This window comes from Colius striatus, chromosome 9 (assembly GCF_028858725.1).
Source record: "Colius striatus isolate bColStr4 chromosome 9, bColStr4.1.hap1, whole genome shotgun sequence".
Classification (NCBI taxonomy): domain Eukaryota; kingdom Metazoa; phylum Chordata; class Aves; order Coliiformes; family Coliidae; genus Colius; species Colius striatus.
Window position 1 is genome coordinate 22,839,683 of NC_084767.1, and position 72,089 is coordinate 22,911,771.

The 72,089-nt window shown below is 40.8% G+C and overlaps 1 protein-coding gene across 2 annotated transcripts; it reads right to left on the reverse strand.

The window, feature by feature from the left end:
- Window positions 1-12,539: 12,539 nt before the first annotated feature.
- TRPM8 (transient receptor potential cation channel subfamily M member 8) lies at window positions 12,540-56,126 on the reverse strand. Of its 2 annotated transcripts, none has more exons than XM_062002365.1 (24): window positions 56,037-56,126; window positions 53,004-53,077; window positions 50,323-50,479; window positions 45,409-45,586; window positions 44,885-45,057; window positions 43,621-43,795; window positions 42,499-42,566; window positions 40,984-41,181; window positions 38,602-38,701; window positions 35,817-35,935; window positions 35,316-35,606; window positions 34,265-34,354; window positions 33,426-33,555; window positions 30,916-31,061; window positions 30,136-30,248; window positions 29,479-29,695; window positions 25,782-25,873; window positions 24,683-24,824; window positions 23,139-23,310; window positions 22,722-22,899; window positions 20,390-20,580; window positions 16,527-16,626; window positions 15,396-15,429; window positions 12,540-12,590 (listed from the first exon to the last, which is right to left on the reverse strand). In XM_062002365.1, the coding sequence occupies exons 1-24, from the start codon at window positions 56,124-56,126 to the stop codon at window positions 12,540-12,542; spliced, it is 3,279 nt and encodes a 1,092-aa protein (XP_061858349.1). The 2 variants fall into 2 exon arrangements, with proteins under 2 accessions (XP_061858349.1, XP_061858348.1); XM_062002364.1 differs by having other exon boundaries at window positions 34,265-34,360.
- Window positions 56,127-72,089: the final 15,963 nt, after the last annotated feature.

Here is a 72,089-nt window from a genome sequence, read left to right on the forward strand (position 1 = left end):
GTGGTGTGTTAACTTGGGCAGCCTACATTTTTATTAACACTGGTTTTAATATAGGGTTCTGCAGGAAGGACAAAAGATACTTTATTGTGAGGTTAGAGATCAAGACTGTATGGTAAGGATGGTGTCCAAGGTCACAGAGAGCTAACTATAGGAGATGAGCATGTTTCACAGTTTGTCTTGCTTGCACAGAGGCTGTGTTTGCATCTTTTCCACTATTGGGAAGGAAGATCTATCACTACAACTATGTGATAGTTTAATCCTGTTTCAATTCAATTCAATAATCCTGTTTCAATTAAATTAAAAAAGGAGGTAGGAGGCCTCTGTGGATGAGCAAGGATCTGCTGGGATAACTCAGGCAGAAAACAGCCATCTATGAGAGGTGGAAACAGGGGCTGGCTTCTTGGGAAGAGTACAGGAACATTGCCAGGGCATGCAGGAGTGCAACTAGGAAGGCTAGAGCCCTTCGAGAATGAAATTTAGCCAGGGATGTTAAGGACAGTAATAAGGCATTTTTCAAGTACATCAGCAGCAGAAGGATGGTGAGGGGTAATGTGGGTCCACTGTTAAATGCTGAGGGTGCCCTGGTGTCTGAGGATGCACAGAAGGCTGAAGTACTGAATGCCTTCTTTGCTTCAGTCTTTACAGTCAAGGCTGGCCCTCGGGAAGCCCAGTCTGGCAAGGATAACATGATGGCCAGGACAGCAGAAGACTTGCCCTGGGTGGAAGAGGAAGAGATTAAAGACTTGTTGAGCAAGCTTAATGCTCGTAAGTCAATGAGTCCTGATGGGATGCATCCTAGAGTGCTGAGGGATCTGGCTGATGTGATTGCTAAGCCTCTCTCTATCATTTTTGAACAATCATCTCTAAAGGTCCCTTCCAACCCCTACCATTCTATGATTCTATGATCCTCTAAAGGGATGCTCCTGGGACTGGTGATCCTGTTTTGAGATGACTTGGGTTGCTTCTGTGCAGTACAAGAGGACAAGAGAAGGCAGGAGCTGTACCAAACTGCCACCTTTCTAAGCCCTTTCAGTCAGTGTGCCATCCACTCTGAAAACCCCTGAAGATTTAACCATAGTGTCAACTCAGTGCAATCTGTGATGAAACCAGAGATTTCAGACTTCCTCTGTTTCTCTGAAAGGCAAAAGGTAACTACTTAGGACATTAAGCAGCTTACTACCAATATATGCTACATTTGTTAGACACAAACCAGGTGACTGAGAGCTGAATGATTGCCTTGATACTTGTCCTCCAGTTTAGATTTCTTGCTCTTTTGTCTATGGCAAACTGGAGCCCTCTTTTTTATGAATACTTGTCCATCATGAACAGCGAAACAATTATGCCAGGCATCCTTTGCTATCCAGCCATGGATGTAAAAGCAGATAAAAGACATGCTGCTTCTTTTCAGACACTGCCTTCCGCTCTGAAAATAAAAGCAAGGTTCGTGGACTATTTTAGCTTCTTTTTTTTTGATATATTTTCCATTGTTTGGTTTTGTCACCAAGGAGACCAAATTTCGTCTTTCACTCTTTTAGATATTCACCAGAACGTAAATCCACACTTCTGTGCCAATGGCCATCACAGGATGTATAATTATGGTGCGTGCTGTGCTTGTGAGCTATCCCTTCGTTCATTGTATGCGTGACCTGCTGGGTTATTATGTTTACCTGAATAGGAATATAATCTCCTTCAGGTCTGTGCTACACCCAAGTGTCATTTCTAGGAGTTGCCTTGAATCTGAAGTTTCTTGTTGCGTGTTTCTCTTATAAAACACAGCAGTGCATTACAGAAAGGAAAAACAAATTCAGGTGTTCTTCAGCAACAGTGGCTGAGCATAAATGTGGAAAAAACCCGTGCAACCAGCCCCCTCGGGTTCCTGTCCTCAATGAGCAGTAGCTGCTCCCTGGGTTTCTTCCCTCCTCCATCTCAAAACCACACCTAAGAATGAAATTGGTTTTCAAAGCACTAAACAGCAACACTGTTTGATGATGTTAATAGGAATTTTATGCCTGGAATGTCTTTCAGACCGTGCACTCAAGTTTATACTGAGTACTCCAGGACTGTCTTATGTTGTTTGTGTGATGCCCGTCACACTGGTCTCCATAGCAATGCACAGAAACAAATACCTGACTAGAAAATGTGAGGAAGAGCTTCTGCTCATCTCAGTGAGATAAGGATATGGACTGTGGGTAAGGCAATGTCCACTGCTGGCTGTTCAACTAGGCTGGACACAGTAGATAATTACGTCAAAGGCCTGGATCACAGATGCCATCAGAGCTTTCACAGCTGTGAAATCTCAACCAGGGCAAAACCATATCAAATTTCTTATATAAATGGTTACCTAACGATGTGTCTTATTCTAGCTGCATCACAAGGAACTGATAACCCGAAGAGTTGGTTCTTGTGGAAGTGGTGTCAGGAGAAATTTGCAATCCTAAATGCTGAAGGCTTCAGTAGCGAAGGCACTGCCTCTCTGAGCTGCCACAAACTGGCCCAGAGGAGCATCCATGAGAAAGTGAAGTGGTGAGCAGCAGATACTCTTCTATATACTTCCAAACATCTCTAGATTTGACCTGCTAACATTTAAAAAGATAATCTAAATGTGTCTGGTCCTCAGTTCTGATGTTTTTACATCATCCTCCATACCTTCCTTTTCTAGAATCAGCAACAAAACTGTTTTTCAAAGCAACAGCTGTTTGTTTCAAGATAGCTTCTTAATAGATACTCCTCCCCTTTCCTCCCATGCAATTTTATCTGTGTTACTGCTCCATGGGATTCACAGAATCACAGAATCTCTACCTGCTCTTGGAGGAATGCCAGTACCTTTTAGGAAAAGCATGACTCTTCAATTTGGGATTGTTGGCATAATGTGAGCAAGCAGCGGCAGCATCTGCATTATCTCCAGTTCTGATTCCAGACTGTCCCAAGAAGCTTTGAGCAGCTCTGAGGCTGAGCTTCTCCTGCTACCATGGGAAGGTGGTCTCCACAGCAGAGCAGCACACATGAAGACAACAGCATATTGTGTCTAAACGTCTCAGTTTTCCCCGTGGGCCAATCTGAGGTAAAAAGCTGTTGATATCTACCTCAGAAAGAGAAGCTAAATGGTGACTAGTGTATGGCCAAACTGTTCTGCCAGGGTTTAAATCTGTTTGCTGTTTTATTTAAAGCATTTCTTTACTTCTGTTTCTCTTCCAGATAAAAAGAAAAAATCCCAAACCAGAAACTTACTGATGACGATAGGGGGGAAGTCCCGTATATTCTACTGTAATGCATGTGGTGCTTCTGTTCCTAAGTCATGCTGTACAGTATGTCAAGAGAGATGTGCCTTCTAGCTTGACATCTGATCTTCACTCTGCACTCTGGATGTGACTGTTATGTACCTGTTGAGCAAAGGAGAAGCACTGCACAGCTCTGGTTTCCTGCTCTATTCTGGTCCTAAGCCCTCACAAAAGCAGCAGCACCTCTTTTCTTTTGAAGAGCAGGGGCAGGGAACACACAACTTTTTCCAGCTAAACATTTTCAGGTCATAGAATTATTGAAATATTTTGGTTGGAAAAAGCCTTTAAGACACTGAATTCAATGACTAAACTAACGCTGCCAAACATATCACTAGACCACATCCCCCAGCACCTCATCTACATATCTCCATGCACAGCATCCACAGCAATCACCTGTGGAAACGCAGCCCCAAAATTTTCACATCAGGCCTGTCAAGCAGCGACATCAATCAGGGCCACCCTTGCTGCTGCCTTTTGCTGCTACTTGTATGTCATGGTTTAGCAAGAAGCAGCTTTTGCTTGGTAACAGGGGGAGGGGGTTGCAGTGAAGATCAGGTAAAGAGTTCTTGGACTTTCCACTGGCTCTTGAGTTCAGACCCACCTCCAGCCTGGCTGGGCCAATCTGGTGTCTCTGCTGTCACTATTTAAAGATGGTAATTTGAAGTGCTGGCAGGAGGTGTAAGAGTGGTACAAGATGGAGATGGCCACATGAACCCCACAGTCAGAGAAGGAGAAAGGAAGGAGGAGCACCAGACCACAGACCCCTCTGCAACCCATGGTGAGAACACAGCTGTACCCCTGCAACCCATGGAGGGCATGGCCGCCATGGCGCAGGCCGTGCTGGAGCCTGCGGGCTGCAGAGCAGCCCCACACGAGAGGCAGAGAGGAGCTGCAGCCCTGAGGATGAACGCACGTTGGAGCAGCCTGTGCAGGGCTGCCATGTGTGTGTGAGGTACCCCATGGAGGAGAAGGGAGGACTGGTGCGGAGCCCACCTGCCCTGAGGAGAGACAAAGGGCAGAAACCATCAGGAATAGACTGACTGAAACCCCCACTCCCTGCCCCCCTGGATAGTTCAGTGGGGGAGGAGATAAAGACACTGGGATCGGCGTTCTGAGCTGGGGAAGAGGGGAGCGGTGGGGAGAAGGTGCTCTTAAAGGGCTGGTTGTGCCCTTCATCATTGTGCCACTCTGTGCTGTTTTGTGTTGGTTATGTTTTGGGGTTTATGGTTATGTTTTATTGGGTGTTGCATTAAATTATTTTCTGTTTTCTTCCCCAAGCCGAGTAGCCTGGGCTGTTTTGTCCTGGACCAGAAGCTGCAATTAAGCTCTCCCTGCCCTTTGACAATTCTCAGGTCTTTGGTACTTGAGGCTAATCGAGGTCTTTTGTTCCCTAATGGGTCTAAACCATGACACTGTACAAGGCTGAGGCTCCTTCCCTTTGAATCACCTCTGAACATTATTTCTGCTGAACACAAAGCATGACTCATTGATGGATTAGCCCAGATCTGTTACACAGCAAGGATAACAGAAAAAACAAAAGACCAATGCAGTTGTGTGGAAACAGACCCCAGCCCATAGCTGGAAGACATTGGTAATTGCATATGGATTTCATTGAGTTTTTGGCAGGCCATTCCCAAAAAGGCTGATAAAACAGAGCAAGCTCAAAGCTGACTAACAACGCACAGCCAGGGTCTGGAGGGATTGATTTATGTGGAGGGATTCACGCACTTCAATAAGTCTTGCTCAGACACGTTATTAAAGGAGATAAAAGTCTGAAAATATTTGCAAGATAAAAAGCTGATCCATCATTGTAGAGGTGTCCCAAGGTCCAGAGAGCCTGGAGATAACGAAGCCTGCCTTTTGTTCATATTTGCTTAGCATCACCCTTTCTCCAGTTGGCTAGACTCAGCTAGCTGCAGCTCAGAGGACAGTGATGGACAGTAGCAGGCACTGAGGGGTCAGTCAGCAGTACCCTATGAGTTGGGTGGTAATGAAGAACCCATTCCACCCCACCAAGTACAGGTAAAACATGTTTTCACCACAAAATCATTCTGGATACACAACACCATGAAGGTTGCATTTGCTCTCAGATTTCCAGGAAACAGTCAATCAGCACAGAAGAAACACTTTATTGAAAAAGTGAATGAGACTTTAAGAGGATGCCTTTAAAGTCAACCTACAGAGCATTTTTTGACATGCAGAAGCTACTGAATTTGCTTTAATGAATGAGGTGTTTTCTTTTTATCTTTTATAATAAATGCCATTCTTTAGTGACTATTTTTTAATGTAGCTCCCCCTTCTCTGCAGAACTGGAATATGAAGTTTCAAGTACTGCTAAAACACAAAATCTAAGGCAGGAAGAAAATACCCTTGCAGATTTGCAGAAGAAATGATTGTTGTCCCACGGATGAGTACTTGACCCAGTGTGCAATGAGCAATCCACACACTGAATTGAGTGGTTTGCTTTATTTCATAGCCAACACACTGTGTTGTGCACATCTCTTATACTGTAAAAAAGGCAGCAGGTTCAAAGAGAACATTCACTTGTAAAACATCTTGTTTTCATTTAACAAAACACTGGAACAGCACTGGCATAGGCTGCTCAGAGAGGTTGTGAAGTCTCCTTCTCTGGAGGTTTCCAAACCTGCCTGAACACGTTTCTGAGTGACCTGATCAAAGTGAACCTGCTTTAGCGGTGTGTTGGATCTCTAGAGGTCCCTTCCAATCCCTACAAGTCTGGGATTCTCTAATTCTGTGGAAAAATTCACCCTCTTTTTATTATGCATGCTCAGAAGGTAAGGTGCTTTTATGGGTATAAAGTGTTTTCTAGCCAGGAGGTGTGTTTTTTATATTATAATGAGCAGGTTCAACTTCAAAACACCAGTTTGTGGGTTTTTTTCTGACTCTTAAACTGCTAAGAAAACCCGTTATCTCTCAAGGAGGCATATCCATTGCTTCGGAAGCTTTTGACCTCTCATCCTTCCTAATCCTAACCATTTCAACACCTACTATCTTAAGGTAAACGTCAACATAGTCCTGACCAATCATAGGATCATAGAATGGTAGCAGGTAAAAGGATCTCTAGAGATCATCTAATCCAGTTCCCTGCTAAAGCAGGTTCACCTCAATCAGACCACACAGTAACGTGCCCAGGAGGGTTTTGGAAACCTCCAGACAAGGAGACTCCCGTAACTTCTCTGGGCAGCTTCCTCACCCTTACAATAAAGAAGATTTTCCTTGTGTTTTGGTGGATTTTTTTTTTTTGTGTTCCAGCTTATGTCCATTACTCCTAATCTTGATGCTGGACACTACAGAAAAAAGTGTTGCCCCATCTACCTTTTAGGTACTTTTAAGTTTTGATGAGACTCCCCTCAGTCTTCTCTTCTCCAGGCTGAACAGTCCCATGTCTTGCAGCCTTTCCTGGTAAGAGAGCTGTTCCAGCCTCTTGATTATCAGCAAAATTGCTGAGGGTACACTGTCCCATCCAAGTAGTTGATGAAGATGTTGAATAAGACTGGCCCCAGAACCAACTTCTGTGGAACTCCAGTGGCCACAGGTCTCCAACTTGACTCACCTTTGATCAATGGTCTCTGGGCTCTGTCAACCTAAATCCATACCATATCTAATGAAGTTGCTGTAAGTGGATGTTGAAAGTGAAGCAACAGAAACCACGCATTATAGCAAACAAAATTTCAATAACACATGGATGACTGTTCTGAAACATCACAGGCTGTAGCAGAATCTCAGAGCTCTCCCTTCATTTCTTTGAGCCTTTGAAAGTGTAAATATTTGTATTTCCCAAGCCAGGTTAAAAGTAATAGCTCTTAGGAGGTCATTAGCACAACTTTGTAGCTGATACAAGTTAAACATTAATTCCAGACCCAAAGAATGTTCCCTGAAAAGACAAAGACCTATGTCTCCTTTTAATTTTTCATTTATTTGAATTTTTGCAGACCATACTGACAATCTTCAAGTTTTCCTCTCTCTCTCTAAGACACATTCTCAGAGATCTCAGCTGTTACACTCTTTCACATTCTTAGCTACTTGCAACTACTGGTCAAATCAAGCCCTGGTGAAAATTTAAATCCTAGTTGAAATAAGGAAAAATATTCACCTCCCTCTTCTGAAGCCATCGACTGCCAAGTGCAGCCACCACTCTGTCCCCTGTGAGTCTCATGCTGCCACTTAACGAAAGCAGCTTGCACTGCTGAAGTAGGCTCAGCCTTTCTGGTGCTCAGTCATGTGACCAGCTCAGCATACAATTTAACACACAAAGGGTTGCTTCTGGCTGCAAGTCATGATGATAACTTCAGATGATCCTCTTCAGGAAAAATAGGACGGATCATATCAAACGCTGGAGACAACCTTTTCAGCTAATAACAGGAGCAACCTACCTGGATTCATTACTCCCGAGAGAAAAGGACCCCAGAAGGACAGTGGACTTCTGAATTTCAAGGATCTGGTCTTGGGCACACATGAAATATACAGGAAGAAAGGGTTTGAAATCCAGCACAATCTTAAATTTGTTAACAGTGGTTATGCATGGGCCAAAAATATATTTAGAGCACAAATGGAACTGAGAGAACACATACAAACTGCAGCGGCTGCTAAGGAAGGTGGGACAAGAGATAAAGGTGGGTTATTAATGGAACTACTCACCAGCAGGTAAATCAAATCTCTGAAACCGAAATAGAAAATGAGAAGAAACAAACAAAAAAAAATGGTATCAAAGAAGAAATGGACTGCTGGCACAATTTTATTTTGGTCAAACCGGTATATATAGCATGCTTCTGGGCCCAAGGGAGAATAGGGCTGTCATTTAAATTCAAAATTTACACCACATCCCACACCACGCTGCCTTCCACAACTACTGTTACAACTGCCCCTGGATCTACCTCACAAATGCCTTTAAGATCGACACCAAAAATTACTAAGATTGGGCCCTATGCAGTTAAGCTGACTGGACAACAGCCATATATTTACATATATTTCAGGATGTGACTTTAACTACACTATACCAAGGATTGTGTACGAAGCTATACATGGCAGTTACATGTTATATGATACTTTGTCACCAGCTCCAATTGGAATGAACATCACATTGGTCAGGAAGGTATTAGAACACCCTGACCTGCATAACTTTGTAGAAAAAGTAAAGGAAAATACTTGTAAGCTCTTAATTACAATTCACCATGACATCCAAGACATTGAGCATTAGAAAGAGTAAAAGAAGAAGGGGATTATCACTGGTGGGAAGCTCTACTTGGTCTCCAACCGCTAGTGGAATTTTTAATAAACTACTACATCCTTTAGTAGTGGTACTTATACTAAATATGTTATGCTTAGTCTTGATAGGCATTATATACATAAGACTATGGCACATGATTCCCAACTTAACACAATTTATAAGCTCTAACAAAATGCTCATGCAAAAGGGTATAGTTTGAATTATTATGCCTTGCAAATGAGTTTGCAAGGATCAAAGGAATGGGGGAACTGATTAATAGGTAGATAGATAAGTTTAGGTTACGGAAGCTTGCTTATTAAAGCTTACAATATTAGTCAGAGAATTGTACATATAGTTTAAAAAAAAATTGCTAGAGCCTTGTAAGCCCACAAACAGAGCTATCAGGGTGACACAGCTATTTCTTGTAACAGAACTATTCCTTAGTGCTGATAATTTCAAGGCTGGTGTCATCCTAAACAAAATTATTATCTAAAGATGGCAAAGCTATTAGGAAAGTTTTACAGTTGGATATTGTTTAATGCTGATAACTACAAAGACAGCTCAGCGCTAGGTTCTACAGTTGGACATTGTATAACACTGATAACTACAAGGCCTGCCTAGCCCTAAACGGAACTGTTGTTTGGGGATGACAGAGCTGTTACAAACCGTTAGGCCGGTTTTCATCATGTCCAAAGACGCATGGGTAAAACTACACCCCAAGGAAGGTTCGGCTCTTAATCCAACAGCGGCCCCCAGTGACCACCAAAGGAAGCGAGAAGACACCAGAGGAGGCGTGACGGAGGCGTAACTGGGGCGGATCAAGACGGCACTATGGGCGGGCTCTTTCGGAGAAGTAGGATGAATATTCATGTTTGTTGTAAATATAAGTTAAAAATTCAAAAGTTAAGGTGTACGCATTTGATGGAGCAATGCCCCGTGTTCTCCAGCGCTGCAATAAAGAATATCTGCCTAATAGTCACATTGAGTCCTGACTGGCTTCTTCATGGCGTCAGGAGGAGGGCGAGCGGTCAGGCCTGAGGGCTGAAGCTGTCCTGAATGCAGAGAGAGTCCAGGAGCCATCTGACCTTCCACAGCTGTGCTGAGGATGCAGACCTGAAGCAGCATAAAAATCTGTTGTATGGGAGAAGTCTTCTCCAAGTCTTCCAGAATTGTTCTCGGAGCACTGCTAGTCTGAATCTGGAAGATGACTTTCTCTGTGTAGCTCTTTGCAGGAATAGGTTTTGAGATGGAGAGGCTGATGTCATTTGTCATGCCTTGAAGGGCTGGAAAAGAGATTAGCAAAGTCAGAGTCTGGCTCTGCAGGGACCCCAGGAAACCCTCACCCACCTCTTCCCATGTCTGTGGGGAAGCAAGGCACAATGGGATCAGACAGGAGGTGCTGGACACAAATAGTCCATGTGCCACTGAAACCTCTTTACTCTGCCCATGCCACTGCTCATCTGTGAGGAGCAGAACTCGACCCATCTGGAGCAGAGACTGCAGCTCCCTGCCTAGGCTCTCTCCTCCTCCCAGCCAGCCCCCACTGACACAAGCATTGCCCTCAGTCACTCTCATAGATGACCTGAAACTTCTCTTATCTCATCTGCTGCCCAGTGAGCCCAGGCAGGTACGGCCCATCACCAATCCCACTGGCCCCAGTGGCACTCCTCTCCTTGGCATGTCTTAACCCATAGGGGTGGGAAAGAGTGGCAAGAAGCCTCATGGGCATTCTGGTCCTACATCAGCTGCGCAGCCACAGGGCCAGTTCCTGGGCAAAGAGACTGACACTCACAGCTCACACAGGCTGCTGTCAGCTCTGCAGGCATTACAGGGCCTGCTGCAGGAACTCCTGGCTCTACTGCTGCAGTGTCAGCTGGAGATAGCAAGTGGAGACAGAGGGAATGGCTAGTGCTGACTAATCCTTGTTCAGGCAGTTGCTATGCCCAGGACTGGACTTTCCTGCCAGGACACACAGGTGGCCCAGGCAGCAGCTCACAGTGCACAAGTTTGCTGCGAGTGGAAGTTTGGGTGCTCCCAGAGAGCTTGCGGTGGCATCACCCGCCAAAGTCGGCAAGGGTCTCCGCAACCCAGGGAGAGAGAAAAGCCTAGAGAAAAGCCCCCAGGGCTGCACCCAGAAGGAGTGAGTGTGTGTGGGCCACAGGCTGGTGATGATGGGTTGCATCAGCGGGCAGGGTCAGATGCCAGAGTTTTCAGAGTATGGTCCAAAGTTACATTCACCATTTTACAAGAGAACAGATCACCAGAACTACTGGCAAGTACACTGCAGGTTTTATATATGAAAGAAATGAAATAAAAGCACAATATTCACATTCAAGACATACAAATACAGAGAAAAAAAGTAATTTCTATAAAGAAAACTTGTCTCAATAATTTATGATGCAAGCTAACTACCACAAAAGTCAAAGAAAGCCTGGATCCTTAATAAGGTTTTCAACAGCAAAACATAGAAATCTTTCTACATGTAAACAAGTAATGCTGCTATTGCTAGTGTTATAACTCTGGAATTGTGTAATGCATGACATACAGTAAAGTTCAGTCATGAGAAGCAGGAAGAGTAGTACTCATTCTGATTTTGGGAAGTTGTTCCCAGGTGCCGGGGATGAAGATGTATGCAATGCTTTGCAAGGCAAATGCCATTTGCAGTCACTTCCTCTTCTTTGGTAGTGCATCTATTTATACCACACAAAATGCCACAAAATTCAGCTGCTATTTTAGACAGAAAACAGAAAGAGCAATCTCATCATAGCAAGCATCAAAATATTTCGAACTGACCATCAATCTCTTTTCTATTTCAGAACACAAATATCTACAAACAGATGTTTTAAAAAGTTGAATTACATGCTCCCAGTATACAAATTATCATGAAAAAAACCCCAAAAGTGCCACACAAGTCATTTGGAAACACTTTCTTGATGAAATAAGTCTTTCCTACACGGGATTGTAATAGCTTCTGCATTGCTGCACTGTTCCAGTTAGAGTAAGTCCACACTGTTTATGTAGCATCTGAGACATAGGTGCAGGATTGGACCAAAGGCTGTCTTTCTTCCGGGGAGGTTGGGAAGGGTGATGCTGAAATACACTGTGTTCTGGCAGGCCAGCATTACAGACCTCAGCAGGTCTGACAGACAGATCATGCAAGCAACAAGCTAGGTCCAGATACTACAGGAAGAAAAGAAAAGGGAAATTGATTCATTAATACGATCTATTACTAGCTAAAGGAAACATGCGAACATGGACTTTTGAGTAAAATTCAAAAGGAAAGTGATTTTGGCAGCAGAACTAGGAGCACTTTTTAACAGCAGCTGTCACGGACTAATTGCTGCTATTGAACATCAGGGGAGATGAGGAAACATAAGAGTGTAATAACACGGGAGACCTGCCAGGAGACAAACAGTTATCTTAATCATTTACCATCATCTTGCAATGAGCAGAAAGAATCATTTTATCAAAAAAAACCCCAAAACAACCCAAATCCAAAGAACCACAAACAAACACCACCAAAAATTTCTAGTAACTCCTGACGAGACATTGATGTTCTGGTGGATTGCGTACTGTTTGCTTGGTGGTTACTGCCAGTTCAGAGAAGTTATTGTTGATGAATCACTACCTCTGTGAGCAAAAGAAAAAAAATAGAGCTCCTAGCCAGTCTCATTATTTTGCATTCATCCGTGTGATATCAGTTCAGAAAAATATGTGTCTTGTGCAACAGGTGGGATGAATGAGCTCTTTGCGGCACCATCCAGAATGTTGTGTCTTATCATAGTAGCAGAGATACTAGTTGTCAGGGATAGGAAAATAGATAGCAGTGCCTTTACAAATAAAGAGGTAGCAGTGGGGCTTTAACAGGCCCCATCCCAGTTTTGCAAAACCATACAGTGTAGCAAATTGAAGTCCCAATCACCAACAAGGGCTAGCTGAAAAAGAAACAAGGTGTGTAAAGTTATTAAACTGATATACATTGGGTAGTGAGGGCTTACCCTGCTTAGGTAGCTGTTCTTGGATTTCAGTGGCATTCATTTGATTTTGCTGGAAATCTCTTTCAGAAGGCCTTTCAAATCAGAAAGCTTTAAATTTTATTTAAAAAGGGAAACAAACAAAAAAAACTGTTCAGGTAAAATCAATCTAACTCATTCCAAAGGATGATCACAGCTTGGAAAGGAAAAGAATAAAGCAAGAAACAAGTAGTAAGTAATACCTAGTAGTAAGTAAATACCTAGAATGTACATACATAACTTTGACAACACCATATAACAATATCAACAAGAACAGCCATTAAACCCCTTATCTGAGCTCCTTGCCTTCTTGGCTAACCTGTGGACACTAACCACCAAGCAAAGTATTTTTGTGTTCTGCTTTTTGCATTCATTAGTAAGCATATACTGTGGTGGGAAATGAAGCAATGTTAATATTGCTTTTCACTAGAAAGGAATGCTAATAATTAATATGAGTAATAAGTAAAGATCTCAAATATTATATCAAATGCAACAGTGATTGAAAATCACAATTACACTTTTTATCAAATTAATTAAATCAGTGAGCCCTAATGCATATGTGTATTTCACCTAGTTAACAAGCAGTAATCATGACAGTTATAAGCTCCCACCTCTACTATACTTCCTGATGCTCTTTCAAAGGAAGATTGCAGATCTATGGTGTTTTGGGGAACTGTCTTCTAATACTCGCTATGCCATCAGTGAAGTCTATTATTCCTCAGGACATCTGTATCAAGTTTAAAGAAATCTTTACCCTGCGATCAAAGCTCCAGTCTAGGACTTGCTTACATCATCAGACTTGTTTTTAGGACATTATCTCAAGTGGTGATAGTATAGCTATGATTACGTAACTGGCTGGCTAGATAAGGGGAGAGCACTGGATGTTTTTTACCTTGGCTTCAGCAACGATTTTTGACAGTCTCCTATAACATCCTCATAAAAAAAATCTTGGGCAGTATGAGTTGGATAAATAGTCAGTGAGATGGATGAATGACAGAGCTGGCTGAATGACAGAGCCCAGGCAGTGGTGATCAATAGTGCCAAGTTAAGTTGGAGGCCTGTGGTTGTTAGGTTTACACAGAGCTCTGTTCTGGGGCCAATCTTGTTCGACAATTTCATCAATGACCTGGATGAGGGGACACTGTGTAACCAAACTTGTTGAGGACTGGAGGGATCTTGACCGGCTTGAGAGTTGGGCGGAGAGGAACCTCATAAGGTTCAACAAGGACAAGAGCAGAGTCCTGCATCTGGAGTCAACAGCTCTATGCACCAGTACAGGCTGGGGGTAACCTGCTGGGGAGAAGCTCTGTGGAGACTGTGTCTAGTTCTGGGCTCCCCAGTTCAAGAAAGGGAATTATGAGAGAGTCCAGCAGAGGATCATCAAGATTGTTAGGAGACTGGAATATCTTTCTTATGAAGAAAGGTTATGAGACCTATGGCTGTTTAGCTTAGAAAAGAGAAGATTAAGGGAATCTCCGTAACACTTATGAGTATTTAAACAATGGGTGTCAGGAAGATTGGGAAACACTTTTTTCTGTAGTCTCCAGAGGGAGGACAAGGGGTAATGAAAAAAAGCTGGAATACAAAAATAAAACTTCTTTCCTATGAGACTACACTGGCACAGGTTGCCCAGAGAGTGTGTGTAGTCTCCCTCTCTGGAGGTTTACAAAACCTGCCTTGGTGCATTCCTATGTGACTTGATTAAGGTCAACCTAGTTGGACTAGATGGTCTCTAGAGGTCCATTCCAACTCCTGCCGTTCTATGATTTTATGAGAGCCAGTGAGAGATCTCTGGGGTGCCTTGTTCTCAAGAGCAATACTCCTGAGCACTGGCCTCAGTAGATTTTTACCACTAAAGCTAAAGGAACAAATGAACAAACACCTTGTTTTTTTCTTATTCTGTGCCACAGAATAAGAGAAACCCTTTGGTATTACCTTTCAGTCAAGAATTAAGGTTATCATTATTCCTTTCAGTTTCAAGATGAGCATCACATCATACTTGATCCCTCACTGGTTACATCTTAGTCTTTAAAGAAAGATAAGAATTTTGCAATCTAAATTATTTGGTAGCAATCAAAACAAGTATGCTCAAATGCATGTGGGAGTTTTCACCCTTGAATATCTAAAAAGAGTGTTGTTCACAGCAACGTAAGTCCTCATAGTTACTACAGTGACAAAATGCATATTTCAACCAAACCTCAAAAAATACTCATTGTCTTTTCAGTATCATAGTCATAAAAAGTCTGCCAATAATGGTGCACTCTTTAGTAGATTGGTAGCTTTACGTTGCTTCAACACAGAGTGTTCCTGTGAATTGGTCATTTTAATTAAAGGTCTGCCTCCCTGTAATACATATGGAGCACCCTTTATCTACCTAGCAGGTGTCGCCTGTGCTGTCTAAAGCACCAACAGGCTTTCCACGACATATCTGAACTGACATTTGTCCTTATTAGCTGAAGTCAAAAACAAACAAACAAAAAAAATAACATTAATTATCTCATACCTTCAGTGCTAAAAGGTAAACTTGACAGAACATAAATGTTTGAGAAGAGCATACTCTTTCCCATTTGTGCTTTTCAGGAACGTTGTACATTCTGCCCATTGCAGAATGTTGAAGCTTCACAAGATAGAAGTTATTGTTACTTTTACTCAATACAATTACTAATACTGAGAAACAGTTCTTCAGTACTAAACAAGTATCTTTCTACATTTTCCATCACAATATGAACATAAGTATGGAATCAAAGGTGCAAAAGGGCACAGTATTAAAGCCCAATTAAAATGGGGTCCTGGCAATATTAACAAATATGGCACATGATTCTCAATGATGTTTTGTGGAACACTACCTGCTTTACCAGAGCAGTCCAAAAAAAGTACCTTTGCATCCAGTTGTTTGAATCGATGTACCATCCTGAAAACAGAAAAAGGACATAGAAGAAAGGGCTGAGTTAAGGTATTAGAGAAGTCTTGATTAAGATCTATCCCACTTTTGCAAATCTGTGCACAACTGCTTTGCTGAACTCTATCTGGACCTAAGAGTTCCTCATCTTTGGCCAAAGACTGAAACTAAGGCAACTGCGGAGTCTGAAGTCCCACATTTCAGTTTCCATATAGTCAGGAATCAGTAACAAGTTACCTGCAGACATCACTGGGAATACCAGTCTTTATTCTCCCAAGAATTTGGCATTGCTTTTATTACCAGTATGTTAATATGAATTAGTGTTAGTGCTCTGCTATTCCATTTTCATTTTTAACACATTTCTACTTCCGGTACAAAACTTGTTTCAAAAAATTTGTTTTTCCTCTTATGCAACATCAAATGACTCTCAGTAGTCTTAACATTTACACTTACTTGTGTAGGACAGGGTAAATATTTTCTGCTAACTACTTAATCATGGAATAATTTAAGTTGGAAAAGACCTTTAAGAGTTCAGCCATTAACACAGCATTGCAACATCCAGCACTAAACCACATCCTCCAGCACTACAGCTACATGGCTTTGAAATCCATCCAGGGATGGGGACTCCCCCTAGCTTAACAAAACTTCTGGGGAAAAAACTTTTCCCGACATCCAAGCTAAACCTCTAAATTATAGTCAGTTATAGCAATGCTTTCCACAATAACACCGTAAAAAAATCCCACATTTTCTTCTCTGTTGGTAAAATAGAAAGTCTCAAGTACAAAAAAGTTAAATAATTTCAGAAATACTGTGACAGACATTTGAAAAAAATGTATTTAATACATCTACCCAGCTATGGTGTGTACAGTGTGCTTTTATAACTCTTGCAACATTGCTATTAGCATTTTACCAGCCCAATCAAATATTGCTGAAGAGAGTCTGTAGCAAAAAAAAGCCAGCGCTGTACTTAAAAATAAAAAGAAAAGGCATATTTATGCTGAGTTTGTTTTTCTACTAGGTGTAAACACCTAGAGCTAATGAAAACTTGCTTTTGCTAAAAATATTCAACAGAAAATTAAGAGAATGAAGGCAAAGAAGGGCAGACATACTCTTCTGATGAATCGTTTGTTTTGGTACTGATTTTGACAAGATAATTTTCCTTCATGACAGCTTCCCATGCCAAAATTTCATTGTCTTCATTTTTTGAGCCTAGAAAATGTATGTGAAGAAAAACAACACTAGATTAGTTAGTTTGTCTTTCTATGCTGAAATGCAAAAAAGTGGGGGTAGTGCTTGCATTCCCAGGCTAACGGTTCCCTTCTCTGCAACTAAGGTATTCTCAGCCCAACTTGTGATCTCTGAGACAGTTCATGAACATCATGACATTAATGCATTTTGTGTTATGTTTCTGGGAACCAAAGCTGGTTAAAAAAAACAAAACTGTTAAGAACAACAACAACAAAAAGTATTTCTGGATCTTTTTTTGAGTCTCGATTAACATAAGTGTTTTGTGAAATGACAGCTGCTTTGACAGGAAATTTCACACAGTTCTTGTCTGGATTTGTTTCTCCATTCTCTCATATTGGATTGTTAAAAGTAACACATGATAAGAACCATGCTATATGCCTTATTATGGAACACATTTCAAAATGATTAATTTTCTCCTCTGAAAAACATCTCCTGTTGATGCTGCAAATTAGAGTGACACAGATTAAATCGCTTATCAAAGTCCTTCAGGGTAATACTTTTGCACTTTTCTTCTAACAGTACAGCACAAACTCAACATGTTTTTTTAATAAAAAAAGCTAAGACACAATAAACCCACAGCTGGCAAATGACTGAAGTCCCATTTCCTCCACTCAGTGCTCCACTGACTTTGCACAGCCTCAGTTGTTCTTCCAGATACTGACAGTAATTTAAGCATCCAATTACCCAACATTTCTATAGGTGTTTAGTGGGGAAGCTAAGATTTTTTTTTTCAATCAGTGTGAATTCTCAGTTTGATTTGCTTTTAGAACAGCAGCATCGACTTTGTCAATCATTTATGCAGAAATATCTGCCTTTAATTCACCTTTTCAGCAAGGAAACCAAACAGTCCACCCAAAATGATTTGAACCCTGCTGAGGAAGTCTATAGCAAAAAGCAGGCTTCTTTCTCCTAAACTAATAACAAATCCAGCCTCTGGTTCAAGGGCAATAGGTTGCTGATGGATGTGAATAAGTTTATCAATTCTCTCTCATCTGCTTTTGAATGGCATTTATAAAAAAAATATAAAACTATCCATTTGTTGAAAAAGCTCGTTGAACAATATTTGTGTACTCTGATAGCTATAGGGCTGACTCTGAGATGCCTGCATTTTTGAAGCAATTTGCCAAATTGGGCTTTGGAGAGGGCCAGGAGACTGTTATCTTTCATTCATTAACTAGCAGGCAGAAGAGTCTCCGAAGATGATTGTCCTCTACTAGGCTGCCCCAGCAGCTTCTAGCTGTATTAACTATGAGGTTGCAAAAGAAGGACAACACAACACCTCACATAATCAAGAATAGTAGGAGTTGGAACAGAACTTTAGAGATCATCTAGCCTGACCCCTTTGCTAAAGCAGGTCCACCTAGACTAAGGTTGCACAGGAATGCATCTAGGTGGGTTTTCAAAACTTCCTAGAGAAGGAGTCCTCAGCAAGTTTGGACACTCTGTCCCCTCATTCAGGTCTTTTATGATATTGAACAAGACAGGGTCCAGAACCAATTCCTGTGGAATTCTGCTGACCACAGGCCTCGAACTAGATTTTGTGCCATTGATCACTCTGTTATTCAGCCAGTTCTTGATCCACCTCACTGTCCACTCATCCAGCCCACAGTGCCTGAGCTTTCTGATAAGGATGTTGTGGGAGACAATTTCTAAAGCCTTGCCGAAGTTAAGGTTAGATAACTTCAGCTGCTCATCCAGCCAGTCAGTTATGCTCTCATACAAGAAGTCTGTCAGGTTAGTCAAACTGGAATTCCCCTTGGTGAATCCATGTTGACTGATATCCATCTTTTCCTTCATATCTGACAACATTAAGCATAAGCTTTTCCATCAATTTTCCAGGGATGAAGGTGAGGCTGACTGGCCTGTAATTTCCTGGGTCCTTCTACTCATCCATTTTGAAGACAGAGTGGAAAGCAGAGCCTAAGATCACCTTTTATACTACTTAACATTCAGAGGTGGTAAGATCCAGGAACGCTGCAACTGAGTACTGCTCAGGTGGGATGTAGAAACAGATGTTAACAACAAATGTTGTTGTTTACTTTTTTTATGGGAAAAAATATGAAGATTACTTTTGTTTGCTGCAATTTCTTTATGAGTTTATTTAGGGCTGTAATACAAAAAAAATATCCAACACTTTCAAAGCCAAGAAGCCCTAAATTGACAGGATAAATCTGAAAATGTCATTGATTTACATACTCAAGGTAATTCTGCCTCAAGATGGCTTAGACAAGAAAGCACTGGCTAAATCTGCACAGTACACAAATAGGTAAGTAACAAAAGTTGGAGAACCAGACTAACACCCAAACTGCTGGGCAACAGCAAGCAAAATGATGCTCAGTTGGAATTTTAGCATAGGGAGTCAGAACTATAACATATGCACATTATCATATATATACCACAGAGACAGCACATCTTAAGTAGTGAAAGAAGTTTATGGTGTAGAAGCAGACAGGGGCTTTGATTTGAATCTTACTGAAGAGATTTTCAGCAACATAGTGGATTAGCATTTGATAGAGAAAATTAATGAACTGGTTACTTCCAGTGGTAATAGCTTTGTGTGGCCAGGTTTTGCTAGGGGGGGATCATAGGGGTTTCTTTAAACAAAACGCTGCTAGAAACTTCTCCTCTGACTGATAGAGCCAGTGCCAGTCAATTCTAAGATGGACCCACAGATGACAAACCTAACAGGGTTAGCAATTGAGGTAACACTTCTATGTATAACATATTTAAGAAGAGAAAGAAGTTGCTGCACAGATACTCGACAGCATGAGCAAAAGGGATTGAGAACATGAGAATCACATCTCCTCAGATACCAAGGTCAGTGAAGGAGGGAGAGAAGGTGCTTAGACACTGGAAGAGAGATTATGCTATGACCTGTGGTGAAGACCATGGTGAGGCAGGCTGTCTCCCTGCAGTTTGTGGTGGAGAAGAGATCCACTTTCAGGTGAATGCCTGAGGGAGGCTGTGACCTGTGTTAGAGTATGTTACTGGCAGAATCTGAGAACCAGGGGAGAGACAGCACTTGCCAGACCAGGGTTGCTGGCAGGACTTGTGAACCTGTGGGACACTCACACTGGAGCAATGTGTTCTTGAAGGATTGTTTTCTCCATGCATGAGCTATGCTAGAGCAGTTCATGAAGGATCCACATTAGAGAAGTTTATGGAAGTCTATCTCCCATATGAGAGACCTCAAATTGTAGCAATGGGACATGTGAAGACACTTTTCCCTGAGAAGAAGCAGCAGCAAAGTTCATCTGTAATAAAATGACCATCCCCCAACCCCCTGCACTGCTGTGGTGGGGAGGAGGAAGAGTACTTGGAAGAGGTAGGTGTGGGGAAGATATTTTAAGATTGGGTTTTGAGTCTCAATTTTTCTTCTCTCTTTTGCTATTTCATTAATAAATCAAACCATTTCTCCTAGAGTTCAGTCTGTTTTGTCTGTGATGATTGATGTCCCTGCCCTTATCTTGACTACTGTGCATTTTGTTATATTTGTCTCTCATTTGTCCAGTCTAGGAGGCGAAATGATAGAAAGACTTGGTAGGCATCTGACACCCAGCCAAAGTTAAACCACCACACCAGTATAAACTCCTCCTCCTCCTACATTGCCCTTAAATTTTCCAACAAAAACACTTGCTGGTTTAAGCACACCATACCATGGAAGAGGTGCACCTGCCACAGAGCTGAGTTCTAGGCAGTAGGCAGTATAGAGTGTCCTACTTACAACAGATAGATGGCTCTTTAATTTCATTCTTACAGCAGCATTTGAAACATTTTCTCATCACCATGAATATGTAGGCAAAGATGACAAAAGGGAAGGGGATAGTCAAACGACTGCAGTATTCCTGGACCAAGAAGTAGCGCTGGAACTTCCACACCTGGTCATTGTTCTCTTGTACTGATCCAACAGTGTAACTAACAGAAAGAAAATACATACAGCATTAGTTATTCACCAAAGACTCCCATAAAAGCCAAATCACACAGTGTTTCTATCAGGAGGGCACGTTTTTGTAATGTCATACTACAATTGGTTATTTTTACTAATTAGGAGGTTATTAAGTTTGTCCTTTTTAGAGAGAAATTTGAAAATGGGAGAAACTAAAATAGAAAAAAAAAAGTTACAAATAAACTGGAAAAAAAAAATAGGAAGTCCACATTCTTTCACTATCAGCTCTATGCAATTTATTCCAAACACATGAGAACTAAATGCTTCTTTGCAAGGTATTGTGACTCATTAATTCATCAGCCTACTTCTTTCTGAGCAAAAAACCCCAAAATCCTAAAAGTAGAACATTTAGAAAAAAATTAGGTGCTCCTGAGATTTTCATTGGAAATATTAACAATGCTCCAGGCATGGATCAAACCTACAGTACCAATTGCAGTACAGTGTATGAACTGAGCAAAACATCTAGGATTGCACTGGTTTTTTTGACCTCAGTACAATTTAACACTCCTGTTTGAGTTTTTCACTCCTTTGTTAAAATGAACTATGCAAAGCTCTGTGTTGTTGGAGAATTAATTTTTGGTCCTTCCACTAAATAATTTCAATTGCCAAAACCTAGATTTTTTTCTGGGACAACTGAACAAACCAAAGAATTTACCCTTAGATGTTGTTAAAACTAGCATTCTAATCTAGCTTCCAGGGTAGAGTTGGCTTTGTGACTTTGCCTTATTAATGTGAATTTCTTTCAGCCTTTCTAGAGAGTTTAAGTATTATCTTCTGTGCTTTGGTCTTGTGCAGGTTAGACAAGCATTAGTAAAATAAATAGATGTGCTGCACCAGTCCTAGCTCCCTTGCCAAAAAACACATTTCTGATTGCCTTTGATGTCAAGCTCAGCATGGGAAGAAGGTTTCAGAGGTGACCCCAAGATGGAGGAGCTCCTAACTCATCATACTAATATATCTCATCTCAAGCCAAGAAAATTTGACATCTGCATTTGGTAGAGATCCTCTTGAGACAAACCAAGAGTCTTTAGCAGATGCAGTAAATATCCTTGTTATCAAAGTAAATTGCCAAGTCTGTCCCTACCAAAGTACCATCAAAACGCACAAAAAATAATATAGTGGACCTTAAGAATAATGTAACATTTTTAATATGTGAGGATAAAACACTCAAGAAGTCTGACATGAAGGATTTCCCATTCTCAACTCTGTGAAAGTTTACAGTGTAAACACCAAATGTTCTGGAAGAAGCTGAGGAAGGTTTTTTGAGGACCAGTTATGGTTTGCTCTTGTTGGTCCCAGTGCAGTCCATAGTGCATTATCAATACATATATGATAATATGCAAAACAGCAACCTTTTTTTTTTTTTTGGAGAACCTGTGCTGTCTATGTGAGATGGTCAGCACTTACTAGTGACACATTTCCAATTTCTGATCCAGCTGCATGGTGCAACACTTTCAAAGGTGCCAGAACAAGTCTCCTGACCAGTACAAACAGATAAATTATCATATAAAACCAGAGGTAACGGCATTCTTCAAGACAAAGTTCTTTTGTATGTCCCAAGAGATGTGGCTCAGTGCCTGTGCTATATCCGAACAATACATAGCAGGTCCACCAGAGCAGTAATATACCCATCATCACTACAGTGTTGGAGTTGTGTGGAGCCATTTCCAGTAACAGGCTGAGGGACTGCAGTGATGGCCGCTCTAAGAAATTGCTCAAAACATTCCCTGGCTCTAAGCTGGACCCACCTCTGCAGCTGACAATATTTTCTTCAGTCTAGGAAGATCAGTTGTGCAGCAACTCACACTTGGTAAAGCACCGACCCAGCTATCGTTCTCTGTGAGAAAGACGAGTGCTTGTACTAATCCCTGTGTGCAAAGGATGCTTAAAGAAGTAGTAAAAGGACAGGCAGCAATCTATCCCCAAGAGATTGTATCCATTTTGATCAAACCTTCCCACACTACCCTTCACTTGAGAGGACTTTTCAAGCTGAGAACCCTGAACAGATCCAGCAAGTTCTCTGTAAATGACATAGCTAGACTTCCTGCTATTTTCTGATAGGGATATTGATAAGAAATTACAAGTAAGCAAACATTCCTTTTTTACGTACCCAAACATGGCCACAAGCAGGTTCACAAGGAGGATGTTAGTTGACAGCATGTAAATGCAGACAAGGGGAATGGTAATCCACTCAGGGAAGCGAGGTTGGTTGTTGGCATCCAGCTCCACACATAAGGGCTTAGACTCATTCCCAGAAAAGGTGCAGTGGTCAAAGTTGTAGGTGGTACCTCAGAGGGTGAGAGAAGAGGGCAAACACTGAGTGTGCTCTCCACTTTTTTCTGTTCCATCCAGGCCCAGGTACTGCCACTGACCACAATATATGTGGTCTTCTCTTTCCCCACCTTCCCATCAGATTTAAAACTTGGCCTTGCTGCTTGGGTAAAAACGGTCAACACCGCACTGAACAGCCACTGCAAAGACATATCCTTCCACACACTCATGAGAAATTCCCACATAAGATAGCTACCATCAACATCATCAGGGTAATGGCCAAACATAGCCAGGTACGGCTCGTAGATGACAGATCGAAATATCCACTCCCAGCGGTGTTCATTCTTCCTCAGTATGCCTTGCCTGGCCACACCAAAGGCCACCATCCACACAGCAAAGAGGAAGAGAAAGAAGAAGACGTCTATCATCTGAAAAGGGGAAAAAGTAAATTCATCAGAGTCCCACTGCATGCCTATTGCAAATCATACATGGTTGCTTTTCCTCACTGATTTGATATTATGGTGGAGAAAAAGTATTAGAGAAGCCTACACAAGATCAAGTTGTCAATTTTGATGTAAGTTTTCAGATCGTTTCTCTATAAATTCACAATCACTAACACACATAAGCAAATAAATGACCATTCCCCCTCAGAGGGTGTTTTATGCAACCAGAAAACCAAGGTACACTTCAGAATATAAAACCAGACAGGCTCCACCCACAAAACTCAGATCCATATACAAAGACTATTTATGCAGCAATTCTAACTGCAGATCCTGCAGCCATGTGCCAGGTGAAAGCAGCCACCACTTCTGAAAATGCCATTCGGGTTGGCTTCAATTCAGCATATAGTTCAGACACTCTGTCTAACAGCTCTACAAATTTCTATCTCCTAATAATATACTGAATACCGGTAATATCCCAGCTGAGCTTCCTGATTTATTACAGACCAACTTCCAGCAAGATGTGCCCTTCCAAGAATCTTTACTATTAGACATTCAAGAACTCATCATTTTGAAGAAAGCCAAAAAATGGAAAGATATACAGAAAAATCCTGTGTATTTACTTCCATATCATAAGGCACTCAAGGACTGGGTAGACTTCAGCTTTGCAGCAGTGGTACAAGGCAAAATAAAGGCTTTCAGAGTAAACTGCAGACAATGCTGTTACTCTCATTTTCACTACACATCAGGTTTTTCAATTCCATATACAAGATTGGCTCCAGAGGACACAAACAAATTCAAGTAGATATACTCCAGCTCCCCAGTGATCCCCAATTCCCACACCTAAAGTAAGCCACATCTGTGTTATATGGAACCCCATCTATTTACTTTCCCAGTCTGCCAGCAATACCACAGCCTGAATTAGCCTCGCCACTCCTTGAGAGACTCATTACCACCTTTTTCTCCAGTTACTTGTGTTATGGATGGAATTAAAGGCAGAAATCTTTTTTCTATTCTATCTCTCATTATTTTCTCGTTTGGGGAACATTCAAACTCTTGTGAGAAACAAGAGTGGGATTATAACACTGAACCATTTGAGACATGAAAGACAAAAGCTATCAGGAAACAAATTTCCTCTTCTCTTCTTCAGACTCTTCTTTACTTTCTTCCTGTGCAGAGAAAAATAAAAAGCCCCTGCTCTTACTTAGGTCCTATTTAAATCTTAATCACTGATGTTTAGCAGACTTAAGAGAAGGACAGAACTTGCTACCATTTTCACAACAGTGATAATTTTAACTCGAAGAAAAAAATGTGTTACATCATTTATATAGACTCTCTAGAATACCTTCTAGAATCTTACCATCCTCTGCAGCATAATAATTTTGGGTCCTAGATTCCTGCTAACTGTGAAAATATGGATCAGTCTCAGAGTAAAAACTATATAGTCCAAACAGAAAATTACTCTCCCAGAATACCAAGAGCTTTCATCTGATGAGTGAAGCCTGATGGAGACAGTAAAAGAAAATAAAGAGAAGTGTTGGGTAAAGCAAGCAGAAGTCAGATAAAAGTATACTGAAATGGGGAATAGAAAGGGAGCATTTAGCAACAGATCACAGCTAAGCCAGGTCCCATGCTCTCTCCCACCCACTTCCACCTGATCACAGATGGTAGAACAAGTTAACACATATCTTGTTTAGACTCTTCCTGTCTTAGCTACATCATCCTTGTTTCTCCCTTTCCCCTCTAAAACTATTGACAACTAGGAAATCTCGTACCTTCAGCTATTTCCACAGTCCTCCAAAATCATGACAGTGCAATGACTGCTCTTGCTGCACTGAGACAACAAGAACTAAGAACAAGAACTAACAAGAACAAACAAACACCTTGTAAAGTGTGTTACCATCATTTCTTTTTCATGGCTGTTAACTCAGCCATTCATGTAAAAGAAATCACATGAGTTAATGACATTTTGTTTTAGGTAAAATTACAGTCCCTTTAAATACAACACACTAAAGCTAAAAGATGGAATACTCAATAATAGAAGCCTGAAAAAACCCTGAAAAACTTCTTCCTCTCTGATACATGAACCATCTCATCCTTCAACTTTGCCTGATATGCTTTATACAGCTAATCTTGAAGGCATTGTCATTAAACCTGAGCCTATTTCACTAAGGGCTATCCTGCTCTCCCAGAAAAATCTAAGTTTAGGAAAGTCACCTTTGATTCCAGCAACAGACTCAACTTCCAATAAACAAAAAAGATAAAATGTTTTATGCAGTTGTTCTCTTAATTGCTTCATTTGCTTTTACAGATTTAGTCAAGACTTGGAAATATTTGAGTCCTTCAAAAAGAACAGGGAATTTTGCGAACACATTTCCCAAAATGTCATGATAGTTTGTAGTCAAAACCCAGAAAGAAAGCACAGCCATAACACGGCCAAGGGAAAAGAAACTACTCACCTGAATACAATCCCTGCTATGAAGTAGAAAATTGCTAGGGTATCCATAACATTCCACAGATCTGAGAAATACTTACTGCCATTCATATACCACTGAGAAGAGAAAAAGCTGAAATTAACCAACACACAGCATTGGCCAGTGACACAAGGTGCTCCTCAACCCTTCCTTCACTTCTCCCCACTGGATGTCCTCATTTCACCCAATTCAACAGTAACGATTGTTTCCTTGCCCAGTTAATTTTTTGGCATGTATAATATGTTCCCCAGTGTTCAGTTGACTTTTAATTTCCCCAGAATAAGTTTTAATATTTTCAGTAATGCTGGAAATTACTACCAACATTTTTACTTCAAACTTCTAATAGGACTATGAGTCAAGTCTTTCTATGTTTAGACTCATTAAGGCATTTTTCTCTTGCAGCCCAGATGTGCGAGGCTGGTGCTCTTCCACTGAGATCAATTACGTGACACCGATTCTGCACAACCAGAATGTAAGTTACTGTGCTCAAAGGACATAACCCCAGCATATGGGTGCTTGTACATGGGAAGCGGAAGGAACAGTCCTGATAAGAGATGAGTTTGATATACTTAGGGCTCACGTGTGTATGCATACTCTTGCAGGAAACCCTGGAGTAGATCATGGCATACTCTGGCAGGACTGCTGTCAAATGGGTTAAAAGAGTCTTGGTGTGACCCACTAAGAGCACCTGAAACAATCTGGGGAGGAATCTCTGCTTCTAGGCAGTTGAGTATTCTGGCTACTTTTTCTTCGACAGAGCTAATTCAGTAATCTGACCAAGGCTACACACACATGCTTTTGATCAAAGATGTAGATTTAACTTATTCTACTTGTTAGCTGTGTCTCTATCTCTGAATTGCAAGTTTAGCACGAATCTGTGCCTGTTCCTAGATTGACTGTTACTTTATCCTGGATCCAAAGTTTCTGTAAGAAACTGTATCTAATTCATTGGTTATTCATTAGGAAAGGTAGCTTAACAAGAAGAAACCTCTGTTAAGACTGAAGAAATATGCTTGACTCCCCGATCATAACTCTTTCTCATTTTCATTGAAATAATTGAAACTTAGCAGAGTACTAACCAGTGAATCTCTCTATATCTAGCATACCCAAGGAAATCAATTTCGCTCTCAGTACTTCTATGAGAAACAGATATCGAGGGAAGTTTTCCTCTAAATGCAGAAGAAGCTATAATTAGAGAGCTTCACTTTGCTATTCCAATTGCATTTTCTTGTTGTATTTTCTTCATATAATGGGATGCATTTCTAAAAATTAACAGTTATGGCAGTTACTAGGGTGTCAGGCTCAAGATATTACAAGACACTGCTGGGACCTACATACATCTTTCTTACTACTTAAGGTACCAAATATCAGGCACTGAGTGAGGACAGCATGACACTGAGTTATTTCTGTCTAGTAACTCCTTACACTCGATGTAAGTTTTCTTGCCATACGTGAAAATTTTGATATATGACTCAAAATTCTTTCACAAAGCCGTAAGCACATCACTACACTACAGCTGTATTAAATGCAGCCAGTCTGAGCCTGGTGACTCTTTTATTAGGGGCACAACTGTGGATGGAGGAAAGGATATAGATTTTGTTCTTAAAGCACAAATAGAGAGAAAAGAGAGGCAGATGTGTGAAAACAAGTGAGAATAACTGAGACTGAAGTTCAGTCCAGTTCTTCAAATGTCAAGCAATTCTCACTGCTGTTAAGTTGCAGACAAGTTCTGCCCAGATTTCTTCTTCATTTGAGAAAACAGGACTTTCCTTAATACCCCACAAGTCTACCCACTCACCTGGCTGGAAGCTACATCCATGTGACTAAGAAGACAGCAGGAATAAAGCATCTCCAATTTCACTATTGCCATGACAGCTTCAAACCAGATATGAGAAAGTAGCTCTAGCTAGTTAAATATCTCTAGGACAATCAGAATGAAATGACAGCTGAAGCAATGGCTTACAGTTCTTCAGATACAGTACAGTTTTCCTGAATGGTGAAAAAAAAATCTGCTTTCAATTTGGAACAATGTGTATTAACTATCACTTCCACAGATACACCACTTTCTAATTTGAAGGCTGATTTCTCTCCAAAATCCCTAGTTATGTGACTGCAGCAGCTACAATGGGAACCCAGGCAATGCCACTGTTATTTTTCCTTTAAAGTGAACACAAAATCTTTTTCCTTTTATTTTTTTTAATATTAAGAATTTAGAGTTTATTTTGGTTGCAGAGTTAGACCAATGCACACACAACCTATCTCAGAGGAAGTCAGGGAGAAAGTTTCCTGAGAAGTCAAAACCATTGAGACAATGTTCTGCATTCTGGTCCTCAGAAAAACAGGTTTGAAGCCTGATCATTGGCTTATTTTAAGATAATGTCTTCAATCAAGTCTCTGTTTCAACTGCCTCTACTTCCAAAATCAAATTGGTCTAGCCACCAGTTATTAATGGGATTATGATATCTAAAGCTGTTCAACCTGCTTAGATCAGTGAGAAATAGTGACATTGGTAGCAAAAAAAAAAAAACAACTCAAAAAACTTCTATCCCTATGGCTTTCAACAGGAGGTTTACTGGGTACACAACAGGTAGTGCAAGGACAGGTCCAGAGACACCAGAGACACCTAAATCAGCAGAAACAAACACTCCATTAGTGTTTTAGTTGCAAAAGAGACTTTTACTTTTCCCCCATTCTCCTTAGCAAGTAAAGCTGCCTTAAACAAGGTACCACCTTGACTTCACAAAGTTATGAACAGTAACAACACTACTCAGCTGTATCATTTGAGTTTATGTAAGAAACGTGATTGTAGAGTAGTCTGATCCAGCAGATCACCACAAACACATGTACAGTCTAATGCCTTACAGCATAACCAGAAAGAACTGCACTGAAACCATACACTCATTTCTCCTCTGATTTCACTGCCATCCTCTTTCTACTCTGGACATTGACTGATAGACTGGTTGGCTGAAAACTCACATATTTCATAAGCTCCTTTACATATATTCTTTCATATGTACCCTTACATATGAAGAATAGTACCTATGCAGCTGACAAGAAAAGCTAACATTTTCACATCCCACAGCAAAAGCAATTCAGGCAATTCAAAGCTGGTCTTTGGGACTACATGACCGTCCTTAGTGGTTGGACTCAATGTTTTTTTCCAACCTTAATGATTCTATGAAACTAGTAAAAATTGTATACATGATCAAAAAAAGAAATACATAAGAATATATTTCTCATTGGTAAAAAAGAAAGAGGGGTGGAGATAGGATGTGGAGAAGGGAGACAGGAATCACTTAATCACAAGGTATGCACAAAAATCAGTGTGTTAATTCTAGCATCCTATTCTTGACTGCTTTCTCAATCTAAGGTAAGCATTCATGAGAAACATCTCCACTGTAACCAGCTTTCTCCAACCCCTACCATTCTATGATTGTATGATTCTCACACAAAGTCAGTACACATTCCTCTTGGTGCATGGACACTGCAGCTACTGGGGCATAAGTAGGAATTAAACATCAGAGAAAGAAAATATTCACTGTGCTTTGAGCTGTTTGAGCATATCTCCCAAGAAGTGGTTTCCCTGTAAATTCAAAGCAGCCTGCACTGCCTTAAGGAGGGGAAAAACCTCAAGGCTTTTAATCTAGCCCTAAAACATGTTTGGTTTGCAAGCGCTGCCTACTTGTCTCACTTCATCACAAAGCAGAATGAAGACCAGCACATATAGGATGATCTCCAGGGCGGTAGGTTCCTTCTGGAAATCCATAAGCAACACATAGGCGAAGAGCAACAGGAAAGCGATGTAGAAGATGACATTCCAGGAGAAGACCACAAAGGGGGAGGTGAAGAAAGACACGTAATACAAGATTAATTTCTTGCTCTTCTCCACGGGCTTTTTCCTGAGGAATTAAAATAGGAAAAATGTCTCAAAGAATAACTTTTATGCCAGGAAACATTTGTGCTCTTGTGTCAAAGTGAAAGTGAGACAAGTTTAGCCTAGGACATTGTTTTAAAGGTAATGACATTCTGCATCTACTGACTGAACATGTGCAAGAAAATTGGTACATCTTAACTCCACATCAGAGTGTGGACATAATCTGTCAAAAGCTCCTTGAGCCATTACATATCTCTAGAGTAAATGAACAGGTTTCCCAGCATGGCTGTGAAGTAAAACCCATCTGTACACAGTCTTGGGCAACCTACTCTGACTAACCATGGCTTTGAGATGGGAGTTGAACTAGATAATCTCCAGAGGTCCCTCCTAGCCTATGATGCTACCCTATGATGCTAAGATTAATTGACTTGCTTTGCTTCTGCTAATGAGAAGCAAGTTGATTACCTGAATGAGATGAAACCACAACTTATTAAAGGGAAAAAGAACAGACAGAATATAATCTTCCAGTTTTTAGTATCTCTTGAAATCTCTCCATACCACTGCTTGGAAAGGAAATTCTGCAGGGAAGAAGAAAATATTGTTGTTTTTTGGAAACATCCACAAAATAACCTAGGAATGACTTTAGGGGATATTTATTTCAGTAAAACACCTGAAACTTTGAGATTTCAATCAAAATAACTGGGATTCCTATTTCAACAATACAGAAAGCATTCTGTATCAGTAATGGATTCTTAGTCCAGGCATCCACCAGTTTACATAATGAGGAGTTCAAAATCAGGCTTAGTAGGACTTGAACAGATTTATAAGGCACTTTGCACTGGGTAATATTGTGCAAAGATGGGAGGCATGCCAAGGGAGCAGTCACTTTACTTTTATCATCTCATTATGATTTATTCTCTAAATCAAGTGTTCCCTTTATGACTTCACACCTGCAGGAAAATCAGCCAGGAGCCACAAACATTGGTCCCCACCAGCAACAGCTAGTGCTCTCTGATGTACAATTAACAGCACTGCAGCCACTGGTGCTCTGAGTGTGCTACAGGACACAAGGCTCAAAAAATTCACCTCTTACTCCCACAAGGACAGTGCTTGAGCACTGTACTTTCACAGAATGTATGTGTGAATGCAGGATTTTAACAGTAAGGATATACGCTGTGGTTATTTTAAGCTATCCAGGTTGTAAGAGTTACAGCAATCTGCACAACTGCTTTTTATTGATATTACCTGTACTCCTGGCTGGGCAATGAATTGTTGGTCTTTAGCTTCAACTGCTAGTTCCAGACAATTGCTCCCTCCCCAGGCTTCACAGGAATAAGTCAGCAACTGCTCAGCTAGATCTTCATCCTTGCTATAACACTCGGTGAATAGCTCTGGAGGAAAGAGGCCCCCCCACACTGATCTCAAACTACATTTCCCACTGAATTTGGTGCAATTTTCTTCAGTGACTTCTGAAATGTAATGTTTATAACATTAAAGCATGTAGATAAAAGTACTCTTTATACACTTTTAGCATGGCAAAAGAACAAGTACAGTGCTTTACAACCCCACTGGCATATGTTAAGCTTTCATACAGAATTCATATCTGAATGGAAAAGTGTAACACTAAATCAGTTCACACAGTGATAATTCTGAAGTAAAAAAACTAAGCAAAAACTATGATCTTCTCTAACTTAAACAAATCATTGTATCTGATTGTTTCCTCTTTTTTTTATTCATTCATTTAGCACTGATGCTGCTTTTTCACTGGGAAAAGCACTGCAAACATCAGTATTTTAGAACAGCTACAAGCATGTTACTCTGTGCACAGATTTGTCCACTAACAATGCACATGAAGATTCACTTCTCTTCCCAGCTCTGAATGTTTCCCACCCAGAGGTGTATTTGTGACAGAGTATAACTGACTTGACAAGCAATCTACCCTCTTAGAAAACATAGCAGCCTACAGTAGGAGCTCTTTTCCAACAGTGTATTTTTGCAAACACCTACGTTTATTTTAAGGATGCACACAGACAGCAATAGTCTTGTCTGATTTTACCACATACCCTACAAATGCAGGTAGCCCTTGATAGACTGACTTTGAAGGGACCTGTACGCTTCTCAACATCTTGCTAAATAATCAGGCCTGAGAGATGTAGATAAGTTTAAGTAAGTCTATTTAAGCAGTTTTTACCTGGTGATGTAGGACATACAGAAAATATTTTGCATGTTACCAGAAAGTGTGGCCTCGTGCCATTCCTTAGCGGACAGTGAAATAGCTTTGCCAATATACACACAAATAAAAACAAGTCTTAAGTTCAACTGATCAACCTAATCTCCATGGGCCCCAGAAAAGAAACAAACATGGTCTTCTTTTAGGAGCAATAAACCAATGTCCGTATGTACAGATTTTCAAGATTAGGCTAAATGAAGTTGCAAATGAACTGATTACCTGCACTCCTGGTAGTTACAACACCTCGATGAGTAGATTGGACTAGAGGCCTCCAGAAGCCCTGTACAGCAATGTTTCTATGGTTTTCCTATTGAATCTTCAGGGCTATTGCACTGTAATTGTCATCTAATACAATTTATGCTGATGACAGCAGATTGCTGGGCAGCAATGCAGTTACAGTTTTCTGCAGGCTATAGTCTGCAATAAAGTCCCAGAGGAAACACTATTTTGTACCTTCAAGTTTAGGAAAAAATGTTCTGAACCAACAGAGTAAGTTGTGGGTGCTACAAATTATTCCCTGCCTGGTTTTCTACCAAGTATGCTGCCTTTCATTTACATATTTCTCTGAATAATTTGCAAGATAACTAGACACTGAGGAAACATCAGCACTTTTAACTCAGGAAATTGAAATCCTAAAGAGAAGAATGTACCTCTGCTGTGCTGTAATCCCTTATCCTCACTAAGCAAGAAACTATTGATCACTTCAGCCCATGAGATGCAGGTCTCAATTCTGAATTACTCTTAGTCTTCAGAATAGGAGGAACTGAAGGCCATCCAAAGCAAAGAAATAACCAAGCTAGATGTGCCTTGTCAATGAGAGACATTACTTGTCATCTTTGAATAAGGAAGGAATATGATTTTTCAGTTCTGAAATAAAAATTCAATCCACTTTTTACCTACAATTTATTCTTACACACCAAAAGTAAACCTGCAAATATGAAGGGTGCCTTTTCTCAATCTGAATATTACCAGTACTCATGCAGAAAACTCTTACTCTATATTCTCCTTCCTATTTCTGGGCACTCTTGTTCTTCAGTCTTACCAAGATATGTAACTTTTCTTCCCAATAAAAGAAATTCTTTACCCTAAAAAAACTCACAACCCTCGTTTTAGAAGTCAAATTGTTCCTACATGACGCACAGTTACTGCTGGGACCAGATTGCGTGGAAGAGATTTCCAAGCAGAAAAGCTCATTTTAACATTAAAGGGAAGCAAATGATGGATCTCTAGTATTCTAAATAAAGCTTTCTTGATACTTCCTTTTGAGATATCATTTCTCTTCTTAAAATTCAAAAGTGGATTTCTGGACAGTATTTCAGGCAAAGTGAATTAATTAATTTGTCTTATATTTTTATGAAGAAAAATGGCAGGGTTGTCAGTGTTGCTTTTCACAAAATAAAAAACACTGCTATGCAATCACACATCAGGCCTAGAGATTATTAAAACAAGTAATATTCCAAGAAACAATTTCCTGATCTCTGGCCTCACCTATTAAATTTCCGGATGACATAAAGATGGCACTTACCTACTGCTCTTGTCTCATACTCATTAGCAAGTTCCTCAGACTCACCAGCAGCATTTATATCATTCTTAACCTTTGCCATGCTTTTCAGAAGCTTACTGGCCCCAAGGGCTGCCAATGTGCAGCCTCTGGTCTAGGAAGAGAAAGTGAAGTCACAAAAAAGAAAATGTGATCCTTTAAAAATTATCTGTCCTAGTCAAGACTGGGAAATTAAGATCCAGTTGCACTAAACAAATAGTAATCATCAGTTTACTGGTTTGATAAAAACATTGTAACCAGTCTGAAAATGTCTGGTATTTAACAGTTATATATATCAGCTTTGCACCTCTGGCTGATAATTCACAAAAGAGAGTCTGCTCTGTCATGAGGTGTACTATCTTTTTCACTGTCCACCAGATGAGTCCAGAACTGCCCAGACTATGTTAGTCTGTTCCATTCAAAACATCTACATGTGCAGCAAAGAAGCACTCTGGTTTGGACAGGTAGACAAACATGAGCAAAAGCATCCATTAGTTTTGCATGCATCAGCCTCATATTCGCAGCCTACAGGTTAGGTATTTGACACAAGCATCACAAAATGAGCTAGATAATCAAAATTAGAAATGGATTTCAGTTAAATACCTAGGATCAGAACACTTCCATATTGTGGAATGGGTTGGAACTTAGCATCCAAGCTTGAACACAGATGAGAACAACTACAAGTAAATGTTAGCTTTAACTGCCAACTCACACGAGACATTAAGAAAGAAAAACCTGAAATCCACACCCCAACATAAAATGGGTGACATTAAACACTCTAACAATTCTTTTTGCAAAGAGGAATAAATGAGTATTCAACTTACTTGCTCCCAAATGACTTTAGACAATTCTTTCTTGTTCTGCAGAACTGACCAAATAAACAGAGCTTGCAGTGGGTGCCTTGTGATAGGACACTCATCCTGAAAGAAAGCAATAGCTCCTCAGACCTAAGGTCACCAAACAGTTTTCAACTGAAAGAAATCCTGCCATTGTCCTGTTTTCAGATATTCTTCCTTTTACATCCAGCCCACTGATCCTCTCTCTCTGTTATCTGGCAGTTGTCAAATAGTAATGCAAGTGAGGGGCTTTTTAATATTTATTTTAAAGCCTTATATTTTCCTATTTCAGGTGGAAGAATCAGTTGAGAATAAAAGACACCTTGGTCAAAGTAATTTTCTGTTTTAACCTATGCTGTTCCAACAGCCTCAATCACAGCTTGACTCTGTTTAAAAAAACATGCCAATATACCTTTTCTGTTTAAGCATGATTTTAAACTTAAAAAAATGAAACAGAGAAGAATTTCTAAGCTTGCCATTTTCTTTGCATTGGAAAAAAATAGTATCTGAGGAAAGCAAGGCCATAAAAAGATGGTTACCAAGCAACAAAACTTTTAAGAACAACAAGCTTTGTTGGAAATTTTCAAAGCTAACCATCATTTTCAAAACAAGCTTCCACTGAATATCCTACCAGTTGCATCTCTGAAAAAAAACTAGACATACTGTTCTTTCTGGCTCCACGTGACAAAGAAATAAAGTCTAGAACAAGCAACAAGCAAGGTTTAAGATACAAGTCTGTACCAAAATAGGAATCCAATTGCTCAGTTGGCAACTCTGTATGAAACTCTGAATTTATATTATAAATTGGATAAATTGTAAGCGTAACTAAAGCATTGATTGTTCTAAGACAAAATATTTTAATTCAACAGCCAAACTCACCCATTTTTGTTCTTAAATGCATTTGTAAAATGGGGCACTATGTTAAATGTAAACCAAGTCTAACACTGTTTTTATTGTATAGCAAATCCTGCTATACCAGAGACAAAAAGTTTTTCCTTTTGAGGGATGAAATATGGAGTTTAAACTGTTCATCACTCACTGAAAGATGAATCGTCATCTCATCCTTGCTATTCTTGTCATCTCTTTTGAGACCTCTTCGGAAGTCTTCAACCATCTTCCATACAAAAGTGAGGAGAGCATCATTGTAAGAGTTCTTTGCTATCTGCAGGTTCTTGAACACCAAGCTGCTGAAGTTATTAATGTACAGCTCTCTAAGGACCTCTGTGGTAAGAAACTTTCTCAGATTCAAGCCATTTTCCAGGAAGAGCCGGACGAATTTGGGCCTGTCTTTCACTAGGGCCGTAAACATGACATCCTGTAGGTCAGCAGACTAGGAAGAAACAGAAAATCAAATATTAAGGATCACTTGGTACATGTAAAGCTTACTTACAGGCCTAATACATGTGATATCAGTGCAAGGAAGAATAGACACTCCTACTTATCACAGAAGTTAGGGTGCTGAGACAGTGGTTGCTGTTATAATGTCTCCCCACTGTTCCCCTGTCCCATGTCAATGTACTCAACCAGAAGCAATCCATACCTCCCAATTTCGGTCATTGTTGAAGATCTCGTCACTGGCCAGGTCTAACTGGTTCCACTCCAGAAGTAGCTTCAGCTGCCCATTCCAGTTGTCTCTGTCATGTTCATTGGTGCTGAAAGCTGCAGAGAAGGAGCAATGCTTTAGGTAGAAGACCAGAGATAGAATAGCTTCTTGGCATATTTATTTGTCTCTACTTTTCACACTCTACCTGCAAAATGTCTATTCAGTATCTTTACCCAGACTCATGTCGATCTTTCTGATTGGGTTTTAGAGTATGACGAATTCTTACAGAAATAATTATGGTCTAACATTGGCCACAAATGAGGTGCCAGGAGCACCTCATTAACTAAAATAAGCACAACATTTCATTCAGGCTCCTCAGGGTTCTGTGAGCTGTACACAAAAAAAAATCTGCAGGATTTTCATTGTGGCCCTACACAAGAAGTGCCATGAATAGCTGTAACATTCATTGACTTTCTGTGTGTACAGACAAGAAAATGCAGTAATCTTCACCAAGTACCAGTTCTGGTCTGCTGGAGTAGTAGAAAGCCTAGGGCTGAATTACTCCTTGTTGCAAGTCACTAGTATTTGAAACAGTTAGGAAACAGTTAGGAAACGGTTAGGCAAAAGCCCTGCACTTTCAATTAACTGCATACAAAGAATCACAGAATCTCAAGGGTTGAAAGGCACCTTGAAAGATCATCTAGTCCAACCTCACTGCCAGAGCAGGACCATCTAGAGTAGGTCATACAGGAACTCATCCAGGTGGGTTCTGAATATTTCCAGAGAAGGAGACAACCTTATCCAGACAGCCCATTCCAGTACTTCGTCACCCTCACAGTGAAGAAATTCTTCCTTGTATTTATTTGGAACCTCTTATATTCCAGCTTGTACCCCTTACCCTGTCATTGGACATCATTGAGTAAAGCCTGGCTCCATCCTCCTGACATCCACCATTTAGGTAATTGTAAAAATTTATGTAAAAATCTCCCCGCAGTCTCCTCCAAGTTGAAGATCCCCAGCTCTCTCAGTCTTTCATGATAAGGGAGATGCTACTCTCCTTTCATCATCTTGGTTGCACTGTGCTGAAATCTCTCCAGCAGCTCCCTGTCCTTCCTTAAATGAGGGGCCCAGAACTGAACACAATATTCCAGATGAGGTCTCCGTAGGGCAGAGGGGAAGGAAAACTTCTCTCGACCTACTGCCCACAGCCCTTCAAATACACCCTAGGATGCTATTGGCCTTCTCGGCCTTGAGGGCAAATTGCAGGCTCAAAGTCATTCTACTGTCCACCAGGACCCTCAGGTCCCTGTCCCTATACTAGTCTTTCCGCTATACTACTCTCAAATCTCTTCAATCCACTTATACCAAAGTCACTTCCATCTACATTGCAGGATGCTAAGTAATCCGCTTCTGCAGGATAACCAGAAAAGATTATTTGTTATGCTTCCTACCTCCCTATTGTGTTACATGCTGATGTACTACTCTCAGAGATGTTATCACAGCATACCCAAAGATTAAATGCCTTGGCAATTATCTGGATTGGCTTTTGATCTCACCCACACAAACAAGTGCCATAATGCTGCTTTAACCTGTCTGCACCACTTTAGGTAAGACAACCTCTATGCTGTGGCAGGAGCTGGCACTACTCTATGGAAGGCTATTCTAGAAAATAGTAATCTTTTTCTATGTATTAAATATAAAAGTGTTCTGGTTTAGCAAGGAGCAGCTTTTGGCTTAGTAACAGGGGGAGCGGGTTGCAGTGAAGACCCGGTAAAGAGTTTGCGGACTCTCCCCCGGCTCCTGGGTTCACACCCACCTCCGGCCCGGCTGGGCCAATCTGGCGCCTCTGCCATCACTATTTAGGGGACGGGAATTCGGAATGCGAGGCAGGAGGTGTAAGAGTGATACAAGATGGAGGCGACCACGCGGACCCTTCAGCCAGAGAATGAGGAAGGAAGGAGAAGCGATAGACCAGAGACCCCTCTGCAAGCCGTGGTGAGAATGCAGCTGTGCCCCTGCAACCTATGGAGATCCATGGCAGGACAGAGAGTTACCAGCAGCTCCATGTGAGTGAGCCCGGACGGGCGAGGGACTGTGTGGGGAGGCGGCCATGGCCCAGGCCGTGCTGGAGAGCCTGCACGCCGCAGAGCAGCCCCACACGAGAGGCAGAGAGGAGCTGCAGCCTTTGGAATAAGTGCGCGTCGGAGCAGCCCGTGCAGGGCTGCCGTGCGTGTGAGTTACCCCACGGACTTGCAGGGAGGACTGGTGTGGAGTTCACCCGTCCTGAGGAGGGACAAACGGCAGAAGCTATCGGGAACAGACTAACTGAAACCCCCACTGCCTGCCCCCCCGAACCGTTCAGGGGGGGACAGGGTAAAAACTCTGGGATCAGGGCTCTGAGCCCAGGAAGAGGGGAGGGGTGGCAAGAAGGTGTTCTTAAAAAGGCTGGTTGGACTCTTCATTGATGTATTACTCTGTGGTGTTTCATTTTGGTTATGTTTTGGGTTTTTGGAGGTATGTTTTAGTTGATGTTGCATTAAATTGTTTGGGTTTTTTTTTTTTTCTGTTTTCTTCCCCAAACAGAGCGGCCTGGTCTGTTTTGTCCTGAACCTTAAGCGGCAATTAAGCTCTCCCTGCCCTTGAGCAATTCTCAGCCTCTTCGGTACTTGAGGCTAATCGTGGTCTTTGTTCCCTGATGGGTCTAAACCACGACAAAAAGAAAAAACAAAAAATATTACCCAATCCCCGCTAAAAAAAAAAAAAGAGAGAAACAATCACTTGCCTTTGTACAGAGCAAAGGAAATGGCATTGCTCACAATTTCATCTTCATCTTCTATTTTGATAACTGTAAGTAAATGAGGGTTCTCAAGGACTTCTTTAACCTGCAGAAAGGAAAAGTTCCATTTCAAAACCTTCCTACAATAACTTTAAAAGAAATTTCCAATCACATAATAGCAAGGTTGCTTCTTACCAGTCCCATTTCAACATACAGTACAGAACTAATTATCTTCTAAAATACAGTGAATAACTATAATTCCCCTATTCAAACATCATAACAAAAAAAGATATAATCTCGGTTATTAGAAAATAGTCATAATGAAAAAAACAGGTCATGACAGTACATTTCAACAAGTGTGTAGCGGTTTATTAGAGAACAGTTTCTACCACCTTGTGCTTTGTCAAAAAAAAAAAGAGACCATCTATCATGTAACTAAGCTTTTAAAGGTTCCTTTAATTCTAGCACACAGAAAATAATAATCTTAGCTATTCCTGCCTACAAGAAATGGTATTGCAAATGGTACTGCAAAGCAGCTCAGCACAAACTCTGAGTTATGTAGCCAAGTGACTGAAAAAGAGAAAATAGCCTTCAACAGTTCCATGGTCCCCTATGCAAAGCTCCTTCTGAAAACCAGAGGCCAGGACAATGGTCTGCTCAGAGGACAATTCTTCCTTTTCAGATTTGGATATCACAATTTCAAGGTTCAAAGTGCAAATTCAGACATAGCTCCTTCCCTCTTTCTTTACTTCTTTCTGCAGAAGCAGAAAATTATTAAGGTTGGAAGACAGTTCTGGAGATCTAGTCCAAGCTTGCTGCTCAAAACTGGATCAGTTGGAGCAAGTTGCCCAGTGGAACTTGCAAGTTGTCCTCCATCAAGTCCGTCAAGAGATGAACTCAGACCTTGACAGAAACAATAGCTTCTCTAACACCAGAAGCTTTGTTTGGTTTCTATCAAAGAAAAACATACACAAAAGTTTGAGTGTCAGAATTCCTCTCTGGGGCCTGCAAACATCTTGAATTATGCATTAATTTTATATAAAAAGTTAAGGGGGAGATGCAAAGCTGAGAGAAGTGTACAGAAAAAATAGAACATTTTCCATCCCCCTATTATGAACTTCGACTGAAGTTTGAGTAACGAATCACTCCCTACTGCCTGCACCCCACTGTGACTGTGGGTAGCAGATAATTAACCAAGAGTGGAGAACAGAATCAAAGTCCTTGGTAAAACATTGAGCAGTTAATTGAGAAAGTCAATTATCTGGAGTTAATGGATGAAGTGAGATGAAGTATTCTTGTAAGACTTCTGAAAAACAACAGAACACTAATGTTTTTCTGGATTTCAATAGTTTTTCTTTACCTATCAAGGAGAGCAGAAGTATATCTAAAAAGAGATCCACCTGAAGGTCAAGTACAACAGTTTCCTGAGATTTTACCAAGCAGCCAAAGATTGCAGTCACTCGACCTCTCCAGCTTTTCCAAATACCAGAAAACACTATCATAACAAGCAGTTACATATGGAATCACAATAATGACTACATTCCGGTGAAATAGGCAAAGTGTAAAGTATGAATCTGCTAGTTTATGTACAGTGTTGTACGGTTGCATTCCATGCACAGGGTACTAGTAAGTTAACGTCACTGAGTCCCAGTGAAGATGGTGTAGGGATGCTGCTGTGGTGAAATATTGAACAAGTAACCTTCTAGTCCTAAACATTCCACTCATAACCTGTTAAGGGCTAATCTCTTCTGTTCAATATCTTAAGAGATGAAAGAAGACAGACAAAAACTTTTTGAATAAATGAGAGAAACTGGAAGTAGAATTGCTAAAATCTGAAAGTCCATGGGGTAGCAGCAATAACCCTTCATCTTGGAGTAATTCAGGAGGATTTAAAAACCTGCCTGCACATGTTTCTTTGTGACCTGATCTAGGTGGACCTGCTTTAGCAGAGGGCTTGGACAATCCCTACCATTCTGTGATTCAGCAACTATTCCATTTGTTTACTTTCACAAAGGACACATAGTGAGTCCAACACCAACCAGCACATCAGGCAAGAGACACATCCAGCAGACTGCGCTCCAGAGAAATTGCAAACATCCAGGAAGCTGAGAGTTTCAAAATATATAGTGTTACTTCTCCTGTGCCTAGACATGTGCCACCTTTCCGAAATACTGTAAGCCTTCATTCCTTTCCAATATAAGTTATAAGACTCTTTCTTTTTTTAAGATCTCATGGATATACCATGGCAAGGAGTCCCACATATCCTATAGGTACCATCAGGCATGAACGTCACTGATTTGGAAGTCACCAGCTGCCCTTGATTCCCTGTTTCCTCTACCCTTCTCCCACTTTCAGCCTTGCTAACTCCCTGCAGTAGTATACACTTACCCATTTAATCCAGCTTTCAGTCTCCTCTTCAGAGAGCCTTGAAATAGTACGAGGCAGATATCTGAGCAAGCTCTCCTTCACACATGAAGAACCAAGAGTGCCTTTTGCCTCCATCAAGTTAGCAATAACATCGGCGATCCGACCAGAACCTTCCACCACAACACAGGGAATTTTACTCTTGATGGCCACATTGATAGACTAAGGAGCCAGAGAAAGAGAGGTGATCACTTGAAGGATGACTGTGTTATTTATTAAAGCCTGCTATTCATTAAGGAAGTCTAGAGACTATAGATTTGACTTAGACAAGAAGAGGAAGCTAACGTACAAAGGTTATTTTTGTTACTACCAACTGACACCTTAGCAATGCTAACTATTTAAAACAGCACGCAGAGGGATGTGAAAGGCCTACAGAAACTGAGGGACAGAAAAAAAACATCTGTCAAATGTTTTATCTGATTAACAGATCTGGAAAATTGCCATGTGGAAATGGCATTCAGGACACAATGCAACACTGTCTAGGTATGGTCACTGCTATTTATTGTTCGGCATCACTCATATTGTTGGAGACACAGCAGCAGTCTTATACAGAGAGATGGACTCATCATAATAACGTTGAACTCCGGTGTTAATGAATGTCTGCTAGTATCTACTTATGTGATTTTTCACATAAAGATGTTATATACAGCTTATAAGCAAGGAAAAAAATAAGTTGTTGAAATAATGATGGAAGGATCTTTAGCTCTCCTGTTATAAAGACCAAAGGAGACATTTATTTCTATTGCATCACTAAGGACTGAGAATTCAGTCGTTAGAATATAAGCTGTATGCCATCAAATTACACACACACACACACACAAAAAAAGTCATCAAAACTGTGAGCACAGGTGCTCCTGTCACTTGGATAGCAAGAGGTTTTCTTCTTATCAATTAGATCAAAGTCGTTTTCTTAAGAATTGTCCAGCTAAAGTGCCTGTTTTACATCACAGAGTTTAAAGCAGACACTTCAAAACTGCTGAAGCTGATTCCTGCCATAGTGCGCTAGGTATAGAGGCAGAGAAAAGAGGCATTCCTAGCCAATACATTTAAGACCAAGGCACAACAAGGACAGACAGACATTTACACCATGGAACCTGATGTGTCCCTTTGGGCTGATGAGAGACTCAGCTTACTCCTTGCGAAAGTGGCTTTGCCAACATATGAGCAAGAGGCATACACAAATGTCTCTGTGTACTAGTAGCATCAATAAATAGCTAAGAGTCGGGTGCAGACCCTTTGAACTCTCATCCAGTTGTTTTTTCAGAGGAATGTCTTACTAGGAATTATGCATTTAATTATGCATAATTATGCATTTAATTCCCTAAATTTAAATGCAATTGCAAGCAAGGTCTTTCTACAGCAAGAGCTAGCAAGCTTCAGTTTAATAATAGGACAGTCTACTTGTCAAGTTGCTTGTGGCTTGATTAGAGCAAAGTCCTTGCTGTTGCTACTGGAAATAAATAAAAAGAATTAACTTACTTTCAAAGTCTCTTTCCCTCCACCTTGGGCAAAACACACAACTGGAATCTTCCCACCATAATTCGATTCTGTGAAATATGCCAAAAGAAAAGAAAAAAAAAAAATAAGAAGATTCAACCCATCAATACAATTTGAACAACTTATATTTACTGAGTACAAAGAAAGAACTTCCAAGCAGTTCATGCAAAAACCCAATAGTACTATAGTGTTGATTTTGCCAGAATTACCACCAAATTTTCATATTTTTAATGAAAACTCAGCTTTCTCTAACCTGGCTTCCGACACTCTTCTCCAATAGATGCCTTTTTTTTTTTTTTTGTCCTAACAATTGTAATTTTCACATGCTTAAAAGTCCCCAAAATGTGATTGTGTTGTATTTACCTACTGCTTTGACCCCTTTGAGAACAGATGCAAGGTTCTTATCAGAAGTTCAAGATTCAGAACCTCTGACTTCACTTTTTCAATTGTAAAGGAAAGCTAAGAATCCCATATCTCTAGGAGTTAGTATTTAAGAGACATGCCATAATGATTCTGGGTGCTTTGTCATGACTTATAGCAAAAATCAGCAAAAAAACAGCATCATTAAAAAAATCCAGACACCAAAAAACCCCTTTAACCAAGAATTTCCGGTCAAGTCTCTTGATTATTTTCCATTTTGGCAAATCAGGGAATGAAAGAGAAATTATTTAGAAGTAGTTTGCAGATGGAGCAATCAATCACCCTCAGAAATGAATATCTGGGGAGAACCCTATCTTCAGCTCCTTTGTAGTTATACTTCAGCTTCGCTGGAATTCAATGCCAGGTGGGAATTATGTGGAAGGATCAGCTTCTAAGACACAGCCCATCAGGAAGAGAGAAAAGTGGTTTATGGCTGAAATGGACTATTTGCTGTGTCACACAAAGGACTTCGGTCACATAAGGGAAGATGGGGGAAGGGATATTGCACTGAGGAGGACTGGTTGTTCCTGGAAGTGCTCCAGATGCAATATAGTTTACTCATCCTTTCAAGCTCAGCATCCAAAGAATGCTACAGCTACTCTTGCGTTCCTAGAAAAATCACTGAGCATTAGCCTGAAAGTATGCAAAGACTAACAAGGTCTACAGTTTGATGCCCACACCCACCTGGCATAATACGCTCCGAAATATACTTTTCTAACTGAGTTCGTACTTTTGCCTCTGTTGTTGGTTGCCCATGGGTGCCGTTATCAACCAGTAAGAGATGTGTGTGGTTATTATCCAGGCAATAAAGGGGATCTTTTTTCAGATCATCCATTATGTAGTGGGCCAAGTAGTATCCCTAGAAGCACAAGTATAGAGTTTAACAGAGATCTAAGCTTAAAAGACCCACAAGCCTTCAAAGACAAGCCAGTAACAGCTGAAGCCCTAGCCATCAACTATTCCTCATTGCTTAGGAGTCTGAGTTTCAAGGTAAAATCACGAAAGCAGAGGACAGTGAGAGAAAATCCATATAAATATTTGCAGAGAAATTTTTTCTTTACAATAGCAGCCTGATTTGCGATGGTACCCTTGGAACTTCAGTCAATGGAAGTTCCTTGCAACAGTTTAAGAGATCCTGTTAATGTATGCTTCCTTTCACTACCAGAAACATTAAATCTGTGTTAAACTTAGTTTCAACACTCCAAAGAATTACACTTTTTTTAGGTTAGAAGGGACCTCTTGAGATCATTTAGTTCAACACTCAAGCTTCCTTAGACCCCTCAGTGAACTCAGCTGCTTTTATTTATCTAGCACGATGTGTTTTAGATATTTTCTATAACATCTAGTGAACAAAAGAAAATTATGTCTGACAGGTAGGATAATAAAATCAATGAACAAGATTCATAACAGCAGCAGCAGGTACAGTGTGTCTTAGCTCATTGGAATCCCCACTACAGGCTACTGTGTAGGGATTCCACAGCAGCTAGAATAACTCTGGAAGTTATTCTTTAATTCTCTGCCAGACATGAAATTAGAGTATCGGAACTTCCACACAGACTGGCTAAGCCCACAGCTGAAAACCTCCTCATCAGCTGAAATGTGTGTGACAAGTTTAAACCTAAGAACACTTTGGTTTCCTCCTGTTCTGGAAAGAAAATCTGATGTTTTGTCTTATTGGTACACATGTTGAAGAAAAATGCCCCCAGATTGAATTGTTTAGGGCACAGCAAGTCAGCCTGAGTGCTTCTAAACAACCATTGCACTGGAAAACTTTATTTTGAGGCCTGCTTTGCCAGGTATGCAAGTAGAGCTTGATTGGCCACTCAACACATCACGAGTCACATGGCTGATAGCATCAGCCTAGTACTGCTGAGAGCAGTGGTCAGTCAAGGAAATAATCTGCACAATCTCCTCTTTGTTTCCCCACCACCCCATACATGTTTCTTACGTCATTATCACCACTGCGAGTTAGACTTTCTCGGTTGGAAATCATGCCCCAGGCTGCTATGCCAATAGTCACCACGTTCTCCTCTGAGTTCCGGCTCATGGTGTTGTCTCTGACCACTTCCCCGATGTACTTCATCAACCCGTAATGCGTGCCTCCTGTGAAAATCCAGGCCCCTGGAGACAACATCCAATAACCTGGGGGAATGTAGTGGAACACTCCTCCTAATGTATCACTTTTAAGATACAACTACCCAATCCTCTCTCAAAATCTTACCTCAGAAGGGTAATTTATTCTTCAGTTAAATACAACAAATATCCTACAGAACTTACCCCATGGTGTCACGGGCATTCATTAACTAGTACTGAAGCCTGTAATTTCCAGACTATTAGGTCACATTCACCTCAACTGAGTCAGCCAAGCAGAAACAAACTGAATACTCTGTCTCCCTGCTGACCCTTTCAGCTGCTACCTCTCCAACAATATTACACTGGAATAAAATAATCCAGATGTATGCAGGTCTTTACCTTTGGACTGGGCAATGCAGACCAGCTTGCTGAATATCTTGCGCATCCGTGGCTTGAGTGCAAAGTTCTTTGCACCCCCAGTAACAGAGATGACAAGGTTAGGGGTTTTCAGGTGCCAATGCTGGGTCATGAGATCATAGAGTGTTTCGGAGTCTGTGTCACATGACAAACGGATGTACTTGGATGAGAGAAAATCAGAGAAAAAATATAGCAAGAGGTAAATAGTGACAGTGGGCAACTGACCAGGAAATGCACAGTTGCATGTTCTTCTCTAATGTACAGTGTTATTCCACCAGACAGTACACAAAAGGTGAAGTAATGATGAAGAGAGTTTCTCCCTCTAAAAGTTCTGCTCCTACAATCAGCGACCTAACCCAAGAAGGAAGGCAATAGCACTGGCCTTGGGGTTCAGAGGAACTTTGGAAAGATGAAAACAGAATCACAAAATCTTAAGGGATGGAAGGGACCTCGAAAGTTCGTCTAGTCCAACCCACCTGCCAGAGCAAGATCACCTAGAGTAGGTCACACAGGAACTCATCCAGGTGGGTTTTGAATGTCCCCAGAGAAGACTCCACGATCCATCTGGGCAGCCTGTTCCAGTGCTCCATCATCCTCACAATTAAGTAATTCTTTGTTGTATTTCTTTGGAACCTCTTAAGTTCCAGGTTGTACCCATTGCCCCTTGTCCTATCATTGGACATATCACTAAGCCTGGCTCCATCCTCCCGACACCTAATTGTTACACATTTGTAAACATCAATTACCTCTCAGTCTCCTCCTCTCCAAGCTTGAGAGCCTCAGCTCCCTCAGTCTTTTATCAGAAGGGGGATGCTCACTGTCCTTCTTGAATGGTGGGTCCCACTGTGGAAGTTTGTGGTGTAACAATTTTAACTGTAACAATGCTATTTATAGCTTAGATTATAGATTAGTGGTAGCATTGTTGTAAGTGAACTAATAATAATTACAGCTAAATTTTGATTACACTGTTAAAGTCTTGATGTACTGAAATATTCCAAGTTCCGTGTGTATGATGTCCTTATCATAATATGTGCCCATAACAGCATTTTAACACATAACTTAAAACTTTATCAAACATGTGGTAAATTTTAAACACTGTATGAGGACGCCAAAAAGCATACTATATAGATAATGTGGCTTCAGATGTACTTATTACATCTCTATTTATATAAAAGTTTCTCTGGCTTTCCCTAGCTTTCATCACTGTTGGTGGTTTAGTGTGATGGACTTCTGAAAGAGAGACATGGCTAAACAGCCCATACCAGGGGATAAAAAGGACAGGGCATTTTGTGTCTATTGTCCAGTGCTTGCAGGAGAGCAAAGCCAAGGAAGATTTGAGCAAATCATATCCATATCTTGAGAGACACTTAATTTGAACAAAATAACATATTGATCTGTTCCAGGACAGGTTCCCAGGAGCACTTATTGCTCCTGACTAAGAACAGCACATCACAGAGGAAGTCTAGCAGGCTCCAGCAAATACAGAAGAGAGCCAGGGGACTCCCACAGCCACTGCTCTCAGAAGCATCAGCTTTGGAAGCACTGGGTGTTTTTCAGGAGAGTACCTTAAAGGAAAGGGGAAGCTTACCAGAAAAATTAACTGCTCTACAGAGCCAGTAAGTCATTTCCGCTGCAATTTTTTTTAAACTTTGTATTTAGAAGGCATTTTTCCTAAACCCTGTCAATACACAAAGTACTTTGTATGACTTTGTTCCATCAATAGTTAAGATTTCCAGCTGAATGACTTTTTTTCAAAGCAAGGACCACGTAAAAGATATTGAAGCTGACTCTCCCATACAGCTTATCTGATTCTCTTGTACATCATCATGATGTATAATTGCAAACACATAGCTAAGTTTCAATCGATGCCCACATCTGGCACTTGTCACCTCGAGTCAAGGCTCTACTCGAACGCGTGAGCGACTCGGGTCAGTCGCTTTCTCCGAGGTGCAACGGTGCCATCTCCTGGTATAGCCGGGTAGTGCACCCAACCACCGTGGAGCCAAGCCTCAGAGGCCATGCCAAGCTGCTTCAGTGACTGTACCCAAACATATCAATTTTAAAAAGTATTTTTTAGATTGCTGGATATTAAAACATTAAAAATAGCAAATTAAATGTTCTTGGATGAACCAGGAATCTAAGATGAATCTAGGATGATCTAAGACTCTAGGCAACAGTGCAGAAAAAAACACCATGCAAGCAGGACTTTTGAAATGTAGAGATTACGTTAGTCTGTTTATAACCAGATGAAAGATCATAGGAGACAGATTAAAATAGTATATCCTAGGCACAGGCACTTGTGCTTAGAACTAATATTGAAATGGTATTGATTGAAATAAATATGGACTCAAGACAGACATGTCATTCTCTGAAAGGATGTCTCTCCCTGAGATGTAGGTCCGGTCACTCTAAGGACTGTATTCAGACCATCATCAACACCTTGATAAGGTGGACCTGGTTACATTACACATAAGGCTTGTTAAAGATTGTGTTATTGAAGGATGAGGGACTGATAAAGATGGAATCCTGTGCCTTCTCAGGTGCTAGAGGACTGATATAATATCCTTAATGGCATTAGACTCGCCAAATAGAATAATATGGGTTATACAAAATTTTGTACAGCGTGGGATGTGCTCTTGGGTATGCTGTTCTCCCTAGCACCCGTATATTGACTCTGTGTGTAGGTTGGCTAATTGCACACTGGACATGAATCCTCATTTAGGATAACATTTTTGCCCAGAAATTATTTTGGACTCAATCTCTGTCCTAGAAAGTGCAGTGTGAGGTGTAAAACTTCCCATATCTCACTGACAGTAGTCAGTAATTCTTAAGTAAGTTTGAAATTCTTCCCACCACACATGAGATCAAGAGGAATTATTTTGCAATGTAAAGACTTACAGGTATTTTGCAGCACAGAGAATGATAATATTCTATGTAGAATAGAGAGGTAACATACACAGAATCTTGAGGGTTGGAAGGGACCTTGAAAGACCATCTGGTCCAACTCCCCTGCCAGAGCAGGATCACCTAGAGCAACTCACACAGGAATTTGTCCAGGTGGATTTTGAACATCCCCACAGAAGAAGACTTAACAACTCACCTTGGCAGCCTGTTCCAGTGCTCCGTCATTCTCACAGAGAAGAAATTCTTCCTTTTATTTCTATGGAATCTCTTATGTTCTAGTTTATACCCATTTCCTCTTGTGCTACCATTGGACATCGCTGAGAAGAGCCTGGCTCCATCCTCCTGGCACCGACTCTTTACATATTTGTAAACATTAATGATGTCACACCTCAGTCTTCTCCAAGAACCCCAGCTCCCTCAGCCTTTCAGCAGAAGGGAGATGCTCCTCTCAATGATCTTGGTGGCCCTGCACTGAAATGTCTCTAGCAGTTCCCTGTCCTTCATGAATCAAGGTGTTCAAAACTGGACACAATATATTCCAGATAAGGTCTCATGAGGGCAGAGAAGAAGGGGAGGAAAACCTCTCTTGACCTACTAACCACAACCTTAATCACACCTCAGGATGCCATCAGCCTTCTTAGCCACGAGGGCACATTGCTGGCTCATGAGCATCCTGCTGTCCATCGGGACCCCTATGTCCCTTTCCTCTACACTACTCTCTAAGAGTTCATTTCCTAACCTGTACTGGTCATTCTTTCCCATGCGCAAGTCTCTACACTTGCCCTTGTTGAACATCATTAGATTTCTCCCCACCCAACTTTCCAGCCTGTCCAGGTCTCTTTGGATGACAGCACAACCTTTGAGGATGTGTATCCCTCCAGCCAATATGATGAAGTCATGGATTAGGAGACTCAAAAGGAGTATTTGGAACAAAGTATGCTCTGAAATATGTATGGTGTGGCCTCAACAGTCCTCATGAAGCAACTACAGGTGCACAAACAGATTTCCCAAGGTAGGAAGGAGGACACTGCCTAAGGAATACAGATTTAAGCTTTGAAAAATCATAAATGTTGTAATAGAGTGAATCATACTTTCTTTTGTTATAAGAATATAAAATTTAAGTGATTTTAACAAATAGTTAGTAAATTTATAATTAAGCATAAAAAAGTAAATCTAGGCCTCCTTGATAAAGCTGCTCCCAAGGGAAAAAACATGCATGAGAAGTCAGGCACCATGGGAATGAGAGTGATGACAAGGTAGACTACTCGGAACAAAGCACTTGCAAGCCGTAAAGTATCCAAGAACAATGTTGGGAGCAACTGCTTCAAAGGAAGAACAAAAGGGTTTTGTTATTAACCACTAAGCTACTCACTGTTCCAAAGCCCTATACCATTCCGGTCCAGAAAAACAGATAATCAATAGCTTAAGTCGGTTAATTGGCCAAGTGATTTTGAAATGTATATGAATATGTATAACGTGCAATAAGTGTAAGGTAAAGTAAGGTAACCAATCTATAAGGGGGATGTAATATGGGGTATTAACAAATCAAGATTATAAATCAAGGTAAACCACAATTTTAATGATCAGTAATAAGTAGGCTCTATATGCATAATAGAGAAAAAGAAAAGAAGATTTGGTATAAATATCTGATAATTTTGATGCCTTATTGGACATTCTTTGGGAATGATCTTAGTACCAGGTGAGCATCATTTTGTCCCTGGTGCATGTTGTCAAATAAAGGATGGCTCTGCTTCTCTTTGTCTTGATAAGTTTTCTTCCCAACATTTTTGTAAGTTTCAGTAATGTAGTGTGAAGCTAAAATATGCATGAATGTATTTCTTTATCATCTAACTCCTTCCTTTCCCATTAGAATAAAATCAACTTTAGCTTCACCTTCCCTCTTTTCAAGGACTTCTGCAGCATTGGGTTCAGGATTCTGAATACAGTACAGTCAGCAGGGCCCTGATGTATACCCTTAATATAATCAAATACCTTTCCTCTTTTTCCCAAGTTTTCAAATTGAATGTCCCCAAAGGCATCAGTAGGAAGTTCCTTGGTGTGATTCTTGTAGTTCCATTTTTCACTGGTATTAATCTGAGTGCCCTCTATGTGTTGATTTTCAGGGTATCCACATTTACATAAGTTACCCCTGAAAAGAAAGAACAGACACGAAACCTCAGAGTTATCAACCTGATATGTGCATTAACAAGAGACCATGAGTTTTAACAGCTGACACCATCTTCACGCTTCTCAATCAGAACATTTCCAAGAAATGTTATTCTGAAACAAATCTGGAGCTCGTAGAATATAGAGTGCTAACAGCAGCAGTCACATCAAACAACATTGTGCCAGCACAACTGAACAAGCCAAGCAGCAGACGAAGCTACAGAAGCAGTGGTGCATGGGACTCTACTTGCTTTGCTATATGACAAATTAACAGCTAAGAGGAACCAAACCTTGTCTGAGATCAGCATCTAATCATGCTTCCTCCCACCAGGAACTTGCCTCTAGATAGCACTGGGGAATGGACTGGAGTACATCTCAGGAATCAATCTGTGCTGAGAGATGAGATGACACATCTGGATAGGCCTTACCTATATGACCTCTTTCATTATCACAGACCAAGTTAGGCCACCAGCAGCTTAATTTGAAACCCTACAATCTGTGCATACAAATGAGGAAAATGAACCAGACTCCACCAGAAGTGACCTCATTTGCTGCTAACCTAACGTGTACAGTTGGCTTTTTACTCTTTTGATGCTCTAAAATATGAGTTCATTAGGATGATTACTAAGTGTAATTTTTTTCCATGGAAACTCAGCACCTCACTAGTGCATAAGTAAGCCCAAGACATATTCACATCAAGAGGAAATGGGCATCTGTCCTCTGAGCAGATTTTGGGGGCAGTTTGCTGTGTTCCTAGCACATTTCCATCACCAAGAGGAGCACTATTTTTACAGTATAGTGCAAATAAGTGATATAATTTTAAAAAAAATGCATCTACTCAAAAAAGATTAAGATGAGAATGTAAATTTATGTGGTTACAGTGACCTTTATAGTTAGCTGGCAGACTGCAAAGATAACACTGGGTAACACCCTCCTGTGAAGATTGCTGTAAAGGTAAGTCACAGTATGTCTTTCTGAAGGAGAGAAAACTTAAAGTGTATCTTCTACTGTAACTTGTAAATAAAATCAATTTACCTTAAAAACAGACAAAAATATGTCTTGCAATCCTCTCCCAGTGGGCTTTTAGGAAGAGAAGCTGATAACTACGAGCTCTCATCCTTTGTTGGTCCTTGGCCAGACATACCATTTTAGATGGCAGAAAAGGACTCTAAGGAAGAGTTTCTGAAATGAGACTAATTCTCCTCCCTCCCTCTCCAAGGAGAATCTCTGAGCTTCAGAAGCAGAATAGGGTTCCTGAGAGCTCTCAGAGTTCTATATTAAGACTTCTGCATTTGCAATAGTTTGATCACTTTTCTCCTGAGACTATTAAAAAAAAACAAAACAAAACCAAACCCAAAAGGAACGTTACGGTCCTCAGACTTGCATTGCATGATGTTTGTGCCTGAAAATGGAGCAAAGGTAATAGCCTGTCTTAAGAAAACATCAGCCTGAGCAAAACTTAGTGATTCTCTCTGCTAGTCTTGTACATGGAATTTGTGATTTGGGTATAAAAGGAAAATCAAAATTATACAAACATTTGATACGGAGACACTTTGTTATACATCAGTGCCATTGATGGTTCTACATCCCAACAAGAACCTCTATATTGCTGCAATTACATATCAAATAGGGAATGTGATGTTGAAACACTTTAACAGAGCTGCTGGAAGACCTGCTGACAAAATCAGCACAGAGGGCAGGCCCCGAGTTTTGCACCAAGTTACTGTGGAGTATCTCAACCTGAGATATTGCCAGGTTGCACAGAAACTCCAGACAATCCAGAGCAGTGGTTTCTAAGGTGGGGAGACACACTATATAAAGTGAAAAAAAAACATTAAAATAGTGTTTATTTTCTCTTTATCTCATCCTTTTTAAATTGCTTGATTGTGTCTTTTTAGAACACACACAATACTGTTAGCATAGAAGATGTGTCAGCTTTATAAACTGATATACATTGGGGACAGGAAGGGGAAAGAAGGAAGGTCACAAGTGGTGGGGAAATTAGGGTAAAAGGAGGTTGTACCCTCCAGCAGGTTGAGAGACCCCACAGGGGAAGAACCCAGAGGACTGTCTCTGTTTACAAAGTAAACTTTTACAGGACTCTGTCTCTGTTGTGAACATGGATCTCTGGAGGCAAGAGTTTTCTGTACAGGTGTATGCTCACAAATATTTTACTGGTGGGGTATGCAATCAAAATAGTTTGGAGAACACTGGTCTAGAGCTGAGAGAAACGCTCCAGGGTGACTGTCCAACCATCAGACTTACAGCTTTTTGGCCACAAATGCAGAATACCCCAGGTACATGCAAATGAGCCAAACCACCAGTGACAAGCAAAGCAGCTGAACGAACAAGACCAAGGTGAGGTTGCTGTGTTTTATTCAGACACTTAAAAAAACAACCCCATGAGTTTGCTCCCCACCCAACTCGTGTCATATGGCTTAGCAGACAGAAATACCCTCAGTTCCCAACCCTTCTGCCCGTAAAACAAGAGAAAAATGTCTTCTTACATTGACTTGGTATCCTTTGTAAAAAAGACACATTCTCTCTTCTTAAAGTTTTCTTGAATGAAGTTGACCAAATCCTTGAAAATAATTGTTTAAAGTTTACTTCTAATAACTCATAAAACTGGAGATACCTCAGTAACAGCATAGTCAGTTAAAACACAAAGACAAGTAGTGCAAATTTCTAAGTCTCCATTCTCAAAGTGGATGGTAGGGGACAAGTAGAAAGTACTGATGGGAGCTGACAGGACATAAAACAGACACCCCCAAAAAAATTCACAAATCAGTATTCCAAAAAGCTAGGGATATTGAGACTTTTATATCTATCAAGAACAATAAACATGAAAGAGGCAAAAGGTGCGTCTTCTCCCCAAAAGTTTTTTGCCCTAATTGGTGCCAGGACATCAGTTCAATTTCAGCTTTTAATCCAAGGTGCATGAAGAAAATGTCTATCTTGATTTCAGTGCACACTACAGGCAGCTGTAGACTAAAGAGCATTTCCATTTTTCTGTTTACATGCATTGTCGTATTTCCAACTGGGAGGCCTGGCTGATTCACCAGAAGGCTGTGCTGCCATTGAGTGAGATCACAGAATCTCAAGGTCCAGAAAAGACCTCGAAAGATCATCTAGCCCAAACCCCCTGCCAGAGCAGGACCACCTAGAGTAGGTCACACAGGAACTCGTCCAGGTGGGTTTTGAATGTCCCCAGAGAAGGAGACTCCATAATATTCCAGTGCTCCAACACCCTCAGAGTGATGAAGTTCTTCCTTGTATTTCCATTGCCCCTTGACCTATCATTGGACATAATTGAGAAGAGAACAGCCTGGCTCCATCCTCCTGACACCCACTCTTTTGCATATTTTACATTCATGAGGTCACCCCTCAGTCTCCTCCAAGCTAAAGAGACCCAACTCCCTCAGCCTTTCACCAAAAGGGAGATGCTCTCTAAGAGTTCATTCTCCAACCTGTACTGGCACTTGGGGTTACTCTTTCCCAGATGCAAGAGTCTATGCTCACCGTTGTTCAGTTTCATTAGATTGCTCCCCACCCAGCTCTCCAGCCTGTCCAGGTCTCATTGAATGGCAGCACAGCCTTCCGGTGTGTCAGCCACTCCCCTCAGTTTAGTATCGTCAGCAAATTTGCTGTTCCTCCATCAAGATCATTAGAGAACATATTAAATAGTAGTGGTTGCAGCACTGACCCCTGAGATCTCAACCAGCTTGAGAGTTGGGCAGAGAGGGACCACATGAGGTTCAACAAGGACAAATGTAGTGTCCTGCACCTGGTTAGAAACAAGCCCATGCACCAGTACAGTCTGGAGGTGACTTCCTGGAGAGCAGCTGTGTTGAGAGGGATGTGGGAGTTCTGGCTGACAGCAAACTAAACATGAGCCAACAATGTGTCTTCGTGGCCAAGAAGGCCATTGGCATTCTGGGATGCATCAAGGAAAGTGAGTCCAGAGGGTTGAGGGAGATTCTCCTCCCCCTCTACTCTGCCCTGGTGAGGTCTCATCTGGAGTCTTGTGTCCAGTTTTCTGTTCCCCAGCTGAAGAGGGACAGAGAACTTCTGGAGAGAGTCCAGCACAGGGCCACCAAGATGATCAGGGGAATGAAGCATCTTCCTTATGAGGAAAGGCTGCAGGAACTGGGGCTGTTTAGTCTGGAGAAGAGGAGACTGCAGGAGGATCTCATTAATATTTACAAATATGTAAATGGTGGATGTCAGGAGGTTGGGACATCAGACTTTTGTCTGTTGTCTCCAGTGACAGGATAAGGGGTAATGGGATGAAGCTGGAACACAAGAAGTTCGGCTTAAGTGTGAGAAAAAACTATTTCACTGTGAGGGTGATGGAGCCCTGGCACAGGCTGCCCAGAGCGGTTGTGCAGTGTCCTTCTGTGGAGGTTTTCTAATCCTGCCTGTACACATTCCTATGAGACCTGATCTAGGTGGACCTGCTTTAGCAGCACGGTTGGACTAGATGATCTCTAAGGTCCCTTCCAACCCCTACCATTCTAGGATTCTGTGAAATGGTCCAGATAGTTCTTTAAAGACTACAGCAATCACTATGTCTTCCCAAGAAAAGAAATAAAGAGATTTATATCTTCTTGGGTAGAGGTTATTTTAGTTCAGCATTAAAAGACCTCAGCAGGAAACCTGTACAACTTCTTCACCACATTCTTTATCTATTAATATATATTAAAGTATAAATTCCACAAGCTCAAGGAAGCATCAAGCTTGGGAAATGAAAATCCATTACTAATCTGCCTCTTCAAGGTAGGAAAAATATCTCACTTGCTAATAACGATTTTGAAGTTTAGGGCTTTTTTTTTAAGCACAGATTGGATTTGCAAGACAAGATTTATATTGGCATGAAAGGAGAAGTCATACAACAATAGCTTAATTTACCATTTTGACAGTATGTTTACTGTTATATAGCAGTTAGAGGAAGATATTCCAATAGAAAAGCATAAAAAGTGTAATATTCAAAACATAGGAAACATAATTATAACATAATTAGCCAGTAAAAAACACAATAATGCAACACACACACACAAAAAAAGGGATAATCAGTTGCTGAAGACCTAAAAGCTACTCATTAGATCTCTTGGAAGCCCATCAGAAGCAAGAAATCTGCCATATATTCACTGAGATCAGCTATCTTTGAGGCTTGAAAGGAATGTTTAACATAATCATATGCTGTCTGCTTTTGCCATCAAGTTGCTCAAAGAAGTAGAAGAAGTTGGGGTCCTCTTTAGAGAGAGAGGATTTGTCTTTAACTGAAATACAGAAAAGGATTTAAAACCAAAATCACTAAGAATGTACAGTAAAGAGTTACAGGGATCAAAAGAAACACAATGCATCCTTAATCTTTAATCATGTCAGCAAAGCACAGCTAGGATCACTGGCTAGGAAAACTGCTACAAAAAGGAAAACTTGATAAATCAATCATCCTTCTCCTGACATGACCTAATTCATAACCACTGTGGCTCACTTCTAAGACAGAACCCAACATTACCAAGGATGTACCAAATACTCACAGCATCACTGCAAGACACATCTATGCTGCGAGACATGCTGGAATAGAGGAGTCTGGAACTCTCAAAATTGCCATTTCTTCGATGCCGCATGCTGCCCATGTGAAGCTAAAAAAGCGTGGCAACAGAGGAAATGAAGAATCAGTGGTCATTTCTTTCACTAGATAAAAACTAGCAAGGACACTTAGTGCCCTAGGAAGGCAAAGAAGGGGTGGTTTGAATCTACTATAAAGAATTAGGAAGTGTATTGAGTCATAAAAAGTGAAACTCACATTCAGAAAAAATATTTTCTCTTTTTTCATACCACAAAGAGACTTTCCTCTGTTTCCCCACTTCAGGCCAACCTTAACCCTCTTTCCCTTCCTATCTGATGGGCAAGCTCAGTATCCATGTACTTGTGCTATTCAGCATTCATATACAGTGAGTAGTTCCTAATCTAATGTATTTGAAAGTTAAAGGGAATGCTAAAAAAACATTTTAATCACAGGGAGAAAGAACAGCAGTTTAAGAAGAATTAGGGCTGACAGTATGTCAGAGCCTTAGAGGCAGGACCTGAACACCACTGCTTCAGGTCTCTGTCTACTCGTGTAACAACAACAGTCAATATGTGCCACTGGAAAAGTAAGTAGCTTTAAAGTTTATTGAATCCAAAAGTTAACAACTCACACTTGGAAACAAACTAACTTTAGTTGTCCTCTAGAATGGATACCTGTACTGATCTCTCTGTCTCTGAAGAAGCTTCACTTACTTTGTACTAGATAATAGAAACAATTTTGTTTATGCTGACAGCAAATATCTAAATTCCCTTTATGTTACTTTGCAAAATAATACTGGAAAAGATCTTTTCCTAAAAGGAAGGTTAGCACACAGCTGCCATGGGGAGTTGAAATTCCACTTTTCCTTCCAGCACTATTTTGTTTCCCGCCTTTCCCTCTCAGGTACACTGGACTTGCTTCTTGGGTAATAGTGCTGCTGTATGGCAAAGAGAATCTCTAGCAGACAGGAGCACACATTCTTCAGCACTGATGAAGCATGCCTGTGTAAATATATCATTTCTGAGATCAAAAACTGACATGTATAAAATAATTTACTGGGATATTACATATATATATATATATATATATATATATATATATATATATATATATACTGGGAAATAATTTACAACAACTTAGGAACGGTACAGTCAGTGTGAAGCTGTAGCCATGAATAGAAGGATGGACCATGATATGTGCAATCCCCAAAGCAGGAAAGAAATGGCAAGTTTCCACAGTAACATGTATATTTATACTTCACAGTCATTTTAAAAATACACTGAAAACATTTCATGTTGTGGGGTAGCACGATTGTCTCAGTGGTGTTCACTTTCACTGTGCATGGTAGAAATCCACAGCTACTTCCCCTAAATTCTTCAGCATGCCTGAGATCTCCATCATTGTCTTTATCACTGTTAAGTGATACAAGAGCACAGAAAACATCCTCTTCCCACTTTCTGCATCCAATAGCAATCATTTAAATCTAAGACAGGGAAAAAAGCTTGAAACCGCATTTCATTGTGGCTAGATTGCCAAGCTCAAAGATTGCTGGTGAATGGAGTTAAATCCAGTTGGTGGCTGGTCACTAATGTTGTTCCCCAGAGCTCAGTGTTTGGGCCAGTTTTAACATATTTATCAATGACCTGAACAAGAGGATTCAGTGAATCCTCAGTAAGTTTGTAGATGACAGCAGGATTTGGACAGGCTAGATTGACAGGCCAATTGTTTGAGGTTCAACAAGGCCAGATGCTGTGTCCTGCACTTGGGCTACAACAACCCCAGGCAATAAAACAGGCTTGGAGAAGAATGACTGGAAAGCTGCCCTGAGGGAAAGGACCTGGGGGTGTTGGTCTACAGGCCAGATGAATATGAGCCAGCAGTGTGCACAGGTGGCCAAAAAGACCAATGGCATCCTGGCTTGGATCAGAAATAGTGTGGCCAGATTGTCATCCCTGTTCTCAGTGCTGGTGTGGCTGCAGCTTGAATACTGTGTTCATTGTTGGTTTCCTCACTACAAGAAGGTGCTGGAGCAGGTCCAGAGATTGGAAATTAATTTAGTGAAGAGTGTGGAACACAAGTCTGATGTGGAGCATTTGAAGGAACTAGGATTGTTTAGCCTGGAGAAAGGGAGGCTGAGGGGAGACATGATCACTCTCCACAACTACTTGACAAGAGGCTGTGGCCAAGGGGATATCAGTCTCTTCTTTCAAGTAACAAACGACAGGACAAGAAGAAATGTCCTCAAGTCTTGCCAGGGGAGGTTTCAATTGAATACTAGGAGGAATTTAGTAACTGAAAGTGTTGTCAAGCACTGGGACACACTTGGGAAGTGGTGAGTCACCAGACCTGCAAGAATTCAAAAGACACGTAGTGGTGGACATAGCATTGTTAGGTTTATAGTTGGGCTCATATTTAAAGGCCTTTTCTAACCTAAACAAGTGTGTGATTGTGTGATCACATTGCAAGCTGAGTAACTGGAACAGTTCAGTGTCCCCAGCTTTTAAGCTACTGAAGTCTCATTTATTCTGCACTGATCTAGTGTTGTATCAAAGTAGGATGCCTAAATAGGTACCTGCACTCAATTCAGGCACAGGTTTTCATTTGTCCACTTAGGACCAGCACCTGTATAAAGCTAGTATTGACCAAAAGCTTCGAGGAACAAAAGAGAGTTAAGGGAACACAATACTGTCTCTCAAAGAACAGCCAAGAGCACAGTGTTTCAAACACAGCTGGTATTATTGTTCCACAGAGAGAAAGGTCTGAGAAGAAAAGGTGACTCTGGAAAACGTAAAACCGGTTAAAAAACCATAAAAACAGTTAAAATCTCAGACTTCCCAAGACAATACTGAGCTGGCTTGCATGTCAGCTGAGAATCATGCAATACTGCAATTAAGACACAAACCTGAAAACCTGGTACACGATCTGGCCTTTGCTCAAACGTCATGTGGACTGTACAGGCAGTTTAGCTTCTAAGCAACACATTGCCTTCCATAGACCTCTACTATGGATATTTGGGAATCTCATCCTAGAGGGACAACAACAAATAAAACCCCTCTTTCCCTTTGAAACTCAATGTCTTCACCTCTCCTCATTTCCAGTCACAATGTGTGCCTCAAATTTCAATTTTCAAAATGTAAGTTCTCAAAACATGTGCCATTGAGAGCTATGCTTTCCCAGCCTATACTTTCCACAGAGAAACACTTTTCAACAGCAGATAAATTTTGCACACTTGCTCAAGATTTCAGACAGTGATGGTCTCAGGTTTATTTCCTTTTTCAGCATTGCATAAAATTGTTAGGCTGTCTCTCAAGTCAAAGCTGCATAAGAAAACAGAGCTCCTGCTTTGAAGGTCATTATCTCCTTTGTGTTAATACCTCTAGCACTTCTCATCTCCAGAGCAAGGATAAAAGTCTGGCAAGCTTTACATCAGATTCAGGAAGAGATTTCACAGCAAACTAAATAAAAGAACTCCTAACAAAAAAGCACTAGAGCAAACTGATCTCCAAAGAGATCATGCACTGCTTCAAAGAGGTCTGGTTGTGTACTGCTTCAGATCTCCAGACCTGATTTGCCCAGGAATAGCAAGGGTCTGTGGAATGAGAGAGCATCTGTTCCTCTAAGGGTATCTACTCAAGGACCTTACCAATGCAAAAAGAGGTAAGAAAAGGAAGAAGCCATAAACAAGAACATGCAGAGAGGTAAACCTGACTGACAGACAATAAAGAAATGATGGGACCTCCAAATCTGCTCAACCTCACTAATTGATAAGGATATGTGGACTACAGGAATGTTTATTCTCACAAGGTTATCTTGTTAAATGGAATACTAAGGAAAAGAGGGAAGCAGTACACAAAAGAGAGAGAGGTTCAAACCTTGCAAACAAACATCATGGAGACAAAGGTAAGAACAAAACACCTTGTTAGTCACAGCAATTGATGGGTTAATAAGAAACTATGCAAGCTAGGACTTTACAGCTGGTGAGGATGTAAACCTGAGGTTCAAGGACGTTGAGGATTAGCTGGTAAAATCCTGTCAGCTGAGGAGAGGAAGGTGGACAGGGAGGAACAAAGAATAGACAGGCATTTAAAAGAGGCCTTTTAGACATGAAACAGGGCCAATGAACCTGTTTGGCTGAGCCTGGTGTCTGATCATTGCAGTCCCTCCTATCTTAAGAAGTTGTTTCTTAACTATTGAGGCAGGGATACTGGGCAAAGGGGCTGTGCCAGGGCTCAAAGGATCTGTATGTGTGCATGTGAACCCCAAGTGTTGTGTGTGTCTCTGCATTAGTAACCTCCTGACTCTGCTAGCACAATGAGAAGGGCTTCGTTAAAGGAATATGAAATACCAGAAGCTCAGCAAGAGAAGTCAGACTACCATTTCTGCTCATTACTTTCCCAAGACCATTTCAGGGCCTGTGGGGCCCTGTGCTGCACATCCATGAAGCAATGTCCAAGGAACCACCTGTGAATCATTTAGAGACTTGGCAGCATCCCTCATTTACTAACAGATGCAAGACCAAACACAGAGGTTCTGGCTGTAGAGAAATACAGTTGGCTTTACCTTCCTTAAGTATAGGACTATCTGTTGTCCATCTATAGGCCTGCCTGGCTTTTCACAAATCCTCCAAAGACCAAACAAGTCCAGAGTCCTGCAGGTAACAAGCCCCTTCCTTGCATGACCCTGACTTCAGAGCAAATCAAAAGGTCCAGTCCTCCATCAAAGACTAGTAACTCTCAGTTCATTTCCACGAGTGTAAGCAAGATAGAAGACAACAACTGACCTTGGTGTTTAGGTAACAATAACTTTCACTGAGCACCCCAAACAATTTAGAACCTATTTCCCTCTCCAGGCAGGATATATGCTTTGCACATTTTGCTTAGTGCAAGGATGGTTTCCAGGCATGAGCTAGAAGCAGGAGATGCAATATCAAAGCTCCAGCAGTTCCTCTTCTATAAAGAGAGGCTGTGAGAGGAATTTAAATGGTTAGGGAAACAAAGTAATCATCTTGTCCTTGTGAACTGCTAACTTTGGCAACAATCAAGACCATGGCTGAGACCATTGTCCCTAAAATCACGGGATCATTAAAAACAAAGTAAAACTTCACATACCCACCTTCCACCATAACACTTAACTAAGACTGGCAGATACGCATTGGGAGATATACTTCTTAGTAATTCAGCAATTCTTATCAGTTTATACAACTGATGTTTGGTACAAAGATGTTTTTAAAGCTGTACTTCGAGACAAAAGTTTCATGGGAGGAAATACATTTTGGTCTGGATGTATGCAATCTATTGACAGTATTAATTGTTGATTTGTTTAGTAAGTTAACACTAGAAGAGTGACTATGGACATAATTGTACAGAGAGACAATTAAAAGGAGATGAGAGCATTTAATTATTAATTCAAAATAGGAAAGGATTTCAAGTTTGTCTCACTGCTTTGGTAAATAATTGATAAGAATGTACATGCTGCAAAGAAACTGAAAAAAAGTTAGGGAAAGTGCAAAGGAACTCTGGAAACCTCGGACTTGTTTCTAAATTTATGTTCTGAAGAGCTGCATGGATACCATAGCACGTACCTGATATTTGTGAGCAAAGATTGTTAACTCCTCAAGTGTTAGAGCTAACACAGCAATTAATCGTGCATTAATTGTACTTCCGAAGATGCGACACAGTTGCAGTCTATGTAACAAGAAAATGCAGTTCATTTTCTATCACATTTCACACACATGAAATATATAAGATGACATTTTAAAAGCAGAGGCTAGTGAAATAAAGCATATCTTTTTAACTTATTTTAAGAGTAATAACCATCAGATAAACACCAGATTAATCCTCTAAGACTAATATCATGACCTCCACAGCACTTGAAGGACCACACTCTGAGGAAATTTTCAGTTTGAAGGTGACTAACAAAAAAGTGACAAAAAATAATTAGTTCTAAAGAGACATGAATAAATAGACTTTTAAAAAAGAAAGCAACTGAAAACCAAGACAAGCATATATCCTCTGAAAGATTTCAGATATATTTAATAGTTATTTGTGTTAACATAATTCTAGCAACTGGCTTTGTGAGAAAGCTCTCAAAAAGGAAGGATGTTGCTTCAAATGCACAGCTACCTCAATTTCAGCATATTCAAAGAGCAGCATATTCTTCAGTACAGAAAAAATTAACAACCTAATCATGTACCACTGTGAAGCACTTACCAAAGTCTCCAGAATATGTCCCAGCAATCCTACTGAAATCATTACTCAGTGAGGAAGGTTTTGATGTAATATACTTCAGCTTGCAATGCTCCACCTTCTTTATTGGTGTCATGCTTTCGTTTTAAGGGAGGGCACAGTGGAAGATACAATGAACAGGATCAAGCAACAGCAGAATTATTCAGCAATTAATAACGAAGGCAGGCATAGTAGCAGCACAACACAGAAAATGACAGTTGAAAGTTATTTGTAAGAGAACAGCAATGCTTCTGTATCGCTTGCTGCCAATATAGCACAGAAAGTATTAACAATAAAGCCCCTAATTTATGCAATCAACAGCACTATTAAAAAGCCAGAAGTATAAGAAAATGCTTATGGGAATAAATATTTTAATGTATCAGAAGATGCAGAGTCCTGCATCTGGGAAGGAACAACCCCATGAACCAGTACAGGCTGGGATTTAAACTGCTGAAGAGCAGCTCTACAGAGAGAGACTTGGGAGTCCTGATTGATAATAAGCTAAACATGAGCCAGCAATGTGCCCTCGTGGCCAAGAAGGCCAATGGCATCCTGGGATGCATCAAGAAGATTATGGCCAGCAGGTCAAGGAAGGTTCTTCTCCCTCTCTACTCTGCCCTGGTAAGGTCTCATCTGGAGTTCTGTGTCCAGTTTTGGGCTCCCCAGCTCAAGAGAAACAGAGAACTTCTGGAGAGAGTCCAGCACAGGGCCACCAAGATGATCAGGGGACTGGAGCATCTTTCATACAAGGAAAGGCTGTGGGAACTGGGGCTGCTTAGTCTAGAGAAGAGGAGACTGAAGGGAGATCTTATTAACATTTACAAATATCTAACCTAGCATGCAATCAGTGTGCTAGGACATATAAGCAAAAAAAGCACAGCTGAAGCATTTCTACAGCTTTTGCAAGAGCAGGAATAACTTTTCTCTCCAGTCACATTGAGACAAATACTGCAGCCCTGAAAGGACCTATGAAGAGGTCCAGATAAGTTATCAATCCAGATAAGATATTCTTCAGTGGTAGAATTGGGACCAGAGATAGATCTTTCCAGTCTGCAGCCTGGCCTCAGAGCAACCGCTCCTTCTATCATGGAGATATAGAATCATAGAATGGTAGGGGTTGGAAGGGACCTTTAGAGATCATCTAGTCCAACCCCCTGTGGAAGCAGGTTCACCTAGATCAGGTCACATAGGAACATGTCCAGGCAGGTCTTGAAGGCCTCCACAACTCCTCTGGGCAGCCTGTGCCAGGGCTCCATCACTCTCACGGTGAAATAGTTTTTTCTTATGTTTAAATGGAACTTTTTGTGTTCCAGCTTCATCCCATTACCCTTGTCCTGTTGCTAGATACAATAGAAAAAAGGGATGTCCCAACCTCCTGACACCAACCCTTTAGATATTTATAAATGTTAATAAGATCCCCCCTCAGTCTCCTCTTCTCCAGACTAAACAGCCCCAGTTCCTGCAGCCTTTGCTCATATGAAAGATGCTCCAGTCCCCTGATCATCTTGGTGGCCCTGCGCTGGACTCTCTCCAGCCCTTCCCTGTCCCTCTTGAGCTGAGGAGCCCAGAACTGGACACAGGACTCCAGATGAGGCCTCACCAGGGCAGAGTAGAGAGGGAGAAGAACCTTCCTTGACCTGCTGGCCACACTCTTCTTGATGCATCCCAGGATACCATTGGCCTTCTTGGCCACGAGGGCACATTGCTGGCTCATGTTTAGCTTATTATCAATCAGGACTCCCAGGTCTCTCTCTGCAGAGCTGCTCTCCAGCAGGTCAATCCCCAGCATGTACTGGTGCATGGGGTTGTTCCTTCCCAGATGTAGGACTCTGCACTTGTCCTTGTTGAACCTCATGAGGTTCCCCTTTGCCCAGCTCTCAAGAGATATCTTTTTGTACCTTGAATCTCATGTATCTGTATTTGCATGAGTTTTCACTTGTGAGTTTAACTTCATACTGCAGCACCTAATGGCTCTGTCTACCATAAAATACATACTGCACACCAGCAATTCTTGATTTAGGAACAGGCAGCTCCTCCATTTTCTTTCTCTGTCACCTTGGTTATCCAATTAGTTCAATGAACTGGAGAAGCATAGACATTAAATGTTACTAAGATCATAAAATGATATCCACAAAAAAATAAGACTTTACTAAAGCCATAACACCTGTAATTTCATACCTGTCTCTCCACTTCCCGTCATGTCAGTTAGCATCACACAACTAACCTTAAGTTGATAGTAAAATGTGATTAAGAGTTTAAATTATTGATGGCTATTGCAGTTTACGTTTTATTTGCTGACCCAAAGAAGTTATTCATTTCCTTGCTCAAACTTAATCAATGTAGAGTGAAGGTTCATTACCTGTGAAACTTTTACTAGAACACAGCAAGCACCAGGGACTTTTTATTTATGTCAAGAGGCACTGTCAGGTTTTATAGCATGGAATTATTCTTGGGTCATCTGTTGCTATCTGAAATTCAGAAAAGAGCTCAAGCAAATGCATAAATAATTTGCTGAGGGATATTGTTTTGTTTAGTGACAGGCCTGGTAGTGTTAAGTTAGTGGTAGAATTCAATGATCTTATAGGTTTTTTCCATCCATGATGACTCTGTGATACTATGATAAAAATATAGCTGGGTTTTGCAACACTATTGAGGCAAGATGGATAAAATGGCAAAAAGGTGAAATACTTTGTCGAGTGCTAATCACCATAATTCCCTAATCTAAATTCTCCCCTTAGCTAACCAGAGAGAACAAAATCCAAACCCTGTCCTAGAACAGACAGGATACTTAGCAATTAGAGAAGCTTAATTTAAATGTTACATGGAGATTCACAAAGAATATTTATATCAAAGAAATCTTTCTGCATTTCTTTTGTTTCATCTATAGGCTGTTCATGATGTTCCTGTTTCTGAGCAGGAAACAGACACTGATGCAGTTACACATAGAAGTTAATTTACTGTGTATGACTTTCCTTTCCTACTCCCTTTTATTACTTCCTATAAAGACTCACTTTCCCTTTCTATCCAAACTGCAGAAATTCACCTTAAGCAGGGGTAACCTTATGCACCTCCTTACCCTTTTTATGTTGTGATTGATTCTGGATTCATAACCACTGGGGAGAACAAAATCACTTCATCATATTTCCAGGTTAGATACTACATTTCTCAACAGCATTAGAAGAGAAGAAGAAGAAATCAATGAAAATTATGAAATGTGAACTATGAGATATTACTTTAGTACTTATCCTCAAAAGCACCTTGAATATCATTAGCACAAGCGCAACAAACCTGGGGAGAAATAAAGATAGTTATCTGCCATTTCAATTCTATGCCCTTTGTCTCATCTGGCTCCCTAAATGCCCACATGTTCTCAGCAAAGGAGAGAAGTTACTTGTTTGTGTCTTTTACCATTTCCCAGCTCTGACTAAGGGGAACATCTGAAGCTGCTACTATATGGATGGCGGGTCAACAGTCTAGCAACAGGCACCGCAAAAAGCATTGATGTGATAAAACAGAGGAAATTCTCCAAATCAAATAAAAAGAACAAGGATGGACTCCCCGTGCAGTCCCACACTTGTCCTTTTTTACCAAAGAGAGTCCAACCTGAAGCATAGACATGTTAAGCTCCATTACAGTAGTATTTTAGTAACAAAAATATGGCAGAGGGTTTTGGTCTTCAAGAATCTTGTGGAAACAGCTACTCAAGAGACACAGTTCTGTCAATAGGCAACACTTTCTGTTCTCTTATTTCTTCCTGTATTCAGAACTGTGAGAGATAAAGTTTCATAAAAGATACTTAGCTCCAGTGCATCTTACTCCTTTTTAATGGAAAAACCTTGTAGAACGGTATATTTTTTGGCTGGCTGCTCAAGTCACAAGGACTTAACTACCCAAACCAATTTTGTTTTTTTTAGCCGTTTGCCTTTCCAAAGTATGTTACAAGATATTCTATTAAGTTTACAATGACACACTAAGTAGTACACAAAAGAGAACACAACCTAGTGCAAAATGGCAGCATTTTGGCTGTTACAGATATTTTAACTGTTCAAAATGGATTATTAACAGACTGCAAATCTATTAGAAGCATCTCTAGCTAGTCTCACTTTAAAAGGACAGTCTTCTAGACAAATGTGTGACCTTGTCAAGATACAGAGACCTTGCATTATGAGCCTTGAAAGCAGGGTCTTGAGAGCAGAAAGCTGTGATTCTTCTCTCTCATTACTTATCCTGCTGTTTCGCAAACATTTAAAATCCTTTTTAACAATTTAGGTTCCTAAGTGCAGACACCTGTGCATTTACTTTACATATGAGAGTGCATTTGGAGAGCACCGGGTGAAATAATTTCTGGTGAAATCAGAAAGCTTTAAAAGTGCATTTTAGTGTGAAATATTAATAGATATGAGCAGAACACTGACAGATTCTTTCTGTAAAAGCCTTAAAAATAAAACAAATTCACCAAAAATAATTATCCAATTTTTGTTTGTAACATTTTTGCAAGATTCAGAAAATTCTCCTTAGTAATAACTGCTATAAGTCACTACTGTAAAGTTCATTACCAAAACATGCTAAACAATTTCTTTTTTTGAGTGGGTTTCTATGCATAATATTCATGTACCTATTTAACATACACTGAGATTATACACATAAATCAAATATCAGTGGTAAGGCTGAAAAAAAGACTTCCACAAATTTTGATTTAATCAAAATAAACTGCCCCAGGGAAGAAGTGCGTCTGTTTTTACAGGGACATTTAACTAAAATATGCTGTCAAATTCATCTAATTATATTTGGTCAAAATAATGATATACTTGTCACTATTTCTGTCTCTTTTCTGGAAACTGGAAGCAATATGTAAATCTCAATACATCTATTCAAATTTCACACCAATACATAATAATAATAAGCATGCATCAGCAGTAGGCATATGATTATCCCCTCATAAAAGGTATACTTAATCAAATATTCAAATATAATATCTTAGGTAAAATGCTTTTAATCCCTAGAAATCACAGAATCAAAGCCATGTGAAGTTCCTCTGGAGGTCCAGGTAAATCAGAACTGAACTACATATGGCATAGTATCTCAAAGAACACACACCAAAAGCCTCTCAAGACTCTTTTTCTAGATTTTGACGACTCTCAGGTTGATGCTTTCTAGCTATTTGTAACTTTATTCCAGCTTATGCCCATTGCCTTATTCCTGCACATCTGAGAAGTCTGGATCCATTTTCTCTACATTCTCCCGTAAGCAGTTAATCAGTTGGATATACCATTAAGATCCTCCAGTACCTTCTCATCCCAACCTCTCCTAATGCCTTATGTGCTCCAGTCACCTTGGTGACCTCTACTTTAACTTAGCTTAGCACATTCTTTTTTTTGTACTGATGAACCTCAGAATGGACATTGCACTCCTTATGTGGTCTCAGAAATGCTCACCAGAGAGGAAGGACCTCTGCAGGGCCTGCTGGCCGTGCCTTTGCCAATACAGACCACGATGTCACTGGCCTCTTTTGCAGCCAGGGAACACTATTGACTCACATTGAACTTTTCAGCCTCCAGATCCTTTCAGCCCTGGATGCAGCTAAAGACATGCTTATTAACATTCTACAACAGGATTTACTAGGGAGTGGGCCAAAAGCATGAAGTCAGGTAATTACATAGGCTTAGCTAACCAACAGATAAACTTGTCTGCTTTTAGGAACATCCTGCCTATCACAACTCTCTGACCAGGTGGAAGGTCAACAAAAGATAACTTGTCCAACTCCTGTTGCTTTCTGTTTCTGTTTTCCTGCTGCCATAGAGCAAAAAGGGACACAATTAATGAACTCCATAGAGGTGATAAGAAAAGAATGACAGGAGAATTTTCAGCCGAAAAGTATGATTGGAAATGCAGGTCACTCGAATGACAAGTAGGGTGCCCCAGCTTTGTGAAAATTGAACTTCTGGCATCAGGTACTGAACTCTTGCTCTAACAGCACAGAACAGATGCAGACACAGCCTGATTTCACTTCCTGATCTGCAGTGCCTGATGGAAATAGCCCAGGTGCATATGCCACTGTTTTAAAACAGTGGGACTATCAAATGTATTGATATTTCTTACTCATTTTTCCTCAGTTCAGTCACTGCCTGGAGGAACTTGAACTTATATCCTTCTCAAGTCCTTCTGTATACTACCACTATTCCATGGTACATTTTGCAGGAACCAAGGTTCTCTAGGATTCCAGTAACTGGAGAGACAATACAAGCAAGAATCTGGAGGCAAATATACCTGAGGCAAATATATATAGGAGAGGCAAAACAAATATATACAGTAGAGGGAAAATAACATGAGTCTCTCTGAGGCAGAGAAACCAGTTTCTTAGATGCTGACAGACACTTGTTAAGTCTGTCCATGTAACCAGACAGCCACCTCTGCATTGCAACTGCCTGACCACAGCATCACCTACTCTGCCTATCTCATTTTCTTATGGACTCCCCAGATGCAATCCAAGCACACAGTAAATGCATGTATTTTAAGGTGCTCTGTAGTCACAAGAGCTCACTGTGTGTTGACTCCTCACTTGCCAGAGGCTTTGTTTACAACTCCTGAGAAGACTTGATGAATGGAAATCAGAACTCCCTGCTTATCAAGCTGCCTAGTCCTGCCTGTTTCAAAAGAAAATCAGGAAAAGAGTGACCTGGCAAACCACCCTTCTCACTTTCATTGTCTTAGTGAGTCTTGTCTTCTTTTAGCAAGCACCATATCCTGTATTTACGGTACCCTTTGATTCAGGAATTGAGCTACAAGCATCTCAAATCAGTTGTGTCATCCACCCCAGATCATAGAATCACAGAATGGTTTGGGTTGGAAGGGACCTTCAAGATCATTTTGTTTCAACCTCCTGGCCATGGGCAGAGACACATTCCACTAGACCAGCTTGCTCAGAGCCCCATCCAACCTGGCCTTGAATACTGCCAGGTTTGGGGCAGCAACAACCTCTCTGGGCAACCTGTGTCAGTGCCTCACCACCCTCACAGAGAAGAGCTTCTTCCCAGTATCTCATCTGCATCTCCTACCATTCAGTTTCAAGCCATTACACTTTGTCCTGTTACTACAGATCCTTTGTAAGAAGTGGCTTTCTTGTCAGCCCCTTCAGAAACCAGAAGGCTGCTAGAAGGTCTCCCTGAAGCTTCTGCAGGCTCAGCCGAACTCTCTCATTCTGTCTGCACTAGGCAGAGGTGCTCCAGCCCTCTGATCATCTTTGTGGCTTCCTATGGACTTGTTCCAACAGCTCCATGTCCTTCTTATGTTTGAGGCCTCAGAGCTGGACACAGTAATCCAGATGAGTTCGGAGAGCACTCTGAACTACTGGTTTTCTAAAAGTGAGGTTGTAATGAGAGACCAAGGACATTTTATGTTTTGCAATAGAAAATCTGGATTTACACTTGTTGAAATAGGAACTAATGAAAAAGTAGGTGACAGGGAACAGCAGAGGAGACAAACAGAATACATGAACCCTTGCCAAGTCCACAGGAAAAAAAAAAAGTAGCCGTGCTCCAAGCTTGAGGTGGAAAAACCTAACTGAATTACTGAGTGAAGAGCGGTCTTCACACAAAAGACCTGGCTCCTCAAACCCTCTAAAATGCTCTCCATCACTTAGTATTTTGTTCTCAGCACAGATGCTGATGGAAAGTCAGATTGAAAAAAGTAAGAAAATGCTTCCAAGAAATTTAGCCCAAGTCACAGTTCAGCAAGAACTGCCCACCAAGATGGGAACGTTCACAAATGTTTGGAGCTAAAAAAGAATCTTAAAACAAGAAGCATTAAAGGCAACACTAATAGACAGAGGTAGCAGCTCTCACAAGAATTTCAGCACCGAGAGAGGTGAGGAGGAAGAGATTCAGTCAATGGAAAAATATCCCCTGTAGCTCGAGGTCAGATTGATTAAGATGCTGTTTTAGTCAATATCCACTGAGACGCATAGTTGAAAGCAATCAAACACTAAATATACTTACAAGGAAAAGACTCTCACAGAAAATGTATGAAGACACTTACAAGTAATTATAGATTAGCAGAAGCATATTTCTTTCATTAACCACTATTTTAATTATTAAATGGCCATTGCTGTGAAACCTATGTGCTAAAAAACCCTAAGAAATCTGTTCTTTATAAAGGTAGTTTATAAATTTGATTTTGTGTCCATCACATAGCATTACAGTGAAAGATACGTGTTTTAAAGTAAACTATGAATTTCATCCACTTCCTTATACATTTCATTGTTTTCCCAAGACCACAAGAAGTTTGGTGACCGGGGAGTTGGGTGGTTTTGACAGACTTTAGAGGAAGAAATAAGTCCTACGTCAGGCAAAAAGGTGAAGTGCATAACCTGTCTGTACTTACCCTTCTGGAGAGCTACTTCTGTAGACATTGCTGCTTCCAAGAGATCTTCTGAACTTCATATGCAGAAGTGGAGAACAAAGTGTCACATTCACCAAAACCAGAGTCTCTAGCAGAAATCACAACCAGAAGCAAAAAGGGGACCAGAAAATTCCCTCTTACTCTCCATAGCCTGAGCAGATATCATCAGTTCTGAGAATAAATGACTCTAGAATGCATCAGTATTGCATACAAATAGGGTGTAAAATTTCTCCAAGTCTGATTACACTCATCTTTCTTCCAGCACATCCTTAGAAAGCCAGTAGTAGAAAGCATTCAGTTGTCTGTTCTCCAATATGCTACACACACAAGCTTAAAGATAAGTCAGAGTCCCAGGACTGCAAGTTTCCTATTAAGGAGAGCAAGTACGTTTAAGCATGTTATAGTCTGGTGCTATATTTATCCAGTGCTATGTCTTTCCTGGTCCATCAGTAACCTGCAGAGAAGCTAGGAATTCTAGCTTCTGTGCTCTTGTCAACCTTGGTCCAAGCTGGATGCATTCCATTAAGAAGTTTCACCATACGTTTTTCTCAGGCCAGGCTACTTGCCATGCTACTGTCATGGCAAGTGGCACCGGCCTCTCCGCTGATCTGGTGTCACTAGCAAGGGAGGTGAGGCCAGCTGAGGGCACAGCCACAGCCACAGCCCAGGATTTAAACACCTCAAGAGCACAGAGGTCTTCAATCCCTGGGCACCGAGCAAAGTTGAGCACAGAGGCAAGGCTGATGAGTCACCCAGGAGTGAGGATACGCTGTGAGCAGTTGGTGGTGAGGACAGCTATGGAAGCAACCCAGGCAAAACCTGTTGTTCAAAGAAATGTGGTGACCCAGAAAGAGGTCCCTCATAAACACGTAGGTGTTCATGTCTCTGGCTGTACAGAGTGCTGGGGTCTGGCACTCCTAACAGATGGCATAAAAGTCAACTCCTGTGTTTGATGTGACCGGGTGAATGACTTGCTTAGCCTAGTGCATGGTGGCTGAACTGAAGGAGGAGGTGGAAAGGTTGAGGAGTGTCAGGGAGTGCGAGAGAGTGATAGTTTGGTGGACCAAGAATCTATGATCACTGAGCTGTAAGCAGCAAGTTGAGTCTTCACAAGAAGTACAGGATCTCCTACCATCTTCTAGCTGGGTTAACAGAGGGGACCTAAGAGACACAAGGGAATGTATACAGGTCCTTTCTAGGGCAGGTGGGCTGTGGTGGTTTAGCCTGATGTCCACCAAGTCATGAAATCACTCCCTCTCCTAAACTGGGCAGGAGAGAGAGAGAAATATAACAAACAACTTGTGAGTTGAGATAGATAAGGGCGGAGAGATCACTCAGCAATTAGCATCATGGGCAAATCAGATTCAACTTAGGGAGAAAAACGTTTGATTTATTAAAGA

Excerpts from the sequence above, each read along its gene's own strand:
- TRPM8 (XM_062002364.1), bottom strand. The coding sequence starts at position 56,126 with ATGCGGCATCGAAGAAATGGCAATTTTGAGAGTTCCAGACTCCTCTAT. Across the intron at positions 16,627-20,389 it reads TAAAGAGCCATCTATCTGTT|GCTCAAAAAATGAAGACAAT; the intron begins GTAAGTAGGACA and ends TACATTTTCTAG. Across the intron at positions 12,591-15,395 it reads TCAAACAACTGGATGCAAAG|CTTTCTGATTTGAAAGGCCT; the intron begins GTACTTTTTTTG and ends TAAAATTTAAAG.